The 71,613-nt window shown below is 23.7% G+C and overlaps 7 protein-coding genes and 1 long non-coding RNA gene across 8 annotated transcripts; 4 read left to right on the forward strand and 4 right to left on the reverse strand.

Moving 5' to 3' along the window:
- The first annotated feature begins 5,437 nt into the window (after window positions 1–5,437).
- LOC135122112 (probable mitochondrial glutathione transporter SLC25A40) lies at window positions 5,438–8,426 on the forward strand. Its single transcript, XM_064046337.1, has 9 exons — window positions 5,438–5,519; window positions 5,607–5,767; window positions 5,851–5,918; window positions 6,053–6,171; window positions 6,833–6,919; window positions 7,041–7,100; window positions 7,171–7,254; window positions 7,342–7,487; window positions 8,277–8,426. Exons 1-9 carry the CDS (start codon window positions 5,438–5,440, stop codon window positions 8,424–8,426), a joined length of 957 nt encoding a protein of 318 aa, XP_063902407.1.
- Window positions 8,427–11,531: 3,105 nt separating this feature from the next.
- On the reverse strand, window positions 11,532–22,776 carry LOC135122115 (phosphoacetylglucosamine mutase-like). Its single transcript, XM_064046342.1, has 18 exons — window positions 22,693–22,776; window positions 22,498–22,615; window positions 22,314–22,419; window positions 21,480–21,558; window positions 17,053–17,148; window positions 16,081–16,096; window positions 14,713–14,773; window positions 14,144–14,206; window positions 14,022–14,072; window positions 13,890–13,945; window positions 13,773–13,826; window positions 13,625–13,708; window positions 13,121–13,191; window positions 12,509–12,637; window positions 12,396–12,447; window positions 12,216–12,337; window positions 12,053–12,131; window positions 11,532–11,607 (listed from the first exon to the last, which is right to left on the reverse strand). The coding sequence occupies exons 1-18, from the start codon at window positions 22,761–22,763 to the stop codon at window positions 11,569–11,571; spliced, it is 1,347 nt and encodes a 448-aa protein (XP_063902412.1). The 5' UTR covers window positions 22,764–22,776; the 3' UTR covers window positions 11,532–11,568.
- Window positions 22,777–24,359: 1,583 nt separating this feature from the next.
- On the reverse strand, window positions 24,360–35,022 carry LOC135122108 (origin recognition complex subunit 4-like). Its single transcript, XM_064046335.1, has 12 exons — window positions 34,995–35,022; window positions 34,783–34,943; window positions 34,521–34,598; window positions 33,236–33,286; window positions 31,907–31,984; window positions 28,787–28,936; window positions 28,642–28,728; window positions 27,554–27,665; window positions 26,540–26,607; window positions 25,948–26,043; window positions 25,489–25,595; window positions 24,360–24,410 (listed from the first exon to the last, which is right to left on the reverse strand). The coding sequence occupies exons 2-8, from the start codon at window positions 34,837–34,839 to the stop codon at window positions 27,600–27,602; spliced, it is 567 nt and encodes a 188-aa protein (XP_063902405.1). The 5' UTR covers window positions 34,840–34,943; window positions 34,995–35,022; the 3' UTR covers window positions 24,360–24,410; window positions 25,489–25,595; window positions 25,948–26,043; window positions 26,540–26,607; window positions 27,554–27,599.
- Window positions 35,023–59,341: 24,319 nt separating this feature from the next.
- LOC135122114 (uncharacterized) lies at window positions 59,342–61,180 on the forward strand. The gene is made up of 10 exons (XM_064046339.1): window positions 59,342–59,410; window positions 59,480–59,558; window positions 59,672–59,776; window positions 59,831–60,202; window positions 60,270–60,355; window positions 60,409–60,446; window positions 60,499–60,601; window positions 60,655–60,774; window positions 60,829–60,954; window positions 61,008–61,180. Exons 3-10 carry the CDS (start codon window positions 59,719–59,721, stop codon window positions 61,065–61,067), a joined length of 963 nt encoding a protein of 320 aa, XP_063902409.1. The 5' UTR covers window positions 59,342–59,410; window positions 59,480–59,558; window positions 59,672–59,718; the 3' UTR covers window positions 61,068–61,180.
- A 164-nt stretch (window positions 61,181–61,344) lies between these two features.
- LOC135122109 (uncharacterized) lies at window positions 61,345–61,967 on the reverse strand. The gene is made up of 4 exons (XR_010279243.1): window positions 61,872–61,967; window positions 61,641–61,762; window positions 61,493–61,589; window positions 61,345–61,446 (listed from the first exon to the last, which is right to left on the reverse strand). It is a non-coding gene; the product is annotated as an uncharacterized LOC135122109 (long non-coding RNA).
- A 901-nt stretch (window positions 61,968–62,868) lies between these two features.
- LOC135122110 (uncharacterized) lies at window positions 62,869–65,706 on the forward strand. The gene is made up of 17 exons (XM_064046336.1): window positions 62,869–62,897; window positions 62,951–63,049; window positions 63,106–63,211; window positions 63,270–63,385; window positions 63,495–63,600; window positions 63,655–63,741; window positions 63,841–63,903; window positions 63,960–64,008; window positions 64,072–64,243; window positions 64,301–64,376; window positions 64,438–64,538; window positions 64,592–64,628; window positions 64,680–64,827; window positions 64,898–64,998; window positions 65,057–65,171; window positions 65,233–65,391; window positions 65,453–65,706. Exons 2-17 carry the CDS (start codon window positions 62,982–62,984, stop codon window positions 65,560–65,562), a joined length of 1,614 nt encoding a protein of 537 aa, XP_063902406.1. The 5' UTR covers window positions 62,869–62,897; window positions 62,951–62,981; the 3' UTR covers window positions 65,563–65,706.
- LOC135122116 (metaxin-1-like) lies at window positions 65,611–67,455 on the reverse strand. Its single transcript, XM_064046343.1, has 11 exons — window positions 67,261–67,455; window positions 67,135–67,211; window positions 66,965–67,036; window positions 66,764–66,911; window positions 66,566–66,619; window positions 66,423–66,511; window positions 66,267–66,370; window positions 66,131–66,212; window positions 65,894–66,084; window positions 65,800–65,842; window positions 65,611–65,745 (listed from the first exon to the last, which is right to left on the reverse strand). Exons 1-11 carry the CDS (start codon window positions 67,409–67,411, stop codon window positions 65,611–65,613), a joined length of 1,146 nt encoding a protein of 381 aa, XP_063902413.1. The 5' UTR covers window positions 67,412–67,455.
- A 719-nt stretch (window positions 67,456–68,174) lies between these two features.
- Window positions 68,175–70,062, forward strand: LOC135122113 (nucleolar complex protein 4 homolog). Its single transcript, XM_064046338.1, has 11 exons — window positions 68,175–68,317; window positions 68,371–68,468; window positions 68,525–68,561; window positions 68,637–68,751; window positions 68,811–68,904; window positions 68,965–69,107; window positions 69,167–69,227; window positions 69,279–69,550; window positions 69,600–69,688; window positions 69,744–69,845; window positions 69,910–70,062. Exons 1-11 carry the CDS (start codon window positions 68,222–68,224, stop codon window positions 70,012–70,014), a joined length of 1,212 nt encoding a protein of 403 aa, XP_063902408.1. The 5' UTR covers window positions 68,175–68,221; the 3' UTR covers window positions 70,015–70,062.
- The last annotated feature ends 1,551 nt before the right edge of the window (window positions 70,063–71,613 follow it).

Here is a 71,613-nt window from a genome sequence, read left to right on the forward strand (position 1 = left end):
CTTTAAGGTTCTTTTTATTATAAATTTACTTTTATTCCTTTATAATTTATTATATTTAGATATTATTAAGTTTTTTTTAGATGAAAATTTTTTTTTAATTTAAGTTTTTTATAAAAAAAATTATATTAAATAAATTTATTTCTTTTTATTTACTTTTTTGAGTTTTTTATTAAAGAGCATTTTCTTTAAGTACTCTTCATTATATAATAAAATATTTTATATTATTATTGAAATTGAAAGGTTTTTAATATATAATTCGAGTTTTTTAAAAAAAAATTGATTATTCTTTTAATAATAATATTTATCTTTATATTATTTTTTTTACTTTTATTATTAATTTCTTTATTTTCTTCTTTTAAAAAAATTTTTTTTCTCTATTTATTTTTTTGATATAATAATTAATATATTTTTTTATAGTTTTTTTTAATATTATTATATTATTTACTTACTATAAAATATATTTATTTTTAAAATTTTTTTTTATCAATTATTAATTTTTTTTATTTTTCTACTATTAAATATTTTTTTAAAAAACAAATTTTATTTAAATAAAAGAAAATTTTTAATTCTTTTTGAATTCTAATTTATTTTAAATTTTTTAAACGTAAAAATATTTTATATTAACATTATATTATCAACTTTTTTTTTATTTTTCTACTTATATAAAAGTTTTAATTATACTAATAAAAAATTTCTTAAAGATTTATAAATTTATTTCTTTCTTTTTATCTTTTTGCTTGCTTACATTTTTAATATATTTTTTTATTACTGTATTTTTATTTTATTTTTTATTTTTTTTAAGAGTATAAATTTATTTCTATTTAATTTTTTTAATATATTATTTAATTATTATTATTATTAGTTGTATATTTTTTATAATTATATAAACTATTATAAGTAAATATGTTAAAAAAACCTTTTTTTTTAGCAACGCAACGAAGAAGTTATAGAAATCTTTTCTAAACTGGATTTGCTTTCAGCCTTTCTTGCTCATTTGCAATTGGACGAGTCTTATAAAGTTTATTATTATTATTATTATTATTATTATTATTATTATTATTATTATTATTATTATTATTATTATTATTATTATTATTATTATTATTATTATTATTATTATTATTATTATTATTATTATTATTATTATTATTATTTATTATTATTATTATTATTATTATTATTGTTGTTGTTGTTGTTGTTATTGTTATTACTTCTTTTAACTACTTTCATTATTAGGATTTATTTATTTATTTTATAACTATTTTTATACTTTTTACTCTTACTTAATAATAAAATTTATTTTATCAATATTTTTACGATTTTTTAATTATATATTAAAAATCATTATTTTAATATTATTTTTATTATAAATATATTTATTATTATTATTATTGGTTTTTCTTTATTTATACCATTTTCTTCCGTTTAATTTTTTTTTTGAATTAAATTATATTTTATTTACTATAAAAATTTTATATATGTACGTTACCAGCTGGCCGCCATGAGGGCGCTCCTCCCAATATCCTGTTCTCCCCTCGCCATTCAAATTCTCCAAAATCCTGATCTAACCAATCAAATCTTCCAATTTATATACTCCGGTAGCACTGAGCTTCAGAGCACGTGTCTTCACGTCATAACCGCTCTCTTTAGGTTTGTTGACTTATCGCAGCTGCAAGGGTTACGTTGTTCAATGTAACCTTCATTGTTATTCAGGCTTATAAACATTCTTATATCAAAAAAAGGCCAAAAAGATTTGCTGTACAAATTTAAGATTAATTTCATAAAAACTTCGTTTAAAATAGATTTTATTTTATTATTAATAAATCACTAAAAAGAATTTTAGATTTATAATCAAAAAATTATTAATATTTTAAAAGTTTCTTTTCGATTATATTTTCATTTATTACTAGAATGCTGAAACGATTGCAGTGCAAACTTAAGAATTAAAACTTAAGAAATTATATTTATAAAAATTTCTTTTAAATTAGATTTTCTTTTTATTATAAAAAACTAAAAAGATGCGCAGTGCAAAATTTAAGATTTACAAGTAGACCAATTTCAAAAAGAAAATTTTAAATAAATTTTTTTACTATAATTGACTGAAAGGAAATGCAAGACATCATTGTTTAATATTTTTTTAAATAAATTTTGGTATACTATAGAAAACAGATAAAAAAATTTGCAGTGTGAAATTTTTATATTTATATTTGAAAATATTAAAGTTTGCTACTCTTTAAAAAAATAGTTTTCTTTTCAATAGAAAATGACTAAACGTGATATGCCTTGCAAAGTTTATGTTTCATAAATAAAATTGATTTAGTTTAAAAATCTATAGAAAAATTTTCTTTTACTATAAAAGAAAGACTAGTAATGTTGCACTGCAAACTTTATGTATAAAGAAATAAATGTTATAATAATCTATATAATGCTATTCCTTATACCCTAGAAAAATGACCAAAAAGATTTTCAGGTGGAAAAGTTTATGTAAAATTTAGAGTAATAATTGTTTTACTAATTTTATTTAGATTAGATTTTCTTATACTATAAAATAAAAACTAAAAATAATTGCAGTGCGCTTTTAATAATTAACATTAATAAATAAATGTTATAGTATAATAATCTATAAAATAAAATCTCCTATTCTATAAAATAAAGACTCAAACAGTTGGATTGCAAAATTTTAGAGCTAAATTAAAGAAATTATTGTTCTAAGAATCTCCTTTAATTTAATTTTCTTTTACTATAAAAAAAAAGTTTAAAAATATTTTCTATGTTATATTTTATATTTAAGATTAAAGTATTTAAAGTTTTACTACTTATTTTATAAATTGTTTTTCTTATACCAAATAAAGGCTGATATGTTTTTCTGCATAATTTTAGATCAACAGTTATAGATTTAAATATAAGAAAAAATTAACCTCCGAATTATAAAAAAAAGCTAACAAGATTTGCTTTGCAGATTTAATATTTAAAATTAAAAAACTTAATGTTTTGATAATCTTAGAAGGTGAATTTTTTATTCCAGAAAAATAAAACGAACTGCAATGCAAAAATTTAAGAGTTTAATAAAAGATCTGTGCTTTAAACTTTTTCTTTAAGTGATTTTGTTATACTATAAAAAAATTGCTTTGGAAAAAGTAAATTTTAACAATATAAGAATATAATTTTCAGAAATTTACTTTAAAGTAGATTTTTTTTATACAAGAAAAAAAGGTTGGAAAGATTTTTCAGTGCAACATTTAAGATTCAAAATTATATTTACAAAATTTTTTTTCTAATAGATTGTTATACATAAAAAAGGGGGTAAAGATTTTAATTTTAAAAATTCATTAAAGTTAGAAAATTATACTTCAACCAAGAAATTTAATTTCTAAATTAATTTGGAAGCCCGAAAAGCGAAGGAAATTCCACTTTTTGTTAACGTGTTTAACAATGTTCTATTTATGCATCATTACAATGGAAAGTAAACCAAAAAAAGAATTTCGCCAGAATTTAATTTTAATTTTTTATATGAATTCTTTTTCTCTGAAAGCTTTAAAAACATTTTATTATTTTTATTATTTTATAAACATTTTTATGATCCACTTTAAATCTCATTAGAATTTTTAAATTTAAAATTTAAATTAAATTTTCTTAGTAAAAAACTTATATTAATAGTAATATAGAAGTATTTTTTTTAAATTTAAAAATATATTTATTTATTATCCTTAAATTAATCTCGAAAGTTGTAAGACTCATAACTCTGCTGTGTCTTAATTTTTCACACAAAAAAAAATCACCGCACATATCTTTATAAGCTCGAAGCGTCTCAGCATTTTTGCTAAAATTCATTCAATCTTTTTATCAGTAATAGAAAAGAGGAATGCAATGAAATTTTTTTAATACCTATTTTACGGATTTTCTTTAGTAATGAAAAGATTGTGAAGCAGTTATGCGTTTTGGGACACTCTTTGTATGAAGAAACGCGTTTTGCAGTTATCGAGTGTTTTGATGTTTTTTCTTATTATGAATTCTCCGCAAAAGTTATTATTATTGTCATTATCTTTATTATTCTTACCAATTTAATTTGCATTAGTATTATTCTTATTTTTAAATTGTACATATTATACTTATATTAATCAAAACTACTATTATACCTTTTATTATTACTCACTTTTCCTTTAACGTTAAGGAGCTGCTGAAAAACCAGGACTTTATAAATTATATTCTTGATCGCTCCACTGAAGCAAGTTTAGCTAAATAATATTTCTTAGTAATTACTTAACAGGCAGTTTTTTTTTATATTTTAGAAGCAAGCGCTTTAAAAAAAAAATATGAAGTTGTATTGAATTTAATAAAGTTTTGCGACGGAAACCGTTTTCAGGAAGTTTTGGAAGAGCTAATAAACTACAAGAATGAAGGAGTTTATTTCAATCAAGGAAACACAATAATTAAATTTGATGATGCGCTTTAAGCAATTTTAATTTTAAATAAGACTCTACTTTATATTTAGTGCCTTCTTACTTTTAATCTGAATAATATAATTATAAACAAGTAACAATATTATTTATTTTACAAAATCCATAATAATATTATAATATTTATTAGTTATACTTAAGTTTTCCATGCTATTGGCTTTAAGAAAATTTTTTTCTAGCTAATATCAGTGAAGATTTTTATATTTGTTTCCTCAACAAGATATAAAAGCTAAGTGAACGACCTGCTAATAAAGTACAGAATTTGCAAGACTGTATAAAACTCTGCACCAAAGTTCATGTACATGAGCAGTTTGTTAACTTCTATTTAGTCTTCTAACAGATGCTTCAGCAAAGTGTAAACCATGTACCGCAGTAAAACTCGTAGTGATTGTATAGTAATAATAGTTCCTCCACTTCTCCGAATAACTTAATCCTAAAAATTAGCGGAAAGTCAGAAGTTGATACCTGAAAGACTCTCCCATTTATTATTGGGTTTCCTTTCTTTTCTCCAAAATGAAAATAAGTTTATAACAATCTCTTTATTGAGCAAATGTTGGGTGTTATAAGTATTCTTAAAAATTTTTTTAATACTCTCCCACGTAAAAAGTTTTCCCTACTAACTTAACATAAGTTATGCGCCTTTGATAATAACTAACGAGCATAAAAAGTTCAGAATTTAAAGTAAAAAAATAATATTAACATAAACTAAGTAGATTATTGTAGTAAAAAAAAAGTCTTGTTAAATGATCACTTAAACTATAAAATAAACTATTCAAAAAAAAAAAGAAACAAAGTCAGTAAACGCTTTAATAAAAATACAAAACAAAAAACTAATGTCGAAATCTAATATTCACACGTGGTGGGATTCACGAGAAACGTTTACCTTGCCGATCAGTTTTTATTACTTTTTAGTAATTATTTTAACAGGAAAGTTTATAAAAGTATAAAATAAATATTGAGGATTTTTATAAGGAAAGGAAATGCAACATAATGGGGATCCCATAACACTTTATCAGCAGGTCTTAGCATCTTGCACTGGGGCTTTGGTTACGGCCGTACTTAGTACAGCTTCTCTGTTCATTATTTTTTTTTTTTATTTTTTTTTATTTTAAAAATATTTACCCACATATAAAAAAATATAATAACAAGTGACGCCTTTTGATGTGGTAAAGACGAGATTGCAAGCCCAGCAGTCAGCAGGCGGCGGCCGACTTATACCCGAACGCTGCTCTTATATATTTTGTAATGGATTACTCGAGCCGTTGAGTCATCCCTGCCACCATTCTTCTGTTAAATTTACAGGAACTTTTGTATTAATAAACTTTTTTACTTGTATATATACATTCTTTATGATAGTTTATATAAATAAATTCTTTTTAAAAACAATTTTTAGGATGCTTTTTATAAGATTTCATCAACCGAAGGTGTATATTCTTTATGGAGAGGCCTCCCACCGACATTGTTATATAAATCTTTCAATTTATTATTTATTCATTTTTTATTTATATATGGATATTAATATTCTTACTAAAATTTTATTTTTTTTATATGTTTTTTATTATTATTAAAATATTTATTTCTTTATATACTTCAAGATTAATGGCTATCCCTGCGACAGTAGTTTATTTTTCTTTATACGATGTTCTGAAAGATACTTATTCAAGCAAATTGGGTGCCGTTAACGGTGCGTTTCTGGCTGGTGTACTGGCGCGTGGTAGTTATTTTAATATTTTAATTAAATAATTTTGTTTAAATTTATAGTAAAGTTTGCTAATATATTTTTTCATTAAACACCTTGCATATAATTTTTTAAAATTTATATTAAAAATATTCTTAGTAATAATTAGATAAAAAAAAAAAACTAAATTTTATTAAAAAAATATTTAGCTTCCCTTTAGTCTTATGTACATTACAGAATTTTTTTAAAAATAGAGTTATTTAGTTTTTCGAATCTTAGGAATTTATAAAGAAAATTATACTAAATTTTTTAAAATGAATGTGAAATGATTCCTTAACAAGTTTTTCATATAATTTAGTATCTATTAAGAAAAATGTACTTTTTTTGCAGTACAATAAGTAAACTAGTTTTATGTATAATATAGAATGCAATAGGAAGCTGTACTAATTTTTATTGAAAAATAAGCAAAGATTCTATTTTTAACTTAGTTTGCATATTACTGTGTTTTTTTAAAAAAAAGTTGTACTACTTTTTATAAAAAAATTATATTAAGATCCGTTTTTTAATAATTAGTTTTATGAATAGTTTGGTTTCTACTAAATAATTTGTGCTATTTTTTTTTAAAAAATGTTTTTAATTTTTTTAAAAGTTCATAGTTTTATTTATAATTCATAATTTAATAAACATTTTTTTTTAGTTGGAGCTTCTTCTTTGATTTCTCCTTTGGAAATGATAAGAACCAAAGCGCAGTCAATGCACGAATTTAAGCCTCCAATTTATAAATGTATAACAACTTTTACGTATTTATATTTATTTTTTATACTAATTTTAATTTTTAGTTAATTAATTATTATATACTATTATAATTTTTTTATTCATTAATTAAATTTTTCTTTTAATGCAAGCTCTTGCAAAGCAAATAAGTTTAATGGTAAAGGAACAGGGATTACTTTCTTTATACAAAGGTGTGGATTTAATAGTTGTGCTTTATATAATTTATGAACTTTAAATTATTACTGATTAATAAATTGTTAGGATTGGGTCCGACTCTCTTGCGAGACGTTCCCTTTTCAGCTATTTATTGGGCTTGTTATGAAAAAATAATGAACACTTTTTTTAATCATCACTCGCGATTCAGCAATTATAATAACAATGCAATCGATAATAATAAAAATAATATTAAAAATAATTATTACTCATGCGAATCAATGAAGCAGAAATTTATTTCTTCCTTTTTTGCGGGCGCTGTTAGTGGTGCTATTGCTGCCACGCTAACTTTGCCATTCGACGTTGTAAAAACTTATAAACAAATTGATTGGACCCATGGTTCGAAACCTCAACCAATGAGACGGGTTATATTTTTATTTATAATTATTATTGCTGTTCTTATTATATATTATTATTAATTTCATAATTCAGAATAATTATTAATTATTATTATCTCCGTTAACTATTATTATTAAACAAAATATTTTTTTTATTAGTATTATTAGTATTACTATTACTTGTAATCATTATATATTTTATATTATTTTTATTTATTAATACTTACTATAAAATTTCATTATTAATTATTTACTTATAATAATTATATATTACAGTTATTAATATATTATAATTATAATTAGAATTATTATTATAATTATTGTGTTAATAATTATTATTATCATATTTTTAATATCATTAATTATTATTATTTATACTTTTTATTGCTACCATATTATATATCATTACAATTAATAATTATAATAATTATTAGATATTATTATTACTAATTAGCAATTATAATATTATTTTATATTATTACTATAATTATTAATCATTAATAATTATTACTAAATATAATATTATTATATATTATTTTACTTTTAGATATTGTTATTATTTTATTATATATTATTCCCACTATTATTAAATTAATTATCATTATTAGATATTATTATAATAAATAATTGAAAGTATTATTATGTATCATTACAATCATTAGATATTATTATATTATCTCATGTTATTACAATGATTATTAATACTTAATTATTATTACCAATTATTATTATTATATTTTTTCTCTTTTATTTATTTTTATTATTATTTTAATTATCATCAATTACCCTTAATTACTACTGAATATTACTATTAAGCTGCTAAAAGAAATTGCGTTACGGGAAGGCTTCAGTGGTTTGTTCGTTGGCATCGTGCCTCGCCTTGCTAAAGTTGCGCCTGCTTGTGCTATAATGATTTCAAGTTATGAAACAGGGAAATTGTATTTCCGGAGAAATAATCAAATTTAGTAATAATGAAATTAAAAATTGTATACTTAAATTTTTTATGGTTGATATTTATATTTCCGGAGAAATAATGAAAACTAATATAAATAAAATAAAAGATTTTATATGTAAAATTTAATTTGGTTGAATTTTTTTATATGAAAATTATAAAAATGGGTGCACTTTTTGTCTGAAACTGTATTTCCGGAGATATAATGAAAACTAATAAAAAAGAAATAAAAGGATTCAGTATCAATTTTCTCAGTTGTAATCTCTGTAACTACTATTCTCCTTGACAAGAGTTAAGAAAATTAACTTCCGCATTTTCGAATCCTTAAAAATAAAAAAAAAGGGAGCAATGCCCACGTTAACAAAGTCATTAACCATTTCCATCTAAGTCTTATCTTTTATCAAAGTCACTTTTAAACATCTCTAAAAAGTTTAAATAGCTTACACTGTTATGGCAGTAGTATATTTTCTCACTTCACTGCAGATCCGTTAAATTTTATAATTCGTAGGTTTATTTTTATGAAATTCGTTGACGTCTTTAAAATGTCTACGTTCATAAATTAACAATATTTAGTTGTCGTCATTTATTTTTGCAGGAAAATAAGTAGAACATCTTTCTCTTAAAAGAAAACAAATTTTGCTCTATTTTTCATAATAAAGCGCTATATTTACGTGTAATAAGTTTGGTTGTTCTCAAAAGTTCTAAAATCTTAGCTTCTTTCCTTGTAAACGATTTTCTTCTTAACTTTACTCTTACTATCTTTATTTCTACGTTTTTTGCAACATGACTTAATAGTGGTTTAACTTCATTAATGTAACCTACTTATGTATTATACTAAATATGCATATTTTAAAACTTTATTATCCGCTTCATTAAAACTTTTAAAGTTAGACTTCATAATTAGCTTATTTCCCTTCATATTAAAAAAGTTAATAGTTTTACTGTAATTTCTTCGAGACTGGACCTCATAAAGTTGAGGTAGGGGTCTTTCACATCTTGATATCGCTCGCGTTAATCTATAAATAAATCTTTACTAAGCCTCACTTGTTTCAGGCATACTTCAGATTCAAATATCTTAAAAATCTTCTCCAAAGCAAACTTTTCTTCATCGTTTTAAATAAAATTTAAATTTATTCTCTACTTAAAGGTTCCGACTTACCACAAACCGCACTGTTCCTTTTTGTTTTACTTGGTGTGTTTAAAATCTTGATTTCGTTCGCACACTTCCAAAAGCCTTCTTTACTAACTTTTTTTTAAGTTATATTTTTAAGTTTTTTTTTGTGAATTTACAATTTTCAAGTTTCATTCTAAACTTATAAAATTCATATTTAAGAGCGCAATGTCTTGTAAACATCTATGTTGACGTACTTATTGCAAAGCGTTTATGATCTTTCGACATGAAAAAAGCAAAGTATATTCTATTCTTTTTATTTAACTTTTGCATGTGAAAACTCTTTTTAAATTATCTAAAGTGATAAATTTGTTGCTATCCCTCGAAATTCTAATAATTTGTTTTTCAAAACTGCACTTTTTTTAATAACCTACTCTCAACTCGTCGCACATTTGCATGCATTAAAGAAGTAAACAAAAAAAAAAAGAGAAAAAAAAATATGGAAATGAGGAAAATCCGTCTCCTCTTTACTATGGATCTTTTTATATATATTTTAAGAAAATAAACTAAAAATAACAAAAAAAATTATAAGTTAATGAAACCAAGAAATGCACAAAAGTATATATAATAAAAGTTAAAAAACAAGAGCTTAATAAAATTATATAATAAAATAAATATAAAACTTAATAATAATAAGTTTTATCTGAGTAGAAATACATAACAAAGTTTATAAAAAATAAGGAGTAAACTAATATATATATATATATATATAAAATGTAAAGGTTAAAAATAGTAAGTATATATATAAGATAATAAAAAAGTCATTTTTAGGCTAGTTTTTATTAATACAATATTACTATCAAATGCTTTTAAATTTTAAATTTATTTAGAGAAAGTAATTTAATAATCTTTTTTATAAAAAATGCTTCAAGTTTAGATTTATATCACCTTTCCATCTTTTGCATATATTTTACCGGCGAAAGTATTTAAATTAGAATTTATAAAACTGTTTTCTAAAGAAAGTTATATAAAACCTTTTTTCGATTATTTTTAAAGCAGAGAATATTTTATTTAAATATAAATTCCATTTAAAAGTATTTAGATCAGAAATTATAAGGTATTATATTAATGAAACTACAAATTTCGATATTATTTAGGGCAAAAAATACTTTTTTGAATAAGCTATATAATTTTTCCTCGATAGTTTTCAAATAGAAAGTTATTACTGTTTTTTTTTGGGTTACAATATAATTTTCTATTGCTAGAATTGATCTTGTTAAGTAAAATATAGTTTTCAATCAACAATTTGAAATTAACCTTTATTACTGCTTTTCTCTAAATATACTGTAATGTAATTTTCTTTTGCTAGGATTGATCTTTTTAAATAAACTATAACACAGTTTTCATTCAATAAAATAAAATTAATATTTACCACTGCCTTCCTCTAAAAATACTATTATAAAATTTTCTTTTGGTGGAAATTAATTTTTTAAAAATAACTATGACACAACTTCCATCCGATAGTTTTTAAATCAGAATCTATTAGTGTTTTTCTAAAATATACTAAAATATAATATTCTTTTTTTTGAAATTAATTTTTTTTAAAATTTTATAATATAATTTCCATTCAATAGTTTTCAAAACAAAAAATAATATTGTGTTTTCCTAGAAAATATTACACTACAATTTTTTTTTTCTTAAATCAATATTCTTAAAATAATTTATTATATAACTTCCAATAATAGTTTGTAAATCAGAATCTAGTATTTTTCTAAATTTTATATAATATTTTATAAAAATTATTAAATATATAAACAATAGTTTTTAAATCTTATTATTGTTTATTTAACGAATACTTAAATAATTATTTTCAAAAATTTTAGATGAGAATTGATAACTTTTGTTCTTTTTTTAGAAGTAATTAATTTAGAACTTAAAATCTTATGAATAAATCTATATAAAAAAGATTTTTTGGCAAACATAAAAAAAAGTTGTAATACTTGTAATCACGTAGTTTTTATTACTAAACTAAAATTTGTAGACCTCTATATTTTTTCAGTAAATTTCTTGACAAGCTCGCAAACCTGATTTATTATTATTTTTCGTTATTATTTATTAATGAGTAAATTAATATATCATTATTTAATTATTATTATTTATGATTCGTTATTTATAATTTAATATTTCATTTTTTATATATTATTTATTATTTATCATTTTTTATTTATTACTTATTTGTTATTATTTCATTATTTACTCATTACTTATTATTTATTATTTTTTACTTACAATGTATCACATTTTATTTATTTTTTTAATTAATTATAATTTAATATTTATTATTTATTTATTAATTATTTATATTTATTAATTTAATATATTTACAATGATTAGTTTTATTTTTTATAATTAATTTATATAATTATTTTATTATCAATTATTTTTCATTTATTATTTATTATTTATTATTTATATATTTATTATTATTATATTTATTATTATATTTCAAAAATATTATAATCATAATACTTCTTTTGCCAGCTCATCTGCTTCCTTCTCAGTTGCTGCTTCTGCATAAACGCGGACGACATTTTCAGTCCCTGAAGGTCTTTGCACCAAATAAAGTACAATTATGCTCAATTTATATAAAAAGTTACAAATTATAATAATAATATGCGCCTGAAAGAGCCACCTGACAAACGAGCGTCCGGAAGTATAATTCTTAACAACGGCATTAATTGCTTCCTGTAGACCATGTGGCGTTCGGCAAACCCGCTCGGCATCGGTTGTGGTGATGCAATTCCGATTGGAAACCTAAAAAAACCGCCGTAATATGTTGACCAATCAAATGCTGAAAATTACGTCCCTCGACTTTGCATTGGCGGTTGGGCAGGTCATCATAAAGGTTATTCCAATCTTCTAAACTATAAACATTAATCATTTATAGAGTTTTCTAGTAATATTTTAAAAGCATAAACATTGTACGAAAATCCTCGCAGAAAAAGTATGGACTCCACCAATAAACAATCCGAAAGTGCGTCGCCCACAGTTTCATTGGTGAGTTCAATTATATTTCGAAGAACGTTCAGTTTTTCCTGCTGAAAAGTACTCAAACTATAAAAATGTTAACATTTATTACTTATATTTTTTATGATAAACAGTTTAAATATTTTACTTATAATACTCCTTAGTTAATATATTTTGTATCTTTTAAATATTTTTGTATCAATTTTTTTAAAAAGATTTCATTAAACGCATTATTCAACGTAAAAAAGAAGTTTCATAAAAAATTTACAAAAATTATCATAATAAAAAAGTATTTACGTGGGCCCGTTATTTTTGGGTACAAATTTTATTAGTCAGAACACCTTTAGAACCAAATAACCAATTTTTCGTCCAATTAAAAGTTTATAAGGCACAAGTAATTTTTGTTTTATGCTTTTCTAAGTAATTGGCTTATTTTGGCGGGAAAGTGTTGAACGCTGAAGTACCGCCTTTTTTATCACCAATATTTAATAATAATAATAATAATAATAATAATAATAATAATAATAATAAGCTCTATAAAGTTGGTTAATAAGTTTTTTATAAGCAAACCTTGAAAGCTCGAAAGTTTTTATGGTCTTCTTCAGCCGTTCGCTAAAAAGAACAGTTCCGTGCCCATTCGACTATATAGAAAATGTTCGTAATATATATTAAAAAGTATATTTTAAAAATATTTCTATATTTTTAATAATAATAGTAATAGTGGTATAATAATAACAAAAAAAGTATTAAAAATATAACAATAATAATTATAATAAAAGTATTATAAATACAATAAAAATAGTAACAAATTTTTATTTATAATACATATATATTATTGTTCAGTAATAATTATTATAGTTATAGTATTAATAATATAATCATAGTAACAATAATAATAATAAAAGTCTAATAATAGTAAGCACCTTCGTAATGCGAATAAAAAGTTCTTGTTATATATATATATTTATCTTTTTAATAAATAATAATAATAAAAATTATAGTAATAATAATTTTATTATTATTAAAAGTTTCTTAAAAATATAATAAAAATAGTAATAAAAATAATAATGAAACCTCGAAGTAGACACCAATATCATATTCTTTTGCTTTCTGATGCAAATATTTTACTCCAGTAGACGTGCAAATCACAGGAATTTCCTATAAATAATAATAATAATAACAATAACAATAATAATGATAATGATAATAATAATAATAAAACCAAAATATTTTTTGCATAAGCCGTTGAGTTCCCGTTAGCATACGCCGTTTGAATCTTATTTTTTATAAATTCAACATTTGGCGCAAAAATTATAAAAAACCTCATAAAGAAACATACAAGTCCAACAGAAATATTTTCCATGTGGAGGTCTTTAACAATATCTTTAAGAAATCCTTAAAAGTGTAGTGACCCGTTAATTTTGGACCAATAATATAACTTTAATAAGACAAAAAAAATAAGGAAAAAAACCAGAAAGCAAAACTGCTATTTTATCACCATCAAGCAAGCAAAACTTTTGGTCTGTTTAATTATAAAATAATAATGCAAAAGTTATAACAATAATTCTAACAAAATTAACAATGAAAAGTTACTTTTATTAATATAAAAATAAAGAATTCTATCAGCATCGCCATCTATAGAAGCGCAGCGATCTCCTTAGAATAATTATAATAGTAAGTAATCAAGCACTAAACATAACAATATAATAAATATAATTTGATAAATATAATAAATAATAATAATAAAATAATAGTAAACAAAATAATAAATCATATTAAGTTACTAACAATTAATAAAATATAACAAACCATTATAATAATAAATAAATAAAAAATAAATAAAAAATTATCATAAATATTAATAATTATAAAATATGTTGAGCAATAATAAACTTTCATAATACTTTAATAAAAGTTAATGGCGAATATAACATAAACTTTTAAATAGTTTTCATAAAATTTATAGAAAACTAGAAAATAATAATAAATAAAAAAAATAAAATATGTTCAATAATAATAGAATAACAAATTCAATAAAACTTTCATTAAAAATAAAAAAATAATAAAAAATTGTAATTAAAAGTTTTCATAAAATTCATAAATAAGAATAATAAAATAAAAAAATAATCAATAATTGTAAACTTCCATTAAAAAAATCGAACCTTCCTTCAAGAGCATCCCACGTGGCGGCTGCTGGTGAAGCTTAACATAATCAGCTCCACACTAAAAGCGAATTGGGATTTGTTAAACTATTTTTCATTTTTCGTTATTTTTAAAAACATCATTTTTTAGTAAATTATTTCATTATTTTTTTTGAGCAAAAGTGTCTTGTAAATTTTTATTTCTTTATTATTTTATGAAAAGCGTATTATATAATATTTTATTTCTTTATTATATTTATTAAGGAGTTTATACTAATACTATTTTTTCTAAGTTTATTGTATAACATTTTATTTATTACTTTACATAGAAAAGTTGATATTTTTATTATTTTTTTAAAATATAAAAATGTATCGTACAATATTTTACTTTCTTTATTTTTTACATAAAAAAGTGTTTTTTAAATTTCATTAATACTTTTACAACAATAGAAATGTATTGCATAATATTTATTTATTATTTTTATATAAAAGTTTCTATAAGAACAATAAAAGTAGTAGTGTAATATTTTCTAAAAAAACTAAAAGTATATTATATAATATTATTTATTATTGCTATAAAGAAAAATTATATTTCTATTATTTTATTTAGAATACTGAGTGTATTAAAATTTTTGTTTATTCTTATTACAAAAAAAGGTTGTAAGTTTGTGTTAAAAAAACTAAAACTGTATTGTAAAATTTTATTTCTTTATTATTTTTTTAAAAGATGTATACTTCCACTATATTTTATGATACTAAAAAGTAAATTGTAAAATATTTGTTATTCATTATTTTTTACGAGAACTTCATTTTTTTAAACCTATAGAAGTACATCAAAAAGTATTTCTATTTATTTTTAATAATAAAAAAATTTTCTTTTCACTACTTTTAAAATCTTGAAAAAAATATTTTAATGTTGTTTCTAAACTACAAGATTTTTAGGAAAAGTAGAGTTTTCCTAAGAAATTTGTTTTTTATATCATTATTATTATATTTTATATTTCATTATTTTTTTCTACACTGAAAATCAAAATAAACTTTTATTCTTCTTTTTAAGTTTTTTTTGAAATACTATTAGTATTTTTTTACTTATAAATATTATTTCTATTTTTATTACTCTATATTATTATATTATTACAATTATATATTTTTTTTCATAATACTAAAAAAGTTTTTGTATAGATTTTACTTTGTATTATTTATTTTTATCAGGAAAAATTATTTGTAAAAAAATATATATTTATTTTTTTATTACTAATAAGTAAAACATATTATAAAGTAAATAACTTATAAAAAAAATTCAATTCTTTTATTACTTTCATTATTATTTGAGCTTTTATTAAAAAATGTATTAAAAAAAATATGATTCACTATTTTTATAGAACAAACAATATCCCTCGTGATTTAATCTTCCAGCCCCACTATTGTACAAATGTGGTTGATAGAGTTCACAAAATTCCTTACAGAATGCTTGAATTTTTATAGCTCCCACGCCGTTGGCGCAATCAAGATTTAAAACAATCTATAACCAATCAAAAAGGGTTCAAAGTTGACGAAAAGTTTTTTATTCTAACGTTTTAGATGTTTTTCTACTGCATATAATAATCACAAACTTTATTTAACCAATAAAAAATAGTTTAAAGTTGTTGAGTTAGATGAAATATAAATAACTTTAATAGCGCTACACTATTAGCGTATCATCATATTTATTTGCCAATAATATTAATGAAGAAAACTTTTAGCAACGCCATTGGTATTACAAAAAATTTACAAAATGTTAATAACCAATAAATAAATATTTATGGAACAACTAAAATAATGAAAAATAAAAATATATAATAATGATAAGTATAATAAGTATATGGATATTATTAATAATTAAAAATAAGCGGGACAAACAAAAGTTCATAATAAAAGTTATAATAATAATAATAATGAAAAACTTTTCTGTTCACAAGTTTTTTGAAAGCACCAGCAAGTTTTGAAAAATAGTGATATTCTGTAGCTTCGCCGGAAGACGGACAATTTTTACAGCAAACCTACAAAAAGTATTCATAAAAAAAAATGAAATTATTATAATTATTTTTATAATAAACTTTTATGCAATTATTATTATTATTTATATTTTTATATACTTTATAATTTTTATAATAAACTTTTATACAATTTATTATTATTACTATTTATTTATTATTTAAATGATTAACTTTAATATTATTATAATAGTACATATTTTATTAATTTATAATAAACTTTTATACAATTATTTTATTGTTTATTTTTTTTTATTATATTTTTATTTTTATTTTTAATATAAACTTTTATATTATTTATTGCTAATAAATTTTTTCCATGTAATGCAGTTGCGGAGTCGTGAGCAGCCCATAATCGTAAATATTCGCTTTAAATATAGAAATGCCGTCTTTAACGGCGCTCGAAAGTAAAATGCTCGACTTTCTGTTTTGGTATAATAATAATAAAATTAATAATTAAAAAAAGTATAAAAAATAATATTAATAAAAAAACTTTTGTAGTAAAAAATAAAATAGAAATAACATGTATAAGAAAAAAGTCAATAGTATAATAATAATGATAAAAAGAATATATAAAAATTTTTATTGTAAAAAATAATGTTAAATATTTTTTAAAGAGGGTTATTATTTCATAATAATAATTAAAATGTAATATGAAAAATTTTCTAATAATAGTAATTAGATAGTAATAAAAGGAAGAAAAAAAATCTTATAAATATATATTTTTATAATAAAAATTAAAAAAAAATGATAACAAGGAAAAAAAGTATATTCAATATTTTCTATAGTTATTATTTTATATAATAATAATAATAATAAAATATAAAAAATAAGATAACGTAAAAATTTTATAGTAAAAATTAAAATATAAAAATTTACTATTTTTACTTAAATTAAAAATAATAAAGCAAATATAAAAAAAAGATGTGCATAAAAATAATAATAATGTATCATAAAAAAAATTGTTCAGTTAACAACAAATTTAGAATTAAAAATAAATAAAAAATATGAACAAATATCAATTTAATATAATTCCTTTCTTAAAAAATTTGGTAAAAATAATTTATATGAATTTTTCTCTAAAAAACTTGATTTCCTAAATAAAATAATATAATGATGCTGGTATAAAAGTACTTCAAAATAATAATATTTTTATGATAATTTTTAAGTTTTTGGGTATCCAAAATCGTAAAATAAAAAAAATTAATAAAATAAAAAAAAGTTTAAAATATTATTTCACTAAAAAGATGTTATTATGTTAAAATAATTCGCTTATATTTTTGACAGAAATTTATAAATTTTTTATAAATAATTTGTCTAAAATATATATATTAAAAAAAATACACTAAGAAAACTGTAATAAAAAAAAAGAATTAAGTATTTTATTAAAAAAAATATAATCTTTGTTTTTTGATGAACTCTTTAAAATTAATAACTTTTAATTGTAAAAAGTTTTCTATAGAATTTACGTTAAAAAAAATTTAAACAAAGTTTTCTAATATTAATTCATGAAAAAAATGTTATTATGTTATATAATTCAGTAATATATTTTTAACTATAAGTTAAAATAGTTTTATTAATAGTTGCTATAAATAATTTAAGTTTTAAAAAAAAATCATGACAAAAAAATTTTCAGTAATGAATTTGGAATAAAACAAAATAAAATTTACTGAAAAAATAAAATCTTTTTATTATTTAATAAAATTAATAAAATATTATAAAAAGATTTTTTTTTATAATTATTTTTTTATTTTATTTTTCATATAAATTATATTATTAGTATATTTACGACAAATTTATTTTATTATTTTTTATAAATTTCGTAAGTTTTTATATGATATACAATTATTATTACTACTATTATATAATTTTTATAGCACACAACTTTATATATTTTTTTATTATTCTCAATTATTATACAGACATTGCAACTATCAACCTTCAAAGTAAATAATAATAATAAATAAACATAAAAATATATTGATATTAAAAAAGTGTTATTATTTAAAAAAAAATTCATTGATATTTTTCACTGGATCTTTTTAATTTTTTTACTCTATAAAAAGTTTTTATATAGTTTACTTTGTAATAAAAAATAAAATAGTATATATAATAAAAAAGTAAAAAAAAAAATTTAGTAACGCTTGTAAGAAAAATTAAATTATTTCTATTAATAAACTCTTTAAAACTAATTAATTTATAATTAGAATAGCTTATTATATACTTGACATTCTGATATAAAATATAATAAAAAATTAAAATTATAGTATCATGAAAAGCGTAAGAAATTTTAAAGAATTTAGTAATCCTTTTAAAAAAATTTAGATTTCACAAAAAAAAAAGTTTTTTATATGCTATAAAAATAAAATACAAGCAAAAATTATGAATTTAGTAAAAAATTTTTAGTATTTGAAAAAAATTACTTTAGTATCAATAATTTCATTTAAGTAAATATTACTAAAATAGTAATTTAATACAATAAATTTTATTAAACGTTTTTAAACTTATTAAAAATTTTCTTTTATTATAATTATTTAATAAATTTTTCATGTAAATATTTTTAAAATTGAATTAACTGTTTTTTGTAAAAAAAGTAGAGGAAATTTTTTATATAAAACTAATTTTTTTAAAAAATATTAATAAATTTTTATTGTAAATGATTTTGGTTTAATTATAATTGTATTTATATTTTGTAAAAGTTAAGAAATTTTTTTTAAAATAAAAATAATTTTTATTAATAAATTTTTATTTGTAATTATTTTTTAAATTTAATTAAAATATAATTATTTTTAATAAAAAGTAAAAAATATATATTTTAAAACAAAATAAATTTTTTAAATTTTTACTTGTAAGTGTGTTTATAATTAATTATGGTTTCAAATATTTTTTATAAAAAGTAATGGAAATTTTTTTTATTTAAAAAATATTTAATGAATTTTTACTTGTAAATGTTTTTAATTTAATTATAATTTATATTATTTTTTGTAAAAAGTAAAAGAAATTTTTAAACATAAAGCTAATTTTATGATTTAAGATAAAATAAAATTTTTTCCTTGTAAATGTTTTTAAAATTTACTTATATTTTTATTTATTTTTTGTAAAAAGTAATATTTTATTAGATTTTTACTACAAAATGTTTTTTTAAAAATAATTAAAGTTTAAATTATTACAGAAAATAAAATTCACATTTAAATTTAAAAAATTAATACATTTTATAAAAAGTTAAAGAAAGAATTTTTATAAGTAATATACAATAAAAATTTATAATAAAAGCTTAATTGTATTTATATTTAAAAGATATTAATCGTTAAAATTGTTATAAAAATGGAATTAATTTGTAAAATTGAAAAAATTTATTCTATTTTTTTTAAATATTATTGAAACTACATGAAATTTTTTATAATTTTTATATATAATCTTAAAATAAAAGTTATTATAAAATTACTAACAAATTTTTACTTGTAAATGTTTTTTTAAATATAATTAAAATTTACTTGGTCATAATAATAAATTAAATTTATAGGAATTAAATATTTAATTATTTATAGGAAATTTGGTAAAAAGATAAAGAAAATTTTTTTTTTTAACTTTTAAATGTTTTTTAAAAGTAATTATAGTTAAAACTGTTATAAAATAGAATTAATTTATATATTTGAAAAATTTATTTTTAATTTTTATTATATTTTATGAAAAATAAAAGAATTTTTATTAAAATAATTTTGTTAATCATAAAACTAATTCTTATTATAAAAAAAGTAATAATATTTAACTGTAAACGATTTTAAAAAAAACAATTAAAGTTCAGTTAAAATTTTAAATAGTTATAATAATAAAATTTATAAAAAAAATTGAAAAAAATTTAATTATAAATTTATTATAAGTAAAGAAAAAATTTAAAAATTATAAATCTAATCATAAAGTAAATATTATAAATTACTATTAATTTATTTTTACTTTTAATTATTTTTCAAAAATAAATAAAATTTAAATTATTACTATAATAAATTTAATTTATTAAAATTATAAAATTAAAATATTTTCATTAAATTCTCTATAAGTTAAAATATATTTTTTGTAATTTTTACTTCATGTTTTTTAAGAATATTTATATTTTAATAAAAATGAAATTAATTTATAAATTTAAATGAATTTTTTATAATTCCAAACTACATTAATTTTAATAAAGTTAAAAAAATATTTTTTAAAGTTATTTATTATAAAATCTAATATTAGAAAGTTAATTGTATTTTTATTTGAAAAATAACTGGAATTAACACCATTACATAAATGAAATTATTTATAATTTGAAATAAATTAACTTTAAATTTTATTACAAGTTATAGAAATAAAAGACATTATTTAAAATTATTTTTTTAATCTTAAAAATTATTTTAATTTTAAAATATGAACAAATTTTACTTCTAACTGTTTTTAACAATAATTTAAGTTAAAAATGTTATACTAATAAATTTAAAAATACGAAATTATTTTTTTTAAGAAGAGAATTATAATTTTTTTTCTAATTAACAAAAATTAAATTTTGAAAAGGAAAATGAAAATTTATATTTTATTAATTTCTATAGTAAATAAATTTATTTGTAAACTCAATTTATTATAAATAAAATAAAATTAGTTTTGAATTTCATAGTAATAACTTTCAAAATTTACAACTAAATTTTTAAAAAAAAATAATAAAATTAAAAAGGTAAAATTAACTTGTAAAATTTTACTATAGAAAAAGTTTAACGTACTAACCTGCTATCGTGGCCGATAGCAATCGAAGGAGTAAATTGGTTGATGCCGATTTTTTTTTCAATCACAAAATCGATTATAGCTATTAAAAATTAATTTTTAAATTTACTTATAATAATTAAATATGTACAGCTTCTATTTACAACTTATCATTTATTTATTTTTTTTTACTTTATTAATTATTTATTTTATATATTTATTATATATTAAATAATTTAATTTATTATAAATTTTATTATTTAATATTTCTTTTTTCTAAAAACATAAATTTATAAGACGAAATTTTTAAGATGACAAAATGTAATTAATTTTTTTTAGATGTACCGCTACTCTTTTTTATATAAATTATTATTATTTTATTTTATTTAATTAAAAAAATTATTTTAATTTAATAAATAAAGATATAGATGAGAAAAGATTACCTAATAAATAATTTAAAAACTATTCAATTCGTTATTCTTCAATTATTTTTTTTTGTTAAATATTTCTTAAAGTCTTTTGTTATATTACATAAGTATTTTTTTTTAGATGTTATTACTTGTTTATACACCGTTATAAAATTGTATGTTACTTATTGACAGTATTATTCTAGTTAGTATATTTATTCTTATAGTTATTATTATTATTGTTGTTATTGTTATTATTATTATTAAGTTAAAGCTAAATACAACTAAATAAATATTTACATATAACTATTATTATATAAGCTGCAAGCCCATCCAACTAAATTTTAAGTTTAAAAGTAAAAAAAAAACAAAGTTTTTAAAATAAACCATACTAAATTCATATTTAAACACTTTTTTATAAGAATAATAAATAGATAAATAATCAGTATACTCTGTTTTAGTAGCTCATCCGGAGTATTAGCTATTTTAGTTAAGGCATTTTCCCATTCTTGTTCAAGCATATCTCCTAAGGGATCTACTATTTTAACTCCATTATCCTATAAAAAAATTTAAGTAGGGCAAAAAAAGTTTTTTTATTTTTAAAAAAAAAAGGGTTTAAAAAATTTTCTGATAACCTCCTCAGAATTATGAGAAGCCGTTATCATAACACCCACACACTTTCCCTGATAATATACGGAACGTAATGCAGCAACTAAACCCACTCGATACATGACACATAGTAGCAACTCAGCTCTAAAGTTTTTTTTTTAATTAAAAAAAAAAATAAAATCTCTTTATAAAGCTTTTCATCTTTATCAAAAAAAAACAACTTCATCCTAAAGCCTGCTGTTCCATATATATAATTTGTGCCGTCATAGTGATATTTATTTAAAGCATTCATTTCAAGACTTTGTAGTAATTCCATAATTAACTCTTAAAAGTTTTTAAAAAAAATTAAAATGTTGGTAACAAGTTTTAAAAAAAAGATAACAGAAAGTATTTCTGTGGCTAAAAACTAAAGTAATTTCTAAAATAAGTAATCTCTTTAAACAAAAAAGTACTAGTTATTTTTTTTATTTTTTTATTATTAATTAAAATACTTTTAGCTTTGTATTATTCTAGTCTAAAAATACGTGTAGTGCCTTGCGATCATATTGTATTTAAAAAAAAATAGATTTACATAACCAGAGATGTTTTTTTTAATTAAAAACAGTTTTACAAAATTATCGTAAACCAATATTTGTTTTATAGTATATTTTATAAGTGTAGTTTATTTTAATTAAAGTTAAAATATTATTTAATAATATATATACATATATATAATATCTACTAACTAAAGATTTACATATAAAAAAGATATTTTCGAAACTTTATTTGTTTATCTTAGGCTAAACTTTGTCCTCTTAATACTGTCACGGTTCTTTTTAGGTCGTTGGTAAATAAATAAAGATGCATAAAAATTACATTTTAGAATGAAAGAAAAGTAGATGAACTTTAATAAATGGTTTTGTAAAGTATACTTTTTTTAAGATGGGCGAAGAAGTCCTTTAGTTTAATAATAATGGTTTGCACACTTTCCTTTTTACTTATTCTACTTAAAAGTTTGTTTTCTATAACTTTCTTATTAAATCTTAAAAAAAAAATCATATTGATTTCAGAATTTCTTAAACTTTTTCATGTAACTTTTAGTATAATCTAAATAATTCAAGATGGAATATTATTAAAACATCTGCCTGATCCGGCTTTCTTTTATCCCCTCTTAGTTACTAATCTTTGCAAAGTTTCCCTTCTTTTTCAGCAATTTAATTTCAGTACTTATGCTTAAAAAATTATAAAAGTATAAATTATTAACACTCGAAATTTACTGCTAAAATGCAAATTATAAAAAAAATGAATACCGTTTTTACAATAAAGTTTTACAGAGAAAATTAGCACGAAAGAGCTTTCCTCTTTCTCGCTTTAATTAAAAAATTTTTTTACTTTTTTAATGCGTTTGTCTGTCCTTCATAATGCTTTAACCTAAATAAAACTTTGCCATCAAAAAAAGGCTTATCGCACTTAAAATGAAAATTAGGTGAAATTATCATTTCATCTTGTAATTCAGTATTAAAATAAAAAAGTCTGTTGATAATTTTTATATTATATAATTTTCTATCACACTTTAGAAACTATTTTTGAGAAAAAAAATATATTTTAAAATAAATTATATTATCAACCACAACTTTTAATATTGTATTAAAAAACCTAAAAAATGTAATACGTTCTATAAAGTTTATATTTTATTATTATTTGTTTTATAATTAAGCTATGCAATTTCTTATTAATATAATTAAGTTTTCCTTCAAAACTTATCGCCTAACCCACATGTTCACAGCTATTTGACGTAAATATATATAAAAACGTCAACTTCTATTATTCAAATTCGACTAAAAAAATTTCTTAGTAGCTTGACTAAATCTTTATTTCTTTTGAATTGTTTTAATAATTAATTAAAGTGGTCCACTCGATGACAGCGATCGGACAGTGTGGATGTGAACTGGCGGCTTCTCTATTTAATAATAATAATAATATACTCTTAATAACGGTGATATAGGATAATAATAAAAAGATAAAAGATTTTTTAAATTAACTAATAACAATTCGCTATATAAAATAGTAATAGTAAAGGTTTTCTTAAAATTAATTATTTCCTTTACGAAGCGCACTAAAAGTAAAATTGGTTAAAATCGAAAAAAAATTAGTAAAAAAGGTTAATTAATATTAAAAGTTTACAAATATTTTATAATATTATAAATAACAAAATTAATAAAGTTTAGTTAGATAATATAAAATTGTAACGATTTCAAGCTTATAGTTATTATTATATTACAAGTATAAAAACACAATAAAAATAATAAGTTTTTCAGCTTCCTGTAAAGGTTTAAAAAAAAAAAGAAAAGTTATTAAATAAACTTTATATAAACAAAAAAATGGCCCTAAAAAATTCTTCTGGGCGACTTGGTACAGTTTTTTTTATTGAAGCAATGATTAGCGCCTCAACTATATTGTTTGCTAATAGCTACGAGAAAGGGGCTTTCACCACATGCTCATAATGCGTTCTTTAAAGCTAATTTATGGTAGTAGGTTATACGAATGTTGGCCGCGCATTATATTAGCATTAAAACACGTGAAACTAAAATAGGTTCATATATTAAAAGTGGTAGAAAGTATGGTAAAAAATTGTTACTTATTTAGTAAATCAATGTGAAAGATAACTAAAATAGGCCCACCTCATAAGTGGTTCAGAGCGGTTTAAAAATAGGTTTTTTACTTCTTTAAAATACTTTTAAAGTGCAAATCTTACGGCAGACAAGATATACTAAAATAGGCCCATGTATTTTTAACTGTACAAAGTAGGGTTAAAATGGTTCTTTTTTACTTATTTGAAGATCTATACAGTACAAATCCTCCAGCGTGCAAATTATACTTAATAATGGCTCAAAAGGGGATTTAAAAAATGATTTTTTAAAAAAATCATTAAGGCGCAAATCCTACTTCCCACGTGTAAAAAGCCCTAAAATTTTACTAATGCAAATACCACGTGAACAGCCACGGGCTTAATTTAATATGATTAGTCCTTTTCCTACCGTATTTGCTCGGGGTCTATTAGAAGCTTCACTTCGCGATATTCCTTTAAAGTATTTTCTGTTTTTAAACTTTTTATAAGTTCCAGAAGCTCCAACTTTTCAAAAGCCTTATAATAACAATATTAATAACGAAAACTTTAAGAGCAAAAATATAATTATAATAATAATAGTACTCATAATTACATAAAAGCAGCAATATTATGATTATTAACCTTTAGAGCAACAATAATATATACTAATAATAAAATATATAATAACAAATATAACTTTCAAGTGAATAAAAATATATAATATAGTAAACAAAATATTAACAACTTTTAGAGAAGTAATCATTATATATAATATTAAAAGTGAAAATAATAAACATAGAAATAATAACTTTTTGTGCAGTTATAATATATAATTATAAAAAATATAATAATTATATATTATATTGATAGCAAAAATAATAATAATAACTTTCAGAGCAATAAAACGATCGTAATGCTGCACGCAATTTTTGGAGGCCAATGAAAAACTCTCGTAGTTTTTATAAACCATTTCAAAGTTTACTCTCTACAAACGTAAATATTATAAACTATTATATAATGATGATAAAAAATAAATAAAATAAAAATAATAATAAAAATAAATTAAAAATTGTTATTATGTTTTTTATAAAATAATAAATAATAATTATTGTAGAATATTTTTATTATGCTATAGTTTTATAAAGCGATCAATAATACTTATAGTTTTTTTTATATTATTTTAGAAAGTTTTAAAAAAGTTAAAAGTAATCATTAATAAGTTTGTATAATAAATGTTATTAAAAAAAAATATTACTTTGGAATGTTTTTTATTATTTTGTTATATTATTAAAAAGTATTTTTAATCGAGTATAATTATTACAGTAAAACAAAAATATATATATTTTTATATTTATTATAATTTTATTATTATTAACTATAATAATAGGAAAAATATATAAATATTAATACTACCGGAAAATATATTTCATATTTTTTTTATTTGTTAAAAAGTTTTTCACTAAAAAAAAGGCGCAAGTTACCTCCACGTGGAACGTCTCCATGCAGTTTACAAGAGAGACTAGCAAAATAAATTCCAAAGCAGAAATGGCTATAAAATTCATTAAAAATATAATAAAAATTATAATAATAATAATAACTGTTACTAATATTACAACGAGTTCCAAAGATATATAAAAAGTATTAGCGAAGTGCTAAAAAAATAATTCACTTTGGGTTTTCTTTTTTTTTACTTATTATAATTTTTTATTAGCTTCATTACACTAGAAACTTAAATTAAATAATAAATAAATTAAAGTAAATACTACACAAAATTATTTTAAATAAATAAATATAATAAATAAATTAAAAGTATAATGAATAAATAATAATCATAAAAATAAATATTATTGAAAAAATATTTTATACAAATAATAACAGTAATGAGGAAGTAAACGTTTTATTTCTTAAATATTTTTATTTATAATAATAATAAAATATATATTTAATCAAAAGTTTATAAGTAATACACATATATACTAGTGAAATGTAGTAATTTTAAAAAATATATAACCATATTATAAGATAAGTATAACTTTCCATTTATAAATAATAAAAACTAGTAAAAAATTAATGATAATATACTTTTTTATATATGAAATTAATGTTAAGGAGTAAAAAAACCAACTCATATTTACTAGTAAAATAAAGAAATTTGTAAAAGGTCATTTATTAAATTAAAAAAACAGTTATTATCTTAATAAGAAAAGTATACCTTTTCATATATAAAATAATATATTCGGAAAAGTAATAGTAATAACGCCCTTTATATATAAAATAATAAGAACTAATATCTACAATATAATGAAATATATAATGAATAGCCATTATTTAAATTTAATATTAATAAAGATAAAATAGTTACTTATACATAATACAATAATATTTAGTAAAAAAAATAAACTTTATATACACAGTAATAATAATAAAGTATAAAAAATATATAATTAAATAATAATAATAGTAATAATAATGAATATAATCATAATAATAATAACACTGAAGTATAGCTCGAGTTTTACTGAAAGTTTGCTGGAGGAAACATTAGTTTATTAACTTCGAAGTGAGCTGAAAAGTCATTGAAGCACTCAAATGACACAAAACATTTACCTTTATATCAAAAAAGTATTATAATTATTATTAATTTTTTTCCATTTAATAATTTTTTGTTCATAAAATTTTGTGTTATAAAATTGTCATATTTTTTATTGATTCGCTATATTTCTTCAAGTGAATTTAATGTACTTTTTATTATAAGTTTATTATTATTACTACTATAAATATTATTAGTAGTAGTTTTTAAGTGTTGAACTTCATTATAATATTTTATTGGTGTTCATTAAATTTTGTGATAGGGATTGTAATAATATTTTTTTGGGTAGTAATAATTCTTCACGTATATTTTTTGTACTATTTACTTAAAGTTTATTATTATTATTATTTTTCAACTGTGGATCCATCACAAAAACTTTAACTTTCCTTATTTGGTTTTCATTAAATTTTGTTTAAAATTATAATAAATTTATTTTTTTTTGATTCGTTTAAAGTTCATCACAATAATTATTTTTTTAAAATTTTACTACCAAGTTATTATTATCTTTTTACTTTACGTGTTAAATCCTTCACAAAAAGTTTAATTATAATTTTTCTTGTTTTCATTATATTTTGTGTTGTCCGTTATAAATTTTTTCTTCCGTTTACTTTTTTTAATGAATTTTTCTTCTTTTTATAAAAAATTTATTATTATTATTTTACTTCAACTGTTAATTTCATATAAAACCTTAAACTTCTCCAGTTTTTATTAAATTATGAGTTATTTATAATAATAAAAATTTATTTTTATTTTAATTCGTTTATATTTCTCTCCGCGGATAAATTTTATTTATAATTATAAGTTTATTATCAATTTTACTAGCACTGTATATAGTATTATTATTATCGTTAATAAAATATATTTATGCTATAATAAACCCATAAATTTAATGAAATATATTATTTATTTAAAAATAAAACACTTGTCAGTACTCGATTTAAATATAATAATAATAATAATAATAATAATAATAATAATAATAATAATAATCACTAAAAGTGTTTTAAGTCCATCCAAAGTCGGATCAACATCGTATTGTTTTTTAATAAGTTGTTTGGTGCTCACCTCTTCTGCAAGTTTCTTATAAATATATATTATTTATTAATAATAATATTATTATTATTATAATTATCAATACTTTAACATGATTATTCCAAGTCTCCTCTCCAGGAAGAAGCAAGAAGTTCTCAAAAAAAAAATAAAAACTTTCAAAGCTGAGATGACAAGTGTACAGAATTCTCTTAGAAAAACGTGACTTTACGCGTTTTTCAAAAGTTTCGGTGATATCCTGAAAAAATAAAATTCCAGTTATTTTTTATTTATTTATTATTATAAATTATATAATTTTTATATTTAATATTGTTGCTGGAAACGTTTCATATGAATTTTATAACAATTTCTACTATAAAATTTTTTTTTGTTTACGTATTAATATTTTTGTATATAAATATAACATTTTTCATTTATTTATTAATAATATAAATATTATATTTATTATTTTTTATCGCAAAAGTTTTCTTATTTTCTTATATTTAATTATTATGGCCGAAAAAATTTTGTATGTATTTTTTTATACCAAGTTCCATATATTTTATTTACTTTTACTTACATACTACTAATATTTTTATATATAAATATAATATATATGTATTTATATTTCATATTATACTTAATATTTTTATTGCAACGCCGTTTTATTTGCTCATTTATTTTAGATTTATAATAAAAGTATATATTTATTATTTATTTTAACAAAAAAGTTTATAAAGTATATACTTTTTTTTATCAATTTTTAGAATGTTGATTTATTTTTATTTAATAATTTATTTATATAAAAAATTTACGTATTGTTTATATTTATTTTATTATATATTTTATGTACGATATTTATTTTTTTATATTAATTTTGATATATTTTTATTATTAACTTTTTAAAAGTTTTTTATTTCTTATATAAATTTTATATTATTATTATTATTATGAATCATTAATATATAAAATATTATTTTTATATAATATTATATATTATTATTTAGATCTATATTTATTTATTATCGTTTATAGATTTATATGCAACTCATATATTTCTATCATTATTATTTATTTACCTTTAAAAATATTTTATTCGTCAAGATAATTTTTTATATATAATTATTTGCTTATATATTTAAAAGGGATTATAATATATTCTTTAAAGAATTTTTTATTTATTATTATCATTTTTTTCATATATTTCACATATTCTTATAAAATTTATATTATATTTATTATTTTTTATAATAATAACTTTTATAATTTTTATTAAGTAGTTATATATAAACAAGACATAATGACAAAAATATTTATTTATTTATAAATAAATATTTTTGTCATTATAATTTTATTAGTTTTTACATATTATTTATTTTTTATTATTTTTATTGTTATAATAAATTTGTTTTACGTTTACTAGAGTTTTCTATAAATAAAATAATACTATTTTATTTTTCTTATATATTATTATTCATTATTAATATAAATTTCATTATTATCTTTTTATTTATATTTATTATTTTTAATAAAACTTCTATTATTATTATTTTTATTTTTATTACTATAATAATATATTTTCTATAAATAAAAAATAATATTTATTTTCTTTTAATATTATTATTAATATGATTTTTATCATAATTACGTTCTATTAATATCTATTTTTTTGGTTAATATATTTTTCTGTTATTATTTATTTTTTTTAAATATTTTTAATAGCTATAATAATTTTTTGGTTACATTTATTATCATTTCATATAAAAAATTAATAATTTTATTAATTATTTTATTTGATATTTTTATTTATTATTGTTAATATAACTTTCATTATTGTTTTTTTATTTATATTAACTTTTTAAAAACTTTTTTGTTATTATGCTTTGATATTATTATAATAATTTTTTATTTTGTTTAATTTTAATTTATTAAATTTGCTATAATATAGAGTTTTCAAATTTTTTATAACTATTATTTTATTTCTTTATTAATATTATTAATTTTTGTATATACGCATTTATTTTTAATAAATATTTTATTATTACGGAAAAATTTTCTCATATTTTTTTCATTTTTTTTTTTAAAATTTATTTATAATTATTAATATTAATTTATTTTTATTAATATAATTATTAATTATAAATATAATTGTAATAATTATTATTAACTTATTATTAAAAATATTAATTATTATTTACTTTCTTTTTTATATTTTAATTTTTATTATTATTTCTTTAATTATATGCTTTAAATATTTTTATTAATATTTTTTATATTATATTTAGTGTTGCTGATATAAAGTTTATAACAAGAAACGTTCAATAATTTTATATTTATAAAGATAAATTTTACTTATAAATTTTATTTTTTTATTTAAATTATTATCTTTTATTAATATTTATAATTTATTTATTTTAATTAATTATTTATTTTTATTAATTTTCATTATTATTAGAATTTTTTATTTTTATTTGTTATTTATTTGGAAATAAAAAATTTTATTTTTTTAAAATATTTTATATTATTATTTTAAATATTTTATTTACTATTTATTTATTTTTATTTATTTTTATTATTATTATAATTTTTATTAACAATTATTTAATATTTATTTAGAATTTAAAAAAAAAAAATTAATAATAAAATATTTTAGTGCCAGCATTATATTTTTAATACTATTATTATGATTTTTATTAACATTTACTTAATATTTTTATAAAAAATTTTATTATTATTTATAATATAATATATTTCTTAATACTTCGTTTCTTTAAAAATACTTTTATTTTTTTTTTAAATCATGTGAATGAAATATTAGTTTTATAAACTTTTTATTTACTTAAAAATTCATTATTATTATAAGTCTATATTAAATCATAAATATAACTATTTTTTATATATTTATTAATTGTATACTATAAAAAAAATTTATAATTATAATTTTCGGCTATATTTTTAATAATTCACAAAATTTTAATATTCAAAAATTTATTTAATAATATATTAATTTAATTTTTTCATTAGAATTTTTTTTCTTTCCCACTTATTGAATTTATTTACTATTATTTTATAAATGTTCCTTTATTAATTTATTATTATTATTATTGTTGTTGTTGTTGTTGTTATAATTGTTATATTATTATTAATCATTTTTGTTTTCATTAGTACTTTTATTGTTATTAAAATTTATAAATTAATATTAATGTTATTTATTATTATTAACATAAACCATTTGAGAATCGGCTGCAATAACACAAACAGGAAGAGTGGAAGACACAGTCCAGTCCAAAAGGTTGTATAGTAAAATCTATTAATAGTAGAACATTTAAAAAAGTGATATTTTATTAATGATAATAATAATAAAATTTTCATAATTTTTAATAGTATAAACTAGACGGCCTCAAAATAAAAATAAGGAAAACCCACGTAGCAAAAGGAAGAAGCAAAACGAGATGAATAAATAAGTGAATATATATACTAGTATTGCGCCTAACTCAGGACATAAAATGCTCATCACTACGAAAGTTATATAATAGCAATTATTGTTCGATGGTAGCAATTATCCAACAATTTATTAGCACTTTTCACAAGTATAAGTAATTTATCTCTTATTTTTTTTAAGGTGGACGCAAGGGCTCAACACTCAGGACTAAGTGTGGTGTTATATTTTTATGAAATAGCGCGCACAAGAGAGTCTTCTTTTTTACTTAATAATTATTATGTTCGAATTATTACTGTATTTTTAGGTTTTTCATAATTCTATATTATAATATATTAAAGTCTATAATATAAAATAATTAATAGGTTACAGTATATATTAGTTTTGAGGCTAAAGACTAGTGAAATTTAACAATCAAGAAATTTTTTTATTATACTTATTAGGAAATTTTACTCTAAATATTTAAGTCTTTAAAAAAAATTTAGAAGTGTTTTTTTATAAAATATTATAATACTTTCTTAATTTATTTATTTTTAAAAAGTATATAATAAAAATAGACATATAGTAAACTTAACTTTATAAACTTTTACTAATATAATAATAAAAAATATTTCTATAAACTTTTATGTTAAACTTTTCGTTAATTATTTCAAAAAAAAATTATTAAATTATAATATTTTATTAAAACTTTAATTATAATTAAGATAATAATTTAGTTATAACATTTAAACAAAAATAAATTCGTTAAAAAAAATATTATTTAAAAATTTATTGTATATCTAGACTTTGCTTAATAAAAATATTTCATATATAAACATTTTAATACAGTCTTAAAATAATAATCCAAAAACTTCTCTTATAAATAAAACCAAAAAAAATAGTTAAGGAAATTAGTGGAAACGAAAATTAAAATAAAAGTTTTATTATCAATTTAATATAAATTTATAAAATAAAATTTAAAAAAACATTAAAATTATTAAAATTTAAACTTTAGATGAATATAAAATTATTAAAACTCAAATAAATTTAAAAATGAAATTTTATTTTAAATTTTAATAATCTTTAAAAAATCATAATGAACTAATAAAGCAGTAGAGGATAATATAAATTACAACTTACTTGTCGAGTAGTTGAAGTAAATTTATTCAAATCTCGAAGAAAAAAAATAATCTGAAAAAGGTGTAAATTAAAATTAAAAAAAATAAATTCATAAGATAATTTCCGAGAAAATAAATAAAGAAAAAAATATATTTATAATAATATTATTAATAAATTAGAAAAAGAAAAGAGTTTTTAAATTACTAAAATAATTTAAATTAATATTATTTCTAAAAATAAAATTTTTTTTAATTAACGCCAGAAGATCCAAATTTATAAATAATTTTAGCTATAATTAAAAAAAGTTATTATAAAGAAACTTAAATTGTTTAATCATAAAAACGTTTCATTTAAAATCCGATAGAATTTTTAGTAAATTAAAAAAATTATAAAAGAACTTAATTTTAGTTATTAAAATTTTACAATTATTATTAAGTAAATTTAATAAAAATTTTGTTATAAATTTACATAAAATATTTTTAATACAATAATAAATAATAAATAGAATAAAATTTAAAACTATTGAAATCTATAAAAAAAATATTCTTCTGATAAATTTCCAAAAGAATAAATTAATAACGATTTCCTTCAATACAGAATTTTTTTTCAAATAAGAATTTAAACAAAATAAATTATAACAACTACAATTAAAAATAAAATTTTAAAATTACAACAAAAAACTATAAAAAATAAAATCCAAAATTTATAATTACAAACAATATAATATTATTCTTTAAAAAATTTATACAAAATCCATAAAAACTATTAAATTTTATTTAAAATTACTCGTCTATAAAATTTTAAAAAGAATAAATTAATAACAAATTTCTTAAATCCAATTTTTTTTCTAGATTAGAATAAAAAATTGAATGAATTAAATTTACAAAAAAATTTATTTCAAAATTAGAACAAATAATTAATGATAAAAGTCAAAAATAAAAAAAATTATTCTTTAAAAAAATATAAAAGAAATACATCAAAAACTGTAGAATTCAATATAATAAATTAATAATGACTTCTCAATAAAATTAATTCTACTAAAAATTATAGCAAATAACTTTATGAAAAAATTTACTGAAAAAGATATTTAAAACTTGGAAAATATAATAAAAAAATTATCCGTCTTAAAAATTTAAAAAAAGTAATTTGTAACGACTACCTCAAAAAAAAAATTTCAAATAAAAATTTAAAACATTAAATCAAATTAATTATTAAAAAATCATAACAAAAATTTAAGAAAAATAAAATCAAAACCTTAAAAATCTCTTAAAATTTTATAAAAGTTTATATAAATATATAAACAAACAGGCTTCCTAATGAAATTTTCTGAAGACATAATTTTATAAATCTCATCCAATACTTCTTTAACGGATCCTTCCTTAACCTATTCAATAAAGGTTGTGAAAAATAGGAAACTTTAATAATAAATTTATAAAGAAAGTAAGTGATAAAGATTAATAAAATTAAATAAGTTTACGAAATAGTTAATTTATAATGAAGAATCTAATTTTATTTTCCAAAAAAAATAATTATTTAAATTAAACTTTTATAAAATTGTATAAATATACATTATAATTAGCAATAGAATCTTCGTCACTTTCCTCCTGCTGATCGCTGAATTCCATAAATATTTCGTTTTGACTATGAATATTCAATTGACGTAAAATAGATTTCACAGATTGTTTTAAATCTTTATCCAAAACTCCGTATAAAGATACAAGAATATAATCTATAGAAAGCTAAATTAATACTAAAGTCGTAAATAACTACAAACAATTACTTTGGGGAGAACTAAACTTTGTCAATTTTTCTAGCGCCTTTAAAATAATCTTTATAAATATAAAGAATATTCAAAATAAATAAAAAAATAAAAGTTTGCTTAAGTAAACCGTATTTTTCGAAGAGCCATCAGGACCCACCAACAATAATGAATTACCAACACCATTCATAAAAGCACTTTTGAAAAAAGTATAAACCTCACTATTACATATAAAGTTTATCAAATAATTAAGAAGACCGCTTGTTTGAAATAATTTACTGTATTATGATAAGTAAGAACGTTAAGCCGTAAGGCAAGCAAACAAAGGCAAACCTTTTACAAACTAAAGTAAAACTAACATAACCTGAAAACTAAATATAAATTTCATTTAATACCTTAGAATTTTATAATAACAATCTTATACTTTTTAAAATAAAAAATATATATAAAATTAACTCTATTTTATCCTTAATACCAATCAAAAATTCATCTCTCTGTTCCACATAGCGCAAAGTTAAGCGCTTCATCAAAATCTTTTTTAATTTTAAAAACTTCTCTCTATTTATTTCAGCTTCCTCTAAAGTCATGGAAGATCACAAGAACTTAAATAAACTTCAAAGGAAAAAAATCGAACTGAATAATACTTTTTACCGAGAAAAAGTACTATTCATATTATTTATTGACGCACAGCGCTTTCTGATAGCTCGATCGAAATAACAAGCATTGAATATTCGAGCTCTTTGAGTTATGACTGCGTAAAATTATAATTGGTCACAAGGGTAGGGAGTACTATGCGTGCACTGCCCCATGGCTCGTATTTCTCTTTTTGGTTATAAAACAGATTAGTATTGCGATCTATCCGGTTGTAAAGGGCATCCTTGCTTTCGTTACTCGAGCTGTCATAGGGCACTGTCCACTATTTTGCGCAAACTGTGATACCTTTGATAAAAGGCGTGGCAATTCTCTATTGTTGCACTTGAAGCAGGGTAGAAATCTGATCACCGAGAAGATAAAATCAGCTATCCCTATTGAAGGTGATGCTCTTGGATATACAAAACACTATTTGACCAGCTTAAAATTGCAATGCCTCCCCTAATGGTACACATATTGTGATAGAGAAGCAAAGTTTTGCTTTATTAGAGTACAGTTGTTACCAATTCGTTATTCACTAACTCCATAAAGCGGTGGTGTAGTGCTCATTCTTAAAGATTGACAATTTTTGTGACATTAAATACGCATTTACTATTAAGTACTTGTTATCTTTTACTTTTAAGCAGTACTCTTATTATCGTTATTTCCTTTGAGTCGGTAGCCCGTTTTAAAAGCTACTTTGACACTTTCAACATTTTATTAAATATTAAGTTCTTAGCCAATATTATAAAATATTTATATTGAGATTGAATTGTTAGAATAGGTTGTTTACAGAGATAAATTCAGTCGTTATAATTTTTTATTTCCGTATATCCATCTAAATTCCTGTATGCCTTTTTCTGAGTGTATAATGCCGTAAGAACTTGGACCCTGAGCTTAATTATTGAGATGTCAGGTTTTGTCTAATTAACGAATCCTTTGATAAGATCCAATAATTCATAGTATGTACAAGTGCCCATGGAACCTGGGTTGCAAACGCTATGAAGTGGTTAAGATAGAAGTTTAGAACTGATTATTTTAAGTTTTCTATATTACGTTCAACCATAGCTGCTTGACCAAAACTCAATAGTGTGGGGATCTCCTTCGTGTTAATTCCGATAAATTATCAATTTAATTATTCTAAAGTTAACCTTTATGTTACCTAATATTAATGATTTTGGATCGCTGACCTGCATCCTTTTAAGCTTTTTGTTTTAAGTTCAAAATACCATTTGCCCTCTTGTTTGTCTCCATGTAAAGCTTTCTTTTAACTAAAAACATCAATCTCTCAGTTTGTTGGCCAATCCATTAGTTCCATGAGGCTATTAACTCTTGTTCATTACATATTAATAATAATTAGGTTAGAACTAGTTTCTCCAAGCTGAATGAAGGTTTTACCGAATAAACTACAGTATTAACAAGTTCTCCTCAAGTAGATCAAACTTACTAGCACTCTAGTTTTGAAGTCGAACATTATAATTTAAAAGGAAACCCGAATGTATTTAATTGGCAGAATGACGTCAAAATTAGCGTTTATGTAGGCATTCGCACTATCAAACTAGACTACGTCTACTATGTAGGTGTGGCGACCTAATGACTGATTCGAGGCTATTAGAATTTAGGAAAATATAAAAAATAAAAGAATATATATAATATGTAAATAATAATATGCAAGAGTGATATGATAATAAATAATATAATAAAGCTTGTCTGCATTTATTATTTATTTATCTATGTATTAAAAGCGTTTCCTGGTGCTCGTTGGAGTTAACAACTTCGGAAACCCTGCTCTCAAGAAGGTTTTTAATTTTCCACGAGTACAAGTAAGATAATTATCTTAACATGTGCCCTTCATGACCAATAAAGACTCCCAACTTTGGTTTCAACTGTCATGCTTAGAGTGCTCGCGTGAGTGGCGGTATTGTGCGCTTCCCTCAACTTGTAAGTGAGTTCTTCCGCTAATAGGCGCTTAGAGCGGCCAGCTATCCGTTCGTAGAGGGCGACGGTTGTATTTCGAAGAGTGTGGTTAGCAACTCAATCCGTAGTTCGTGGTGACTTTTCAACATCAAGAAAGACAGCGCCGGTGGCTTTTCTAAAATTAAAGGCTCTGGGCGTCCACCCAGATAGGCGAAGAATTAGTTGGATCGTTAGTGCCCCTTACGAAAATCAAACTAAAATTAATAAAATCCCACGAGTGTCCACAAACCGCCTCCAAACTTATGTGTCACCACTTCACCAGCTCTGATTGTGAGACTCTGATGTCTTTAAATCACGACTCCCGCCCTCTTCCATAGCCGAAGGTCAACACTGAGTTGACGGGGTTGATAAATGACTGTTTTTCATTACAAAAGCTTCGCAGTAATTATACTATAATAACGGAATCGATGAGTTAATCAATATTAGTTACCACACTTAAGAAAATTATTTTTTATAGTAATTTTTTTTGCCACACTAATAAAAAGAATTTGAGGAAGTAATCAATATCAGTGTCATGACCAATGAAAATACTATTTTTGTGTATTAAATTTGTTTTTAATTTAAATTTGTAGCTATTTCTTGTTAGAGGTGACAAAACCTCCATTTGTTGCTACCTACATCATAAATTCGTCTTCTTTCCCACTTTAAGAGACCCTATGATATCCTCGTTTTTATTATGCTCCTTGTGCTTTTCAAATTTAACACTTGGAGTTTGCGAGCCGTGTCGGACCAATTTTTATTCTTTAAAGCTTAACAAACACTCTTATTGGTTCTAAGTTGTTTGATTTTATGTCCTTGTAGTTTTCACCATCGTCAAGTGCAATAATATGTTTCCTATGACCTTAGTTTTAGTATCATTGTAAAATATTTGTCATTCATCCACTTTAGCAATGCCTACACTTTGGTTCTCAATAAGGTCAAAACCTAAACCAGCAGATGAGTTTGTTACTAACTTTAACATATCCTCTTAATTACTACTTCGAAAGCCTCCCAACTTTTAACATTCTTTTCAACAACGTTGAGAGGTTCACTACTATTAAAATATCGTCCGAGTTGAGAAATTCTTTCTGTCGATATCAACACCGAAGTCATTTCTAATTTCTCCCATGCGGGAAGGTTTTGCTTCAGTAGAGTTCCTACTGTTAACTTTCATTCGTATAGAAACGAAAAGATTGTCTTGGTAGGAGTTCTTAGAGTTTATGTTAAGTTTACTTGATTATTGATCGTAATAACAAAGTATTAGCTTACCAAGACTGAGACTTCTGCCCCAGAAATTTACCATGCTTTATAAGTCATAATATAATATGGTATCAGCAAAATTCATTACTTCCTTAATCATAGACTTAGTCAGTTCATGATATCTTTCACCTATCGGGTTGTGAGCATCTGGCATTATCCACGGAAATTTGATCCATCTAATTTCAAAACATCTACCCAATTTTTAAGAAGAAACCCCCCCACCCCATTCCCCTTTGTCCAAATGAAATTATTAAATAATATTAACCCCTTAAACATTAATTAAAAACTCGTCAATCTTTACATTAGCTTTTTAAGAAAAATTTTACGCTTAGAGATTATGGGCCCCCCATATATACCTACCTTAAGAAAATCAAGGGTCATGTTCCATTTTATTCCAAATATTTAAGTGCATATAGTCTAATCTTGCTATTCTTCAATGATTGACTGCATCAAAGCTGCTTGTATCCATACTTTTTTACTCTAGAATTCTTTCCTTCAGAATTTTCAAAAGAATAATGGGGCCCAGTGCTCTAAGATTCATGCCATATAAGCTTTGTCCTAACTACATTTGTGCCCAATCGGTAAAGACGTCATGGTATCTCAGCAAAAAATTTAGAGCTTCCACAATTTTTCGGTCTATTCCTTGCAATAATTTTTAGAGTACCATGTATGCCTCCTGCGACCTACATGATCAATAGAAGACCCAATTGGAACTTAGGGTGCAAAAGAGTTTTTTTTGTCAATAAATTCGCTATCAACTGTTAGACCGCATTGAAACTTAAAGCTCCGAAGTATATAACAACTAGCTTTAATGTTTAGTATGATGTCCCTCGCAGGAGACATCGTTAATACAACGTGCTTCTGTAGACCTCTATTCAGGATACGGCTAGAACTATCTTTAGTAGTGTAAAACGAAAGAATTGGGTAGTAACTTACCTTTTCTTCTCGACCTCTCCGAATGTCCCGCATGTAAAACATTAACACTGAAAAAAACGTGTCTTCATCGCGGCCAATATTTTGTCATCGATTATATGTTATAATGTTTTCCAGAAAAGTTGATACTATAATTCTTATCATTAAATCTTAGGTAACTATTTTTCCTAAGTTGCTGGTATCTAACTTATACAGGAATTGTACTGCCTCGAATATTTCGGTTCTCATTAATTTATTATAGTTACCAGGTGTTAGCCAGTTTTACTGGAGAGTTACAGGTTAAGAGGAGTTACACAACATCATTCTCGATGGACACAATTCCAAGCAGGCAATTTATTGTTGCTTATAGAAAGCCTATATATATATATATAAACACTTAACATAAAACAAAACCCACATTAAAACAATATCTGAACAACTATACACATCAACCCCTACGTAGTCACCTAGCTTTTACTAGAAAATTCAATTATAATTTGCTAATAAGAAAACAATTTTTGTGATATAACGCATTTTAACTAATTTAAAAATATATAAAATGTTTATACAACTTTGTAAGAAACATGAAAACTAATTTACAATTAGATAAAAGAAAAAAAACTAACAATGAGAATATATTAACAAAGATACTCATGCGCATGAACTTTAATAAGCAAATTAGAATTCAAGTTTATTTTTAATACAAAGTTAACTAATTATTTCTAGAAAACGTATATAAAAAGAGTGTTGGAACGGTCAAAAGAAATTAATTATTGCTAATTTGCATTTTCCTCACTTTTTGACTATACATTAAATTTACTATAAAAAAGTAAAAAAAAATTTTAAGATTATTTACTTAAATTAGCTTCTTTTGGTCTAATTAGCTGGAAGGATAGAAAGTACTACTTATTGCTACGCATATTTTATATCGTCCATAGTTATATTATAGTTTTTACCACTAAAACAAACATTTTTGAGGTTTACTAAATCAAGCAAGGGTCCACTTTTGATACCTATAGTAGAAAATAGCCTTTTGCTTATTTCTTTATGTTTTTATTTTCTACCTTTTTTTTAATTTCAAATTGTTTTTTTATTTCAAGCTCTTGGTTATAAGTTTTATTCTCGCCTATGGGCAGCTTAGCTCCTTTCTCATATTGAGATCTTATTTGTTTTTTCCCATCCTTCTGCTAGGCTTTTATTAGTTTTACTTTTTTGTTTCTTCTATATTTTCTATCTTTAGCTCTTAAAGAGTTCTGTTGTAGACGCTTTCTTTCTTAAAATCTTAGGGTCGTAACAGTTATTATCTAAAGGGATGCCGAAAATATTGTTTTTAGCTGTAAGGCTAAATAGTTGCGCTAAGATTTACAAGGCAGTTGGGTAATGTTGAGGAAAAGATCCAAGTTCATAAGTTTTAATGAAAATTACCATTTATGCAATTTTAATGATTATTATTTAAATTATTTCATTTCTGAGTTGTTAGTGTATAATGAAGGTTCACGGGCAATAAACCAGCGGTCGTGTTTAATTTTATTCAGTGCTTTTTTTGTTTTAGTCACATCTGTACGTCTATATATATATATATATATATATTTGTTTACAATTAATTTTAAAGGACTTTGAGGTTTAGATATCGGACAGTAATGGTTTAAATACCCTAACATGTAAGGGTAAGTCTCAATTCGAAAAATAACGATATATAAGTAAAAAAAGTTAGAATTTTATTTTTAAACAATGTAAAAAATTTATTTTATTTATAACTTAAATTTATAAAAATTTGAAGCCGTAGATATATAAAATAAACCTTAAAAAATGAAATGGTATATATATGGTGGCAGAATTTATGGAAAACAAATGAAATATATGTATAAAGTAAGTATACGTAAAATAAAGAATGAAATATATCACAAAGAGAATATTATTAACAGGTTTTCGAACTGCCCTTTACAAAAGGAGAAAATTATTTGAAGATATCTACAATGTAAACTATATCTATTTTTGGTTTTCTGTAAATTTTGCATGATTTACTTTTAATTAATAAATTTTATTTATGTTCTGGTTTTTTCTTTTGTTTTTGCTTTAAATTGAGTTTTTCAGCTTTTTAGTATTAATAAATTATTTTTTTAAAAAATTTTTAAGTTTATTTCTCTTGGTGATATCTAATTTGTCAAATACCGCGTTAAACAGTCTTTTTAGAAGAATGCGCTTTTACCGGTTACAAAGTCAAAGAACCTGCCTCTAAATATAATAATAATCTCCTCATTATCATCAAGGTAAGACAGAAAAGTATACTATAAGCCTATTTTTCTATATCCGGCTTAACTTAAAGGAAGGTATTTCACCATAAGGGTAATTAACCAGGACAACGTCAGCCCCTGATCATTTAGTCAAGGCATGATATAAACCATAGGACAGACATACACCGTTACGAGTCAAGGCCAGGAAGGCAGATAGTTACTTGACATCTCACTGCAGTTCGCTTTAACTACTTTAAAGCAGAATTGCTGAATTTTTAACTATAGGTGATCTTTTTCGTACGCTTTTACCATGGTAGCCTGGAAACATAAGGCCATTATCACTCTACCCCACAATGTACTTGACTGTAACGAGGCTCGCAAGTATGAACCATCGGCACTTCCCTACATTATAAGAGGCAAAAGTTTAACTTTAAATCATGACATTGGTATAGTCCAGATCGCTGTGGCCTCCGCTGTAGTAATGGATACTTTAGCCAACATCCGCCCTAAGGAAAGAGACTAATAGAAAGAAAAAAAGGTTGAAAGAGCGTGCGGAAGTTGACTCGAGTATTGAGAGACGAGCGTTAAAGCATTTATCTTTCATAAAGGTCTGGTGAAGACCTTAATTATCAAAAGGAACCTCTTGGGAGGGACAAAAGTGTTATTTACTAGATTTGTGTATTAACTAATCCGACATTGGAGTAAAAGAGAGTTTTACGTTTAGATTGACCCTTAAATATTCCACCGTATATTGTAACATATATTTTCATATCAATTTCTATCTTTACTCTGGTTACCTCCTCACTATTGAAAGTAGGCTTTCTCGATGCTGTTGATTATCAGTGCCCAAGCGTGTCTTTATGTTCCTTATTACTAATTGTGATTTGTAAGATACCTCAGGCGCTTCTTTACTATAGAGGTTAGGTATTGTAAACTATATGATCTTACATCATACAGTTTAGTTGACACCGAATTTACTTGGTACATTTCAGTTAAGCTAATTTTCATTAACCGAATGCTTCAATTAATACTTGTCTTTAATTTGTTATTTTTTGGAGTATACATAAAATTTTACGATTAATAAAGCAGAGAATGTTGCTTACACCTTGGGTCGTGAATGCGAGCTGGAACCATTACTAAGAGCTTAGCTGAGAACTCCATAAAAACATCTGAAAATCACTATACTAGATTACTAGCGAATTCCTAAATTATAACCTTCCTCACTTTTTTAAATACGGACGGCCGAAACGATTTACTAAGTTCAATGATAACTTTAAATGCAATATTATTACTGAAAAAAATAATACAATAGCCCTGATAATAGTGGTGAACTAATAGCAATAATATCAGTACTAGTGTTAATTAGTAATAATAATACATTATTGACATTATCCATATCAATAATACAATATTCGTAAAGCCAGTGTAGGCTTTACCAACATGAGCTAAAATCTTGAAAAAAAAATTGTCCCTATAGAGTAATTATCTATTATGACAGTTTCACTTATGAAAGCAGCAGCTTTGCAGGGAGAGAACCTCCCAAAACTCTCTCACTTGGGGAATGTAAATTAAGCAGTTTAAGTTATTTTACTTATAACGACTGTAGCATGCCAGAGCATAAATAAATAAATTAAGCAGAGGGTTTTTCCTCTTTTAGCAGTTTTTTGCCAGTAGTTGTTCGCTGGGCGTTTTACTCTTTGCTTGTTTATTATCTACACCCTGGCAATTCAAAGAAGGACCGCATAGGTTCGGTTTAAAGAAGAACCTCGTAAATACTGGTTTGAACAAAAACCTTGTAGACAGACTTTAGTAAAACTCCATTAACATTTCAACAGATAAACTAAAGTTTCGAGTTGGAGTAACTTTTAAAATTCTTTAAATATTTTATTACCGGTGAAAATTTTTTTTTTTGGATAATGAGCAATGGAAACTTTTAATCTACGTTAAACCCTAAACCGTTTAATTTGTGTAATATTCTAAAGGCACTCACTCACTCTTGCTCACTTGCTTTATAGATAGCAAACACTATCACAAGACCTTTAACCCTACAGATTAGCTTTAAATCCATTATTGGCTTTTTAAGGATAAATATGTACCCGGGTAGTTTGACATACTATAAGTTCTACGCCCTACCAACTTAAGCTAAAGGAGCACAAGTACGTTTTCGGAGGCGGGTGGGTTCATAATTTTTGATTTGGAAGGTCCTAAAGGAGAGTATTTATCTATTAACTTTTGAGCTCACCTGAGCCCACTCCCAAAAGGAATGGATTTAAACGGATTTTAGATAAAAATTGTTATATTAATGGCGCTAAAGATTTAGTAATGTTATTAAACTTGCTTGTAGTTGTTTGAACCTATGGCCATTAATTCAGGCTCATTGATATATGTACATATATTGTAATTTATTAAATAGTAAGCAAGCTTCTTTTACCGCTTTAGGGCGCTTGCGAGCCCGTACTCGCCTAGAAAGATTGAGTTAAAGAAAAATGAAAGATAGTGCGACCTTTGCACCTATGAGCTAGCATAATTCAGCGTCATAAGGATAAAGATAGAACGGCTTTATATCTTTTAACTGAAGGCGTCGTTCACTGTTATAATCTAAACTGTGAGACTTTATAAGTACTAGGAAAGCGGTTGCATTAATTCACCGTTTTTTCAAAAAAGAGAATTCAGTTCTATGCTTTTATGTGTGCGTTCCTGTTTATTCAGTTTTTTCTTTTTCTCTTCGTAATAAATATTTAAGTTCCCTTCAAATGATTACAGCTCCCTTGGCGTCTCTATAAATCAGAAACTAATACTTCACTTTTTAAAGGATTACTTCTTAAAATAGTGCATTAACCATTTGCATGAGTAAAAACTAACGACTGTACAAGAATATAATTTAAAGAATCCTAAAAGATAAAATTTTACATATTAAAATTGTAGAATTTTAATAAGAAAACAAAAGCAAGGAATTTGTAATTTCTATTAATACTTTTGATTATTTTAATAAGCTATAGTATAAGTAGGTCATTTAAGAGTTATACTTTCTTGCAACTCTCTGAACTGAAAGAATGCAACTTTTAAACAATTTAGCTAAAAATCTGTCATTTTTATTAAAAAAGAAGTTGCCTTAAATAATTAAGAAATGAAGAAAAAACAATAATGATTAATCTTTATAGACTATTCTATTAGTCTATTGAAAAAAATATATATAAGCATGAGGATATATATGTATTAGAAAATATAGATTTTACTGACAGGGGTACGTGGATATGCAAATGCAACTACTTTCAAATAGAAAAAATACAAAACGGTTGATATCTTTAATAAAAATTCTTAGAAATTAAAGAGAAATATATTTGCTTTTCAAACTAGAATTTTCCTCTGCTGGCTAATACTTACATTATTCCTGTTAAGTGGATTCAATATTTATAACTTTGCGGTGAACTTTCACTTCGTTTGTGGGTTATAACCTTAAAAAGTTTACAAGCACTTTAAATCTACGTGTGTAGATTTATGTATGCAATTAAGTTAAATTCTACAACTTACAAGTATGTAGAGCTCTATATAATAAACTTTTATATAAAGATTCCCACTGGTTGCTCCGTTTATTCTCTTAATTTCTTATAATAGCGTTTTGAAAAAGCTGATTTTAGATTTTTTTAATAAAAATGGCGGTATTATACGATTCTTATAATACTCATGAGTGCTTTAAAATATCCGCCAAGAAACGCAAACGCCTATAATTTTTTTTAATATAATAGTAAAAAGTACTCGTGACTAAAACTTTTCAGGAATATAATTGGCCATAGTCAATTGGGGACTGTTATTTTTAGTTATGGAGGAAAAAGTTTATCGAATGTCACGTGAGAAATAATTAAATACAGAGGAAAAGGAAAAAAAGGAAATGTAAAAGATATTAACTAAAATTGGGGGTCACAAATTAAACATGTGCTGTATCACGTGGTACGAGCGCATGGTGCAGTCAGAATGGTATAATATAATACGTGGTATGATTACGTAACTGATCATAGCTAACCCCACCAAATAATTTAGTGAAGTTTTTTATTTTTAATAATTATTTTTAAATAAATGCTTATTTAATTTTTTTTTTTAGTTTCTACTTATAAGTATTTTAAGGGCTCAAAATAATTGAGGACTATAGTCAAAAAACTCTATGGGCAAAAAAAAAAATTGATAAAGTTTATTTTCGTAACTCAATATTTTTAAAATAAAAATAATAAGAGTAAAATAATAATAATAACTTTTATGCTATAAAACTACTGCAAGCGGATAAAGCGGGTGGATTATTTCCTTTAACGATTCGCCTTGATAATAATAATATATTAAAAATAACAATTTATTAACAAAAAAGTTAAAAAGTAAAAAGATAATAATACTCAAAAGTAAATAATAATAATATTAAACTTTATAAATTTTATTGTTTACTATAATTAAAATTATTCCATTATATATAATAAAATAATAATAATATTTAAAGGGATTCATTATATTTTTATAAACTAATGAAAATACTTTTTATATTTAAAAGTAAATAAAAGTAGTGAAAAAAATTATAAAAGTGGTTATAGCAAAAGTTTATAAGCCTTAAAAAAAAAAGGAAAAAAAATTCATTTTTTTAATTCTAACCAAAAATATCCAAAAGTTTATTAACAAATTCTTTCATCAAAAAAAATGACAACAAATAGTTTGCAAATTTTAAAAAAGTAATTGATATTATTGAATCATGTTCACTTTTTCTGGTGAAGTTGGCTTTAATTTTATTTTATAAATTTAATATTAGAAATAATAATAAAAATCACTAAATTTTATGAAAAAATGAAGCCATAAAAAAGATTGCATTTTGCACAAGAAATTAATATCATATAAATGTCGGTATAACGATAATATTTTTAAGGATAGTACTACAAAAATTCAAAACTTTTTGTAAGTTTTATAATAATAAAGTAATACGGAACAAAAATTTTATTATAAATAAAATAAGGTGTACTAATTTTTTGAAAAGTTCACAAAAAAATAAATAAATAGAAGTAAAACTATAATAATTTTGTATAAATATATTATAAAAATTAGCATAATTATATAGAAGTTTCTATTATAACTTTATATAATAAATATTATTTATATATAGCATAAAAATATTTTTACATAAATAATGTATACAAAATGAACGTAGCCAACCGGATTCCAAAGTTAAATTAGAAGAGACCAATACTTTTCGATACGATGAAAAATTTTCTTTAAATAAACGTCTATAAACATGTTTTTTATAATCAAATAAAAATAAAAAAAGTAAGAAAAAAAATTCATTTTTTATAATGAATTTTATAATAAAAATTGTTACCGCGCGATTAAGTGTAAGTGATCACGTGCTCTCTTCCGCATGCTAAAAGATGGCTATTACATATTATTAAAACGAATTAAAAATAAAATAAAAGTACTCATCATCATGGAAAGAGAAACACGATAACATACGCGGTTCAGAATGTTCAACTTGAGAGTATATAATGATTAATAATAATAATAATAACTGTAATAAATATAAACAATTTTTTATTAAAAAAATTTCGTCCCAACTTTAATATAACTATAGCTTTAGTGATAAAGTTTTGGTGTTAAATAATCGTTTGTGTGCTACACAATCATATAGTAAAAAAATTTTATAATATTTTTTTTATTCAGGAAAAATATAAATAATAAAAAACTTTAATTAACCAATAGAAAACGCTTAAAAAAGAGATTAACGCAACACTATTGGGCAGTTTACACACAAAAGTTCGTCATTTGCTATATTTTTGTTCCGCTTAAGAATGACTACAATTGCGCAAAAAAAATATTATATATAAACAAAGAATATTTAAACGGATAAAAAATAATAAAATATATATTTTCCTAATAATAATTGTTCACAGCCTATTATATATCAAACTATATTTAATGATATAAAAAAGGTCTTATAAATATTTTACAATAATTATATTAAAAATATAAATCTCACCGTAAATACTGAATTCAAAAAATAACGTTACAATAAATTTTTTTGCATTGGCTCTCCTTAAGCAAGAAATTTAATAAAAAACTTATAGCTACCAAAAAAAAAATTAACGAAGTTTCCCGAAAAAAAATATTGGAGAGTACAATAATTTTCTCCTCAAAGCAAACCTGCTCTCATATAAAACGTAATAATAATAATTAATAATAATAAATTATAAATAATATTAATAAAAATTAATAAATAGTAAATATCTTTTTACGTCAAGTATAGTAAAGTGATAATCGTAAAACTGTAGAAAAAGTGGCTCTTTTCTTCCTAAAAATGAAAGAAAATATTCTTCAAAAGAAAAACTCGTGCATTTCGCAATAACGCTCTAAAAATATTATTATTGTTAATATTATTAATATAGATTCACTATTTTTTATAAGTTCAATAAAAAAACTTTATCGAAGAGAAAAATATATTTAGTAATAAGTAAATATTATATAACTTTATAGTAGATTTTCATTATATATTTTATATCTTTTTAGAAGTTATAAATTATTTAAGGTATTGCTAATTATACATTATATTATGTATAATGTTATATAAATAATTATTAACATTTTTATTAATTTTTCTAAATATAAAAATTATTATTCTTTTTATTATTTATCAATTATTTATTATTTATTTTAAAATTATTTATTATTATATAATAAGCAGAAACCCGACAATTGGACTCTTCAGAGGACTTCACGTAGCTTTTTATAACCAATTAAAAAATAAAAAACTTTTTCATAAAAATTTATAAAGTTTGAATAAATTTCATATTAAGTTGCTATTTTATATAGTTTTTACTATAAAATAAATAAAAATCTTAAAAAGAAATAAAAATTAACAAACTTTTTTAATAAAAAAATTCAATAGTTGTAACAAAATTTATATAAAAAGCGATAAATACACTAAAAAACGCGTAAAGGTAAAGGATAGTATAACATAAGTATAAATATATATGCACTTTTATAAACATTTTTATAGTATTCATAAAAATTATTGTAAAAGTTAAAAAAACGATAAATACACAAATAAAAACGCATCAGAGTAATTTAAATTATATAATATATATAGTAATTTTGTATAAACTTTTTCTCGAACGTTTTTATATAAATGAAATGAACATATTTAGAAGGAAAAAAACTCAACAAAATTTTTAAGAATACTCATAATAATTATTGTAAAAGTTAAAATTAATTGATAAATACACAAATAAAAACTCTTAAAAGTAAAGAAAAATATATAAAAAAAATATTTATAAAAATTTTTACTTTAATACAAACTTTTACTCATATTTATATATAAAATTCATTATAATTATGGACATAGATAAGAAAACTTGAAAAAAAAAAGAAACTCATGATTATCATTAAAAAACAATTACATGGAAGAGTAGAAATAGTGACTTTTTTCATCTACAGTAAAAATAATTTCGTTTTCTCCGCTTAATACAGGCACGGCGGTTTCTTTTATATATATATATATATGTGAAAAGTTATTATATTTATTTTGCTTTTTATTATTTTTATAATAATAAAAATTCTTTAAAACATAAAACTTTTTATTATAAATAAAAAAATTATAAAAATATTAATAAAAAGGTTAACAGTTATTATATAAATATAAAAAAAAGTTATATATTATATAAATAAATAAAGTTTATGTTTCGTAATTATAAAAATATTAAAATTAAGTTTATTGTAGAATAAAAGTTACTAAAAAAAATAATATAAAATTACTATCAACTAAAAAGATTTTACAAATTTTGGTTTTAATACAAAAATCAGTTTATAATTATTATTTTTATTAACTTTTCTTAAAAAAAAATTTTTTTTTATATATATAAACAAAAAAACTTTACAAAATTTTAGTAAAAATAATAAATATATAACTTTTATATATAAAAAATAAATCGAATTATGTAGTTCGTGTTTATTTATAGTAAAATGGTTCTGAATAGAATAAGCTAAGAATGTTATAGAGATTAAAAGTTTAATGCAAACGTTAATTACTATTATTTTGAAAAAAATAAAGTTTTTCATTTCTTTTAACTTTTTATAGTAAAAAAAATCAATTTTAAAAATAGTATAAATTTTAATGAATATTTTAAAACAAATTTTATGCAGAAGTATATTATTATATTTATTTCTATATTTAAGAAAAAAGTTATTTTATTTCTTTTAAATTTTTATCGTAAAAAAAATAATAAAAATAGTAAAATTATGAATAGTTTGAATCAAATTTAACGGGATAAATTATTATTATAATAAAGTTCATTACATATTTAAAAAAAAAATTAAAGATTTTATTTCTTTCAATTTTTTAAAGTTTAAAAAATAATATTAAACTTTTATGAATAATTTGGCACATATTATATTTAAAAGTTATTAATTCTTTTACAAAAGTTTACTTTTATATTTATGAAAAATTAAAGTTATATTTCTTTTAAGTTTTAATAGTATAAAGAAATTGATATTATAAACAGCATAAGTTCTATAAATATTTTTAAATCGTTATTACGCAATATATCGCTATTATATTAAAGTTTATTTTTATATAAAAAAAATTTTTTTTTTTATCATTTTCTCAACTTTAATAGTAAAATATATAAAATAGCACATAATTTTTTATTATAAATATTTTTAACAAATTTATGCAAAAGTTAATCATTTTATGGAAGTTTATATTTTTATAGAAGAAAAAATTTTTTTTCTCTCAACTTTTCTTACTATTATAAAAATAATAGTTATAACTTTTTCTAAGACAATTTTTTTGCAAATATTTTAAAGCATTTTAAATATTTTTTTTTTCTCAATATTTTTATGAGACATAGAACCTTTGTTATAGAAACCGTCTTCACTTAGACTTTCAGAAGAACAATGTTCTGTATTTTATAAAAAAATTATAAAAAAGAAAGGAAAAGAAAATAGTTTTAAATATAAAATTTTTTTTTTAAAAACTTTAAAAATATTTTCCCTAAAAGTAAAAACATAAAAGTTTCAATAAAGTTATAGAAAACTTCTTTAAAATAACTAATAAGAAATTTTATAATAAAAATTAAAAAAATAAAAAAAAGTTAAATAACTTTTATTATAAATTTTTTGTAAGTTAGTAATATTCATTATAAAAAAGTAAAACTTTAATATATAATGAATAAAGAATAGAGAATAGAGAAGCGCAATAAAAAGTTTTAAAAAATGCACACTTTTACTACATAATTATAATTGATGATATATAAAAAGTAATAAATACGATCATAATCTAAATAAAAAGGCTTAAGGGTGTTATTATATTAAAAAGTTTTATAAAAGCTTATTTAAAGTAATGAATAATAGAAAAAAGTCTTAATAAAGTTATTATAAAAATTTTTTAATAAGAATAAAAAATAATACACAAAAATCTTTAATACATTAAAAATAATTTATAACATTTAATACGTTATAAATTTTTTTATAATGCAAAAAATATAAATAAACAAAACCTTTTGTTATTTATATTTTTGCGGTGTTTATTAAAAATTTATAATATTAAGTATTTTAAATTTTTTTTTATCTTTTTTTTTGTAATTTTTTTTTTTAATAAATAATAATAAAAATAGTTTTTTTTTATATAAATGCTTTTACTAAATTTAAGATAATAAAATAATAAACTAAAAGATTAAAGGCAAAAGAAAAAGATAAATAAAGTTTTTATAAGTTTTATAGAAGTTTATATTATAAATAAATCCTTTTGCTAAATAGAAAGTAATGGATAATAAAAAAAGGCTTAATAAAGTTATTATAAAAACTTTTTTTATAAAAGTTTATACTAGTACTGTTCAATATTTATTGCCACTAATGAAATAAAATATAAAAATTAAATAAATATAATAAAAACTTTTTATACTTTTCAATAAAAGTTTATAATATTATTGTAAATATTTATAATCAATAATGGAATAGAATATAAAAATAATAATAGTAATAAAAAGTTTTTATAAGTTTATTAAAATTTTAAATTACTATTGTAATATTTATTACCAATTAAAAATAATTAAAATATAAAATTAATAATAGTAATAAGTTTTTATATGTTTTATAAAAGTTCTCATTTTTTATCAAATATTTATAATCAATAATGCAATAAAATATCATATTAATAATAATAATAAGTTTTAAAGTTTTATAAAAGTTTATATTATTATTGTAAATATTTTTACTGTTTCCTATTATAATTAAAAAATACTTTTTTTATATTTATTATAATTCATATATATTTATAGATGTATACTTTTTATATTATAATACATTTATTATATTATATATTTTTATTTATTATTATTTTTAGAAAAATATTTATATATATATATATCTTTACACTTTTTATAGCAATATAACTTTTATTATATTTATATTATACAATATAATTTGACTTTTTATTATTAAAAAATACTTTTTTTTTAATATTTTTGTACTTCTTTACTTTTTATAATAATATTAGTAATACTTTTTTAAACAAATTTTATATAAATAATATAAAGATAAAATAATAGTAATGATAAAAGTACCAGAACCGCTGGGCAGGCATTGATAACTCATAATAGAAATGCCGCTTGGAGTAGAGTAGATAACTATTATGATAATCATAATAATAATAATGATAGGCTACACGAAGCATGCATAAGGATGAACGCAAAAAATTATATAATGAATAATAATTATAAAGAATTTTAAATAATAAAAGTTTAATAGTCATAAAAATAGAACTATTTTTTGTATTGTTTTATTAAAATATGTTCCAACCGGCTTTTTATAAAAATTTTTATTGATAATTTTGAAAAACATTCATTAAATTCCGTGTGATTTATTTTTTGGTAAATTTCATTATTTTTTAAGGGTAAAATTGCTTTAGCACTGGTAATGGTTGGTTGCACCATTCTGCAGGAGCATCCCGTGATATTGATAAAAACACTGGTGGAATGATTCCAAAAAGTATATCCCAGCAATTAACGTAAAAAACTACGTATCCGCCAATTACAGAGAGCAATGTGCGTGTCCAGTGCGGGAGTCGGTCAAGATACCAAATTACTCTATAGCTCAGTTTAAAGCGCACCAAAGAGAAGAGTTCCGGTCAAAATACTTAGTTTTACACGCAAAGGTTAGAAGAGGGATGCAAAAAATGACCTTTAAAGCGGTTCCATTAATGAAAAGGGCTTATAAGAATGCTGACATTTCACTAAAAATATTGACATGTTTAATAAAAAAAGTTAAGCTACTAGCTGTCTACTGCATCCTTTTTTGGGTTTCATTTTTTTTTTGTTTGTGTATCATTATATTCTAACTTTTCACTGATCATCACGCGCCAAACAAAGGATAGAAAAGATAACTTTAATGAAAATATAAAAATACTAATAATAGAATCGCTTTAAAAACGACTTTTATATAAAATATTATCGGCTTCACTACTTTTTTGTGAATTATCATATTTCCTTCCAGGTATTTTGGGGTTGTTGAATATTTATACGAACTTTATAAGAAAAAATTTACCTTGTTAGAAAGTTTTCACTATAACAGTAACAAAAAATAATAACTGTTTTATTAAGTTCATTATATTTCTCACAGGATTTTAGCGTTTCAAAATTTATAAGTACTTAAAAAAAATAATAATAAAATTGGTTTAATAACTTTGCATTAACATTATAATTAATAATGTTAACGATTTTTTTATAATAATCCCCTGAGTTTATATGAACTCCCAACAATATATTTACTTTTTTATAAGTAATTTTATATCATAATAAAAAAGGAAATAAGTATTCCCCCGTACTCATTATATTTCATCAAATACTTGAATATATATTAACTATTCATTAATACTCCTTATATTTTCCTCCAAATATTACAATATTTTAGTGATGTTAATAATTTTATAAATACCTCCAAAATATATTTTTTAATTAATAAAGTTTTTAAATTTTTCTACGTGTTTTCAGAGTTTTCATAAAAAAAAATTGAAAATATTATAAATATAAAAAATTTTATTTATACCAATTTTTAAAGGGTTTAATTAATTTTTAAAAAGCTCAACTTTTATGATGTCGTAAAAATAAAAAGATTATAACAAAAAAGTTTCATAAAAAAATATATAAAAAGTAAAAATGATGTCGCAACTATTAATATCATAAGAAAAGAGCAAAAGTGGCCAACCAGTATTCTTTATTGCGCAAGAAAGAGTGTGATTGGTTATAGGACTTCCGAAGTCGCCAGAAAAGACGAACTCTAGAGAACCCCACGTAAGATGCTCTGCCGTTATAATGAATTTTATGAAAGTAAAAATGTTTCTATAATAATGATGGTATTTCTATTGTATTTTGTATTTTAATAAGCATTTAAAATTTAGATTATTATAAAAAAGTATACAAAGTAAAAGTTGCTTAGCATTATTATATATGTTATTTTTATTAATAAACTTTTTACTATTTTATATAAAGTAAAACTTAAGAAAATATATTTATTAATATATCACTTCTAATACTTAATATTTTTTTTTTCTCTTTTACTATCTTAAACAACATTTTGCCTCGCAGTCTTCATTATTATTACTAGCAATAATATAAAATTTATTAATAAAAACATTTATACTTAATATTTTTCTGTGTTTATTATTAATTATACACTGCTTTTGCTTAGCAATCTTCAATATTATTATTACTAGTATTAATAATGTTACCAATAATTTAAAAGTTTATATCCTAAATTTATCAATAAAAACTTTAAATATTTAATATTTTTCTTTTTCTTTTTTGTTATTTATACATACCATTTGCTTAGTCTTCATTATTATTGGTATTATTATTATTAATCATTATTATTATTGCATGAAATATAATATTTCTTACTTATGTTAAATTAAAAATAAGAATTTTCTAAGGAATAATATTTTAAATATTATTGTTATAAAGAAGTAAAACAAACTAAAGATAATTCCATTATTTATTACTATGATGTTATTATAGTGAGTATTGATAAACTTCTCATTCTAGATTTGTTATAAAGTTTTTAAGAAGTCTTTTATTATTATATTTGACTTCAGTTTATTTAAAAATTAAAAAATATAATCATTATTTTTCTAAAAATTTTAGAAAGTAAATATTTTATAAATTCATATAAAAAATATATTTCTGGTTTATAAATTATATAAACTACAACTTTTATAAAGTAATAAAACAATATTTTTGTTTTCTAAAAAAGTTTTAAGAATTTTTAATTTTGTACAATATTTAAAGTAAAAAAAATTAATTAATTAAAAAACACATAAAAGTTTTCAGTTTCACTTATAAATCACTTTTATAACTTAAAAAAAAAAACTCAAGCAAGAAATAAATTTAAAAATCGAAAAAGCAAATTCTAGCAAGTAATAAATTTAAGGTAATGAAAAATTATTACAACTGTTTAGTAAATGAGTTAAAAAGATTGTTTTGAAATAAAAACTTCTGCTTAAAAAAAATTACGAAACAGAAACTCTTCTTTATTGGAGTCTTGAAATAATAATTATATAAAATTAAAACCAATTTAAAAATCTTAAAACTGATGCTTAAAATATTTTATTATAATTCGAAAGTTTGCTCAACGAAAAGCAATAACAACAATTTTTTTAACCAATTATAAATTTTAAAATTCAATTTGTGTATTTTTTATTTAATTTATACTGAGAAAATTTCATCTATCAATTTTATTTATTAAGTTTTATTTAGCAAAATCTGTACATAACTTTATTTTTCCTCTAAAATTGTCGGATCTACAGTAGTAAAAAAATTCTCTATAAAGCTTGTAAAGATAATTATAATAATTTAAAACATGAAAAAACATGCAAAAATTTAGTTTAAGTAATTGGTAAAAAATAGTCATTATTATTATTAATATAATCAATTGCTTAGCGAATTATATACGTAAATAAAACATAATAAATTACAAAAATCTAATAAATGTAGAGTAATAAATTAATTTCAAAAGGCAAGACTATAAATCTAGTAAAGTAAGATTCTTAACCATTAAAGATAATGGAAATAAAATACTTGCAGCTTAAAGGATCAAATCCAAGCAAACAGTAAGTATTTTCTTGTTCTCGGCAAACGAGCTCCAAGCGTAAATATGAAGAATCTTTAATCCAAAAAAACATTTAAGTTGAAGTGATTCTAAATATAAGGAAGTAAACCGACACAAAAAAAAAGGTATTAAAAATTATAATTAAGAATAGCAACACAAATAACTTGAAGTATTATATATATATACATATATATGTTAAACAACAATAATAAATAAAATATTTATAATAAAATTAAAGTAAAAACTTCTTTTTAAACGAAAAACGGGCAACTCGCATAATAGCTTTTGAAAACGTTCAAAATTAAACAGCCAAAATTGAAGAAAATAGTTTTCATCACGAAATCTATAAGCAACTTATAACATTGTATAATAATAATTTAGTACACAAAATCTAGCAAAATTGAACAAAAGAGTTTTCAGTATGGAATCTATAAGCAACTAAAAGGAATTTAAAGATAAGTTAGTGCACAAAATATAAAAAGAGTAACTTAAAAGTTCCGGTTGTGAAAGAGAAAAGGACAAATAAATGGAGCCTGAGAAATCTATGTTGTCCATATTCATTGTATTTTCCAACTTATACTGTAAACGTTTTGGAATGGGAGAAAAAGTTTTTTTTAACCATTGGAAGCTAAAATAATAGTTAAATTGTGCGTAAAAGTAATTTTTGTGTCAGTAAATTATTCATACTTTAATTTTGATCCTATGACCTCCCGTTTTATTAAAAAATTAAACAACTTTTGTTCCTTGCCTATATTTCTAAGGTTCATTTAGGAATCACAATAAAAATATATCCCATAATACGAAGCAAAACTAAACTTTTTTTTTTCTTTTTACTAAGTTTTTTGAGGTTTACTTAACTTAAGATTTCACGAATTATAAGCATAAACGTTTTGCAAAAGATAAAACCGACGAAATATTAGTGAAGTAAAAGCGAATACTACGGAAGAGATTTAGCAAACCTATACCATAATATAAAAATTAGCAACTCTTATTTAATGTTAAAAAGCATAAATCGAACTGCTTGGCAATAAACTAAATATTATATATATTAAATACCCACTTTTAAAAGTAATGGTGCAAATAATAGACACTACAATGTCAAGAAAGGAAAAATTCTAGGTAAAAATATTTATAACTTTTCTCTATTATATTAGTTTCAAACGAAAGCCGAGATCAATTCGTTATAGTAAAGAAAGTTTCTGTAAAACTAGTATCTTTTCTTTTGTTAAAAAGAATTCTGGTGCTGATACTAAGTGTCATGCTAGTATTAATATTGGTATTAGTGTTAGTAAACTATCTTCTCTCCGACCTAAATTAGGCTAGAAAGCGGTTAATGTAAGTAGCATACCTATTCGGTACCTTAGCTAAGTTTCAGGTTGTGCTATTTTAACCAACTCTATATAAGTAAATCCAACTTTAATTTGTTGAATACCTTAATGAATTTAAAAAATAGTTAAAAAAAGTTATTAAATTTCTATAAAAACTAAACTCATAGTCTACGTATATGTAAAACTAGGGGGAAAAAATTAATTAAGAATAATATATCTAACAATTATTAAAGAAAATCGCGGGTCTCATTTATTAATAGTTATTCGTATAATATTTATTTTTTTTAGTGCAATTTCATAGTAACTTAAAAAATAATTACATAACCAGAGTAATATAAGGTAATTATAATTCTCCTTTTTAAAGATATTACATAAACATATATGATGTATACCAAGAGACGACTTTAAAGTAAAATTTAAATTAACACAACACTTTACAAAGTGAGAATTGAAAGCTACTATACTTTTTCATTAAGCAAATTTTTTTCTTATTTTTTTTTTCTGATTGTGTTAAATGGATTGATGACTTGGAAAGAAACTTAAAGATTAAAGCGCTTCTCATCACCTCAAACTGAAGGTGAAAGATATTATAATTTGAAATTTTCCACTGTAGACGATCAAGCTGACAATGAAGTGCCTGACTGGTAGCATTTCGCGAGGTTGTTTAAAGAACTTTGTTTCTCTTTTGCTTTTATTGCTCACCAGTGCACAACCGTTACTGTCAATTTAGCTATAAGAAAATAGGCTTAAACAAAATTATTCAAGAGCTGAAAAGATTCTCATTAGCTTTTAGTGTGCTGTTTTTATAATTAGAGACCTTTAGAAACCCATTTTAAGCTTTATATCATGGCTACTGCTTATAATTACAACGTTAATATAGTCAATTTAAACTATTGCTTTCAGCAATATATCATACGGTACATACAATCCCTGAGACATAAATAATGTTTACACTTTTTAAGTTATTGCATTCAATGGTGTCGACCATCTCAAAGATTTAGGAAGGATAAATTTTTTGCTCATATTAGTGATGCTTTCGCTATAATTAAGTCAAAAGATTGTGTACAATTGAACCATTAAGTTCTAATTTAAACAAATTGAATTTATGAACTCATCAAGATAGTTCATCATATGTAAAAAGATACTTTTTTTGTTGCTCCTGGAAGAAATGACTTTATACTATTTGGTGATGTGACTATTATCAATTTAGCCTTCGAAAACCTTAAAGTTGTTTAACCTATTCTTCTCAGTTTACTAAGTAAATATTAAGTATAATTAGACCTTTAGAAGATCTCTTGCAAGTTTTTCAATCGAAATCTGTACTAATAAGGTCTTACTAATGAAAACTGTCCGAACTATAGCTGCGTATATTTCTAGACTTCAAATAGTTTGTTCCTTCGAGGCTTTTAGCTGGCTTTATATACTTAATTTATTAACGAGTATTTCGAAAAGTTAAAATTGTTTGAAATACAATAAAGATAACTCTAGAGGTTCTCATGTTAGATTCTAGTATAAGCAAGTTGCATCACCTATTATACAATACTTGAAAAAAAAAAACTCTTTTAAGTAGCATTGTAAGAGAATAAATAAGCTATACTATAACGAAATCGTAAGCCTCTTTACAGTTAAATTTGGGAATCTATTAAGTGTATGAAGATCTAACTGTAGAAAATTTTTATATTCTTTGAAAAGAGAATAATTTTAGGGCGACCGTTTTAAATCATGTAATAAGTAAACAGATCAAGCTGCTACAAAAACCCTTCTAACCCCTAAACGCGTGCGACTGCAAAAATTGCGCACCATTGACCTAATCGTGGCACTGGCGACCATGTTTAAAGTTGTATATTAACATTATCAATAATTCTCTAAACTGTCTGTCAGTCTCATGGTAAATTTTAAATAAATGCTATTTTTCAGCAAGAACACATACGTTACAAGATGGTGCTATTTTTACAGTCTTAAAGCAAAGCAGAAGGAATTGATTTTTGATCTTTTTAAGGTATACATTTAAAAGCTAAAATATTTAAGTATTTTTTATTTCACTTATAATATTTTTTTGTTTTCCAAGGTCTCTTCTTTTAAAAAAGAAACGGCCGTGAAAGTGGTTGATCTTAAATCTGAAAAGAGCGAACCACTTCCTTCAAAGAGTAAGAACTATGCTTTTACTTTTTTTATTTATATTTTTATACTTTACTTTATTACTTATATATTTTCATTTTATTTCCGTAATAATAAATTTAAGTTTACTAATAACATTCAGTTTCTTCATCTCTTTATGTAAAGCGGGATATTTCAGATTCTAGAGAAATGAGTGGAGGTATAAAAATTAAACCTAAAGACTTTAGCCAGTCCAAAATAGAGTCACGTACGAATATTCCTAATATTATCTTAACTTTTTTTTAATTTATTCCTAAACAAGAGCCATTCTCTGGTGAAACCAAATTAAAAAGTGGCATAAAGATGGATAATCTTTTCGCTGTAAACAAACAACCAGCTTTTGATATTGGTCAGAATTCAGCTAAGCAAAAAAGTTTACAAAACTATAACACTGCCTATAAAGAGATGCCCTCGACCGTTTCAAAGGAACGCAAATACGGCTTTGACATGATCAGAGCATACCAACTACTGAAGCAAAAGAACAAATTAAAAAAAAATGCAGAGCAGACAGAAAAAAAAAAAACCACCGGCTATTGTATACCCAATCTCGTTAGAAAAGCAGAGAAAGATGTACCGAAACAAATTCCGATTCAATCTCATAAACTTGAAGAAAAGGCGATTCTTGATAATTCGGGTTTTAATTACTAGTTTTTTAACTTTTTTTTTTTAAACTTTTTTTTGATAATTTATTGCGGTTAAAGAGATTGTCACCGAATCTCGTCTAAATATATTCAAGCAAGAGGTTTTATTTAGCGATCATGGAAACACTAGACAGTTTTTTTATAATGTAATTGACTCGTATGCTTATAAAATTTAATAATACTAATAAAATTGTAACAGAAATTTCGAGATGATTATAACTTAAAAAGCAAAATGGGGTTTCTTCTTACTTCTTTTTAAGTTATCAATTTTTTTACTTTTATTTAAAAGACAGCTCGAATTTAATGATCAAAAGGACAATCTTTCGGTAAACTTTCAGTTACTCAATACAAGCTATACCTCCACAGCCTACGAAAAAATAGAGATCGATCCAGTAAAAATTTTTTTAAAATTTAAATCTAAATTAGGGTACTTAAAATCTTCAAGGCATTTCTGTATGAAACTATCAAAAACAAACTTTGGCGGGACCGCATCAATATTGGAGATGTCAAGAATCCTAGAGACTGGCGATACTCCATCGAAAATTTCGTTAAGGCGCTCGCCAAGGTTTTGTAAGATCGACGTAAACTTGCTTCCCGCCTCTAAATATATTTCTTTCAGTATACAGATCCAGATTTAAACCACATGGAGTATCTCCAACGGATCAAGATCATAAACAATGTCCAGGCGGCTTACACAGCGCTTCCCGAATTTTCCAAGCACAACGCTGTTATCGCCCCAGCACAGGTGGCAATTAACTTTTTTATGCAATTTCAACAGCGCACTTAATTTTTTTTTAGGTCAATCGCTACCTAGACGCCGTAGAAAATAGTTTAAAAAGATATAAAGAAATAATCTAAGTGAGTAACTACGTGTAAAAAGTGAATATAAATTATAAAGGCAGTATTTGGATATTGCTCGAACCTTTAAGATAGACGAGATAGATTAATTCAACTCGAGGAAAATTCGAATTCCAAACAAATTAAGCATTTTGATATAAAAAAGGTAATAACGCGGAAGCTACCGTAAAAATAAAAAAAAAAACTTAAAATAAAGTATATTCTTTATTCTCTTTGTATTAAAAAAATAAAGTAGAGATTACTGCATTCTCTTAAAAAAAACCAAAAAAGTCAAGCCTTAAGGTACAAAATCAGTACATTTAAGACCAATTTTGTTAAAAAATTGTTCGATTTTGCCTTCATAGCAATCAATAGTAGAGAGCGGAATACCTTGTAAATCCTTTAAACGAATTAAAAATTATTTTTTAAATCTTAACGAAAAGTACTTCTGCAAGGTTTAATTCTTCAATAACTTCAAAAGGTTTAACTACACCATCAAACTGCGCAAAATCCGTCGCATCAGGCTTTACATTTTTAAAAGTGCTACAAAGGAACATTACTAATTTATTTAAACCAAAAATGTAAAGTTTAAACCTAATTAAACCTTTTAATCTTCCAATTTTATAAGCTTTTGAAAAACCATCTTTAAAGCCAGCGTCGAAAGATAACTGTAAAACAGACTCTTCTCCTTTTATTAAACCATCAGTAAATCCTTCCTTTTATTAGAATTCGATAAAAATCTCAGCGTTAACAAAGGAATTAATGATGTAGAACTTCACGACTACACTAAAAATTATAAAGTAATTTAAAATTGAATTAATTAACTGCTTCCCGTCTCAGAGCTTCTGACCTTAATTCATTCTCGGCTAAATATTTCTCTAAATAATAGTCCTCTTCGCTTTCCTCCATTAGCTAACAAAAGCCAAAAACTCAACAGCTAACCAATATAAAATGAGTTGGTCACAAATTTTTTAGCATGTATATAAAACTTCAAAATTAAAATGTTATGTATTACTTAACCCTCGACTTCTGTGCAAAATGCACACCGCGTGTTAGCAACCATCTATAAGTTATCCCTGCCTCTAAATATCAACGTTAGCACTGCTTATTAACTTTTTTCTTTATGTCAGCCTTATTTCTTTAGTATTATTTGTACTTTATTCAATATAACTAAAAACTCGGCCATGCCCCACTTGTATACCGTGCCGGCTTTGAAACATAGCGTAACTAGTACTGAAAAATGGTTTGCAAGGAGGGAGTTTAATAAAGTATTCGTTATGTTATCATACTTTTCGTTTTAATTCTTTGTTAATTTAATTTAATTTAGATAGTCAAAAGTTATATGTTTCTAAGCCTGTTGCTACCATTTTTGATATGGCCAGTAGCCGTCATGGTGAATCTTAGTTGGATAAGTAATTATTGTTAATGTACTTACAGAATTAGTTTGTAGAATTGTTAATTGTTTAATTGATTGTAATTTTTAAGTTTTATAGAGGATTCATCTGTCTTTTCTAACATAAAATTCCTTCTTATATTAATTTTTTTTTAGTCGTACTGGTACACGGAGTTTTTTCGTTACTGTTCACAAGCCTTCTTTTATCTTCATATGTTTAATTTTTACTATATATTAAATGATCATCTAGATTTTTTCTCATTGGATTTTGTAAATCCAATCTTTGTGTTACTTATTATTCTCTTTTTCATGAACTTTTTTTCGCAACCAAAAATATTTGCAGGTATTTTAGTTTATAACACATTAATAGCTTGGGGATTTTTATATATCTTTTTTTATGTTACCTTTTTAATAGTTAGAAGAACCCCTTTTAAATCTAATTGGAATATCCTTCAGAGGTGATCCTCATTATCAAAAGTAATTATTTTATTATTTATGCGCTCTACGGTAGATTGCTGCAACCGAGTTACATTCTTAATATTATGCTTCATATATTTTTGGGTTACATCTTCACTTGGGTTTTATATTATACGGCCGGAACCTCCCACAAGTATAGATTTTACTTCTTTCTTTAATAATTTATACTTCATACACGAGAATTTTTAGAGGACACGTGTTTTTCGCCGAGTACTGCGGTAGTTTTTTTGCACTAGTTTATGCAATTCTGGCAGTAGTCAACGAGGAGGAAGTCCTTGTATTTCCAGTAGTAGAGGTTTGCTTACCTTTATTTTTTTAAGCTTTAATGTCGAGTAACGCCAAGCACTGGACAGGAGGAATGGCACTTTTTTTTAAAATCCCGTCACCGTCAGCATCTGTATAAGTCTACGCTCTACGCCACGTGTTCTGTTCTAGCCTTCTTTTTTCTCGTTTATCCCTACGCTGAAATGTATGTGCTTTCTTTATAGTGAAATTTGCACCACTATTTTCGCATAATAATAGTAATAGCTACAAACTTTATGGACTAATACTATTTTTTTTATGCATCACGCGGTAAGGAAAGTGAGCTTCTTAGCGCTGTTGTATCAATGCTTGGTTGTCAACTTCTCATTGGGCTATTTGCTATGTGTGCGACAGGCCCTCTTTTCTCACTTCATGGCTCAAGTATATTAAAGAATTTTTTAAAAAAACTTCTTATTGGCGCTTGCCTTCCTAAAGAGGATTGGCATTAGTGAGTCACTGCATTACAGTAGCAATGACTGGACGGTGAGCGAGGCTGTCACGAGTAAAAATCATCTTACAAGGGTTGTTCATTATGCTTTCTATTATCAATAATTCAGCAGTTATTATATTTAAAGCCTTTATTTGTTACTTCCGTCTATCAACGGTAATATTTAAATAAAGTTTCTGGCCTATTTGTACATCAAAGATGCCTCGTATTACGGGCTGGACGCTTCTTTCTTTCATGTAAGTCAAGTGCCCAATTAACTTTTATACACTAAAAAATTTACTATTTACTGAAGGAAATTAACCAATCCAAAATCATTAACTTTGCCTTGACACTTTGTTTGGGTACGCTTTATTCCTTTTTACTGCCCTATTATTGGTTCGCTTATAGACTTCATATCCAATTAGATCTCATTGAAGAGCTTGCTTTCTCGCTGAGGGACTTTCGCGCCGGGGCGCACACCCACTCGGGGGCCCTTCCAGCCTACTCTCCTGTTTTACGAGTTTTCAATAAAAAGCCTAAAGATTGTTATAGCGAACGAATTAAGCTTTGGGCCTTTTGCCTTTTTACTTCTATAAAGTCCTTACATGCCTTGCGTTGCCCATTGGCTACTTATCTTTTCTCATTTGCCCATAGAAAAGGGCTGCAGGAAAGAATCGGTTTGCTATTGGTCAACTTTGGTAGCTGGATTCTTCATGGCACAGCCCCCCCCGTGCGTTTTTCCACTTGTTAAAAAAGGGGCTTATCACATGTTAATTTTCCAGTACCAACAGCAGCAGCAGCGACCACCTACCAGCCAAGCGCCCTATCCCTGCCCTCCAAATATGGCGTTTCCCTATGAAACCTTTCATTTTCGTTTGAAGCCACCTATTAAGTATTTTTTTTTCTACTTAATTGCTCTGTCTTAAGACATATTATCCCTATTAGTGCTTATAATGAGCACATGCTTATGAAGAACCAAAACGTACTTTACTAAATTCGGCCGTGAAGGACCACGACATAATATTGATAATAGGCAGAGCTGGAAAGGAAGAAGAATAACCTCTATGTACCCTTCGATTCAGTAGAAACCCCACTGCTCCGGATGCTTCTAGGTGAGCTGCCCGAGTACAAGCGCGCCTCCCTGTTTACCAATTGGCAGATCATCACGTGGTCTACACAAGGTGTTTTTTTTTACAATTCACTCATTTATACTTTTCAACTGCTTATGGGGCCGCATTGCTATTATTGCAGCCGTCTCCTCTCTGATTATAAGCGCCCTGCAAAACGCACCTCTTCAAAACATGCAGCCGTTTACAAAGGACAACGAATCACGTGCCTTTACTGTTCTTCTGGTACTGTGATAGGTCCCCTCTTTAGTATGGAGTACATTAACTCACATTGCATGGCAAGTCTACTACTAAGGAAGTTGAGGAGTTTATATTCCAGCACGAGCATGCAACAGGTCCAAACAATACTGCCTCTGCATTGAAGAGTTGTCTATGGCTGTATCTCCTGCTACTAGTGGGTTTGCTCCCTTTAGTATTTGCTTACACATCGGACTGCACTAACAATGTTCGTATTGGTAGTAACTCATGTGTGTTGTTTCTGTATTGGCGAGTCATCTCTGTGGACGCCAGAGTGGCTGCTTCTCTTCTCCTGCACCATTTGTTTGGCTCTTTGTGTCTGTTTCCTGCGGGCTTTGATGCCCGCGTGTCATGTTCAAGGAGAAAAGGCCGTTCTCAGGGGTATTTCCGGCTCTGCCAAATCACGTGGTTTTACAATTACTTGTTAATAACAATGTGGTAGAGCTGAAAACGGCGATATACAACTTAACAATTCAATATGGGCCATCCGTCAAGTTTGTGCAATGCGGTCACGTGGACATGCTTAAAAATTTCATAACTTTTAAAGAATAGAAAACGATAGCCAATAAATATTAAGCTTTATTTTAGTTACAAATGAAACTAAGTATAGCGACCCGATACTTTCATGCGCAACACATTGGCACGAATAGCGTAATAGAGTATCACTACAGCAGCCACCGACACGCACGTGGCCACTCGGAGTTTTTCTTTCAAAGATAACGTTCTTTCCTTATTCTGCGTGTTAGCGGTATTTGTAGAATGATTAAAAAAAGTCAGTTTCAAACTTACCGAGCCGCCTCCGTAGGAAGAGTCAGAGTCGTAGGAACTTAACCTTGAAAAAAAATTATAATTTACGACCGCCGGCAGCAAAGCAGCTGTAAACCGCGTGTCATCGTCCTCAGGATACTCGAGAGCTTGATCCACCAATGATAAACCAGGTACAGCTTCTAACGGGATAGCTGAGCGAAACGACTGCCCCAGCACCAACTTATCGGGTACTTCACTAGTAGAGAAAAAAGTCCGGTGCACAGTCTCGACCAAGCGAAGAAGGCTTTGACGTTCGCGGATGATCGTCTACACGATCTTTTAAAAGAAAATCGCACCAAAGCAACGCACTTACAAACAAATGCGTGTCTCTGAAGGCGGGATGCTTCTCAATAAACCAAAAGTACCCGTACAAAAACGCATCTAAGCTGGTCGCTCTGTAATTAACTTTTTCACATAGTAATAATTTAAAATGATAGATCTGCCTATACGTCGTTCCAAAAAAATACGAGTCCCCTAAAGAATTTTGGCGACTGGTTTCTTCAAAGTAAAATTTTTCTAAATCGTCTAAACACATAATTAGTTGATTCCTAATCTATAAAGTTTTATATATAAAAAGTGTTTTGTGAGAAGTATTTTATAATAACTGATTCCCAAGACGTAATGTTTTGAATATCGCCAGCAGCGCCAAGAGGAATCTGAAAATTCAGAAGAGATTTTTTAGAAGACAACTTTCCTAAAGTATAAATTCTTACTAAATTACCAAGAAAAAATCTCTAAAAATACTCACCTTCCTTATGGCTATCACAGACATGTTCCGATGTAAACATGTTGGGATAAACTACTTTAGAAACATTAAATTTTATGAATATACATCTTTTGAGAAGAAGAATTCAAAAGTAATATATATAAAAACAAATTCTTCAATAAACAATACGACTAAAAAAAGGGGAAAATAGATTTTTTTCAAGGGCAATAAAAGTAATACAATTACTACTCGAGCTGTACAGAAAAGTTTTCAAATGAAATTCCCTTAGAGAATGGGGAAAAAACAAGGAAAGGGGAAAAGGAAGCCTCGCCGACAGCCAGCGACTAACGGAGTTATAACCTTGCTTATCATACATAAAATAATAAACCTACAAAGAATATAAAAATGGACAATAATAATACGAGGCTATTAAAAAGTAACCATTGCGGGGGTGATACTTTGCAAAAAGTACGTTTCTATTGCATAACTTAAAGAATAATCCCCACCAAAACCCTAAAACAAGTGAAAAGAGTAAACATCTCAAAGCAACAATAGAAGAGAAAAGTAAAACAAATTACACAACCTTCCTAAAAACTTTTAAAAGCAAATACCAATTCCCTCAAATAATGCATAATTTGCTCAACACCACCTACCAAGCTCCCCTTGTGTCTCATGAAAGGAAGTTTACCTGTGTAATAATGAAGGTATGTAACAAAAAAGGGGGGAAAAGTTAAAACCTGATGGTGATAGTAAGGGATTTCTGCAAGGATATATAACAATGGGTATGGCTTTAATAAGGCAATAACTTACAACAGATAAACAATCGTAGTCGCAGCTAAACAACCCAAAATCACCTTCCCACACGTAAAGTTCAGGGATGGAAACCATCAAATAAACTTAAAAAACTACAAATATATTCTATCTATAGACCAAAAGAATAGTAAAAGACACCACTTAAATTAATACAACTATTAGCTCTATACAGAGGTAATGTTTGAAATCGAGAAGTACGCCTTCCTTTACTCAAAAAGAAGATTTTAAAGCTTTTAACTTTTTATGGGTCGGTGAAATGTCACGCGGCAAAACGTCACATGGTTTACTCTTGAATAGAGGCGAATACCCCTTTTTGTACAATATTTTTTGTAAAGTACATCCTCCTATTTCTATTAGAACTTTTAATAGTCAATGAGTAAAGTTAACAAGTCGCATAAAATAAACTTACTTCAGAAGGAATTATTGACAGCTCGTAAGAATGCGAATTCATTGCTTGAACTTTTGACTTATTGTGAAGTAAAATACATTTTGCGTTTTTACTTACTACGCACTATTATTAAAAAAAAACTTTTTATAATAGGATCCATGCGAAAATGTTGTTTTTAGTGCTTTCACTTCTCTTCACAAAGTTTTTAAGTCTTATATAACTGAGGGCGATTTGCTCCTTATACCCTCAGCAACGAGTATACAATGTTTATTATTTAGTAAAATTAGGAGAATTAATTTTTTGGAGTAAAGTAGATTCCACTCCCCTAACAATTTATAGGAAATGGCTTTATGAAATGTATTTAAACTTTATTAAGATTTCCTTAAGAGTTATGAAATTTACTTCTGAAGAAAAGATCCAAGTTTAATTAGCTTATATATATAGCTATATATCCACTTGTAATTTAAAATGGAAAGATCGTCATTTTGAGGATTTTGATGCAATTTGTTGATGTTGAAGCCCAATCTCTATTAAATTCCAGCAACCACTTTTTTCCAAATATTTTATTTCGGAGAATTATATATACTCTATTGGTACGTTTTTAATTGTACTAGTAGTTCTGGACATTCTTTATATTATATTTTAGACACTTAAGCATTATAATCAAGGATTAATAAGTGAATTCGTTACTACTTACCTTCTAGAATTTGACGACATACGCTACTACACCTACAAAAACTTGACGTTCGCTTTATTTATTTAAATGTTTTATTCTTCTCTTTAATCTTTAAATTTTATAGAACCTTTATTAAAAAGAGATCGCAGTCCGTTCGCCAAGTATATATATAATGAATAATATTGGCTACTCTATTTTAATTTTTATACTATTATATCTGTGTATAATTATTATAGAAGTCTAAAATATGTGAATCTGAATTATCCACTCGAATTTTTGACTTGATCTCTTCAGTATGTTTTCCACGTGTTCCCTCCGAGTTAAACGCTTACTATGCTCCTATTGAAACCGGTATTATTTGTAAATTCATATATAAATTAATTTTTAATTATGCTTGTGGGGCCGCTTAGAGTATACTGCCAAAACTGTTATTACTAAAACTCGGAAGCTTTTGGAACAAGAGGCGGATATTGTTTCTCTTTCTGCTCATCGCAAAGTCTTCAGGTAAAATATTTTTATTAATTTTTAAATTAATTTAATTTATGTAGACTGCCCGTTTTTCAGCCACTTTTGGTTGTCGTTCTTGCGGCAACTACTTCCCCTACGCGTGTACAAACGGGTTTTATTAATGCTTGAAAAGTCCATCATCCCTTTTCTAAACAAGCCACGCCTACTGATCGATTTTCTAACGGAATCGTACGATAAGGGTCAGCAAATCAGATATGATTTATTCGCATCGACTTCAATGCGTTCACGCACATAATAGGCGGTGTTTACAGCCTTCTATCCCTTAGCGGTCTTTACGTACTGATCACTAAATACGACCTGTAAACTTCTTTTTTTTTTTTTTTGGAGTTTATTGGATTATATTTTTTAAGGGATTATAACGATTTTTATAAGAAACTTTACTCGCTTCTTGATCATCAACTTTTTTTTATGAAGCATCGTCACCGTTTCTTAGCGTTAATGGATCAATGCTTGTCTTCGCCTCTCCTTTCAGCTTCCCTGGTGGCCGCCTTCATAAAGCGTCTCTGCCGCTTAGCTCTCCGTGCTCCTCTCTCTGGCGTGGCCGTGATTCTGCCCCTAATTTACAATCTTCTTCGGCGGCACCCTAACACGTTGCCGATGATCCACCGCTATAAATCTGCAGGTGCTATAAAACTTAAGCTACGTTGTTTTTCTTCATTTTTTTTTTTAAGGGGAAGACTGTTATGACTATCAAGAAGTCGATCCAGAACGTTCATTGGCAATTGAGAGTAGTTTATGGGAGCTGGACGCTCTGATGAACGTAATTTTATTAGATAATCAATAGTAATTCTATATAATTTTGACAATTTTTTTAGCATTATGTTCCTTCGCTCTCAAAGTTTGCTGCGTCCTTTAAGGAGCCGTTCGGTGTCGCTGATTATAAAATTGGAGAGTTTCTTAATCATGACTATACAAAGGTTAATCTATACCTTTATTAAGGAAACCGGCTATCCGTGAACTTGAACTTAAATTTTACTTTAGATTATTGAAGAAGAACTTAAAAAGAAAGTAAAGAGTGTGCCTTTGGAGTTTAGCACGCCATCTGGGTTATTAACACCAGCAATGCCCATGTGGACTTTAGACTGATTTGTGATAGCAACTGCCATGCAGCTTTTTTGGCCTTACGTAGCAATTCCCAAGACCTTAATTAAAAATATTTACTCAAAATCTTTTTATATTTTGCTTCTCGGCCATTGCCGTGCTGCGCTTGTTTAGTAAAATTTTTTATTACTCCTTCAACTTTTATCATATTTGCGGAGTTTACTGTTTGGCGATATAAAAATAGTTCAAGTTAACATTAGACGAGCGAATTTTCTTTGCTAATTAAAACTCACATAAAACAATACGGCTTTTAAGCGACTCTTTTTTAAATAGAGATGCTTCTATTTTACACGTTAATAAAGTATATACTAGTAAATTACACAACTGTATCTCTCTCTACCTAGTTTTATGCTATTACGGCCACCATTTATGAGAAGTAAGCACTGTTTAGTTAGTCAAAACTAGTTTCACAAGCACCCAGCTAGACCTAGTTAATAAGTGCAGTGGTTAACCAACTTGGTCAGTGAGCACTACTCATAAAGTTAGGTTATGGCATAGAGCATAACCCATAGTTAGCATCTAGATACAACGCCAACAGTGTTATTCAATAACACTCAAACGAGTAACCCTCTTCTCCCGAATGGTCTAAGAGTTAGCTCCTAAGAATTATGAGAGTACGTTAGAAGCTTTCATTCGCGCCTATTCACTTAGTAACGCAGATGGTACTCGCACTTAGCCCACACCTACACAGGGCACAGGTCAGAAGTTGACAGAGTTGAATCACTATAATCAAAAAAACGTGATTTTTTTTTGAAAAATGTCCTGAACGAACAATTTTTTGCTCTGTCCTTAAATTACATATATACAGGGATGTAACGCTTAATAAACCCTAAAGATGTCGATGGTAAACGCACGAAGCGACCTCTATCGGTGGTGTTAGCGCATATATCGAGGTGCGATCGACAGAAGCTGTTGGAATTAAAGACGGTTTTCTAACTTCAGGTTACGGTGGAAAGAGATCCGAAAGAGTAATCGAGCCGGAGTGCTACCGCTGTCAGGTATTTGGACAGCGCAACTTTCTGCTCTGCAATCTCCCCGCCCCCATGCGTTAAATGTGGCGAGGAACACTTGACTGCACAGTGCACAAAAGCACGAGGAAGCCCTGCCAGTTATGCTAACTGTGGTGAAGAGCTCACTGCCAATTATCCTGACTGCTGACATTGTCCGAGAAGACTTACAAAAGCCAATGAAACTGCTCCACCAATACCTCAAACAGGCCCCTATAATAACCCTGACAATCTCGTATTATGCTTGCTTGGTCACAAAGACAACAAAGACAAACCTCCCCCCCCACCCCATCCACAACCGCGAACAAGACTTCCACAACCGCTTTCCTTATTGAAGACAAACCTTTCACCAATGGTAGAAATGGTAAAGTGTCTGGAATCTGTTTGCAATGGTTTTAACTACAAGCGTTTCGTCATATCCATCTTCTGTTCTGGAACGCAGATGGTGTTTTGCACGGGAACAAGAATTGCAGGAATTGACGCTACGCGAAAGAATTGATCTGTGTGTTTATAGTGGAAGTCATCCTCTTAACCGTTCAACTCTGAAATTTTTCTACGTATCACCAGGATCACCTTG

The sequence above is a fragment of the Zophobas morio genome, unplaced genomic scaffold (genome assembly GCF_036711695.1).
Source record: "Zophobas morio isolate AGI-343-1 ecotype UQ-CSIRO unplaced genomic scaffold, CSIRO_AGI_Zmor_V1 ptg000891l, whole genome shotgun sequence".
Taxonomy (NCBI): domain Eukaryota; kingdom Metazoa; phylum Arthropoda; class Insecta; order Coleoptera; family Tenebrionidae; genus Zophobas; species Zophobas morio.

Bases quoted from the DNA above. Each gene is read 5' to 3' on its own strand.
- LOC135122112 (XM_064046337.1), top strand. From the start codon at position 5,438: ATGCAACATAATGGGGATCCCATAACACTTTATCAGCAGGTCTTAGCA. The intron at 5,768-5,850 runs GTATTAATAAAC...AACAATTTTTAG, and splicing joins TTAAATTTACAGGAACTTTT to GATGCTTTTTATAAGATTTC. The intron at 7,488-8,276 runs GTTATATTTTTA...ATTACTATTAAG, and splicing joins AACCTCAACCAATGAGACGG to CTGCTAAAAGAAATTGCGTT.
- LOC135122115 (XM_064046342.1), bottom strand. From the start codon at position 22,763: ATGAATGCTTTAAATAAATATCACTATGACGGCACAAATTATATATAT. The intron at 14,207-14,712 runs GTTCGATTTTTT...AATTATTCTAAG, and splicing joins TGGGATGCTCTTGAAGGAAG to GAGATCGCTGCGCTTCTATA. The intron at 12,132-12,215 runs GTGGCTCTTTCA...TTTGGTGCAAAG, and splicing joins TCCGGACGCTCGTTTGTCAG to ACCTTCAGGGACTGAAAATG.
- LOC135122108 (XM_064046335.1), bottom strand. From the start codon at position 34,839: ATGGAATTCAGCGATCAGCAGGAGGAAAGTGACGAAGATTCTATTGCT. The intron at 34,599-34,782 runs GTATATTTATAC...TTTATTGAATAG, and splicing joins ATTCTATTGCTAATTATAAT to GTTAAGGAAGGATCCGTTAA. The intron at 33,287-34,520 runs GTTTGTTTATAT...CACCTTTTTCAG, and splicing joins AAAATTTCATTAGGAAGCCT to ATTATTTTTTTTCTTCGAGA.
- LOC135122114 (XM_064046339.1), top strand. From the start codon at position 59,719: ATGAGTGGAGGTATAAAAATTAAACCTAAAGACTTTAGCCAGTCCAAA. The intron at 60,203-60,269 runs GTTTTAATTACT...TTGCGGTTAAAG, and splicing joins GGCGATTCTTGATAATTCGG to AGATTGTCACCGAATCTCGT. The intron at 60,447-60,498 runs GTTTCTTCTTAC...TTTATTTAAAAG, and splicing joins AACTTAAAAAGCAAAATGGG to ACAGCTCGAATTTAATGATC.
- LOC135122110 (XM_064046336.1), top strand. From the start codon at position 62,982: ATGCTTCATATATTTTTGGGTTACATCTTCACTTGGGTTTTATATTAT. The intron at 63,050-63,105 runs GTATAGATTTTA...GAGAATTTTTAG, and splicing joins ACGGCCGGAACCTCCCACAA to AGGACACGTGTTTTTCGCCG. The intron at 63,601-63,654 runs GTATATTAAAGA...GCCTTCCTAAAG, and splicing joins TTTCTCACTTCATGGCTCAA to AGGATTGGCATTAGTGAGTC.
- LOC135122116 (XM_064046343.1), bottom strand. From the start codon at position 67,411: ATGGTTTCCATCCCTGAACTTTACGTGTGGGAAGGTGATTTTGGGTTG. The intron at 66,620-66,763 runs GTATTACTTTTA...ATGTTTCTAAAG, and splicing joins GTACAGCTCGAGTAGTAATT to TAGTTTATCCCAACATGTTT. The intron at 66,371-66,422 runs GTTATTATAAAA...AAAACTTTATAG, and splicing joins ACATTACGTCTTGGGAATCA to ATTAGGAATCAACTAATTAT.
- LOC135122113 (XM_064046338.1), top strand. From the start codon at position 68,222: ATGCAATTTGTTGATGTTGAAGCCCAATCTCTATTAAATTCCAGCAAC. The intron at 69,228-69,278 runs GTAAACTTCTTT...ATATTTTTTAAG, and splicing joins CTGATCACTAAATACGACCT to GGATTATAACGATTTTTATA. The intron at 69,689-69,743 runs GTAATTTTATTA...CAATTTTTTTAG, and splicing joins AGCTGGACGCTCTGATGAAC to CATTATGTTCCTTCGCTCTC.